Source organism: Anomaloglossus baeobatrachus, unplaced genomic scaffold (genome assembly GCF_048569485.1).
Source record: "Anomaloglossus baeobatrachus isolate aAnoBae1 unplaced genomic scaffold, aAnoBae1.hap1 Scaffold_115, whole genome shotgun sequence".
NCBI lineage: Eukaryota > Metazoa > Chordata > Amphibia > Anura > Aromobatidae > Anomaloglossus > Anomaloglossus baeobatrachus.
In genome coordinates, this window is record NW_027441885.1 from 552,043 (window position 1) to 624,131 (window position 72,089).

The 72,089-nt window shown below is 47.8% G+C and overlaps 4 pseudogenes; 2 read left to right on the forward strand and 2 right to left on the reverse strand.

Moving 5' to 3' along the window:
• Positions 1-11,277: 11,277 nt before the first annotated feature.
• LOC142260502 (U2 spliceosomal RNA) lies at positions 11,278-11,484 on the reverse strand (annotated as a pseudogene).
• A 12,293-nt stretch (positions 11,485-23,777) lies between these two features.
• On the forward strand, positions 23,778-23,984 carry LOC142260497 (U2 spliceosomal RNA; annotated as a pseudogene).
• Positions 23,985-53,628: 29,644 nt separating this feature from the next.
• LOC142260506 (U2 spliceosomal RNA) lies at positions 53,629-53,835 on the reverse strand (annotated as a pseudogene).
• Positions 53,836-66,129: 12,294 nt separating this feature from the next.
• Positions 66,130-66,336, forward strand: LOC142260489 (U2 spliceosomal RNA; annotated as a pseudogene).
• Positions 66,337-72,089: the final 5,753 nt, after the last annotated feature.

The following is a 72,089-nucleotide window of genomic DNA, read 5'->3' on the forward strand; positions in this document are numbered from 1 at the left end:
ATGATCCCACACTTGGACACTCGGAAGAGCTGTTCACGTTTCCATTCGCACATTCTGGCCTCTCGCCAGCTCATGTTGAAGTGGGTCATGAGGATGTACAGATGGCCAAATATTTGAGCAGCCACGTTCTCACGAAGTTGGCAACGTGTCTCAACAAGGGGTGGACGATGATGAGACACAATTGTCAGGAAGTCAGGAGGAGGAGCAGTGTGCGGAAGAGGAAGACGACGTGGTGGATGATCCAGTAACTGACCCAACCTGGCAGGAGGATATGCAGAGCGAGGACAGCAGTGCACAGGGGGAGGGAGGCGTAGCATCCCAACAGGCAGTAAGAAGCAGGGTGGTGGCTCCAGGCAGAAGTCAGGCAACCGTTCCCCGGAACAACAACACGACACAAGGTGCCTGTACAAATGTTAGGTCTTCCCGAGTCTGGCAGTTTTTTAAGTTGGATCCAGATGATTCTAAAAAGGCCATTTGCAACACCTGCCGTGCCAGCATCAGCAGGGGTACCAAAACTAGCAGCCTGACCACCACCAGCATGATCAGGCACATGTCAGCCAAGCACCCGACTTTGTGGGAAGTACAACAGAGTCGAGGAGCAGTGCTTGCTAATGTCACTGCTACGTCTTCGCTGGTTGTGCATGCGAGCCAATCCCCTGTCCATGCTGCCTGCGAACAAGCCTCCTCCGGTCCTGCACCTGCAGTTGCCTACTCAGAAATAACACCATCATCAAGCACGTCCTTGTCCCAGCGCAGCGTTCAGTTATCCATTCAGCAAACCTTTGAACGCAGGCGCAAATACACTGCCAACACCCCACATGCCACAGTTCTAAATGCTAACATTTCGCGACTGCTTGCGCTGGAAATGTTGCCTTTTAGGCTGGTGGAGACAGAAGCATTCCGCGACCTGATGGCGGCAGCTGTCCCACGTTACTCGGTCCCCAGCCGCCACTATTTCTCCCGGTGTGCCGTCCCCGCGTTGCATAACCACGTGTCACAAAACATCACACGTGCCCTGAACAACGCTGTTTCACCCAAAGTCCACCTAACCACAGACACGTGGACAAGTGCTTGTGGGCAAGGCCGCTACATCTCGTTGACGGCACACTGGGTTAATATTGTGGAAGCTGGGACCCAGTCTGAGCGAGGGACGGAACACGTCCTTCCCACACCAAGGTTTGCAGGCCCTACCTCAGTCAGTGTTTCACCCACACTCTACAGCTCCGGAATGTCATGCTCTTCAGCCTCCTCCTCCTCCTGCGCATCCTCATCCACTGTACCCTCCACACCAGTCCCAAGCTGGAAGCACTGCAGCACTGCCTCGGCGAAGCGGCAACAGGCTGTGCTGAAGCTAATCTGCATAGGTGACAAACCCCACAATGCAGAAGAGCTGTGGACAGCTCTGAAACAGCAGGCAGATCACTGGCTCACACCTCTGAACCTAAAGCCAGGAAAGGTCATGTGTGACAATGGCCGGAACCTGGTGGCGGCTTTGAGGCGAGGCCAGCTGACACATGTTCCATGCGTGGCCCATGTGCTCAACCTCGTGGTTCAGCGGTTTCTAAAGTCATACCCAGAGCTGTCTGATCTGCTGGTAAAAGTTCGCCGCCTGTCTGCACATTTTCGAAAGTCACCTACTGCTTCAGCCGGCCTTGCCGGCTTTCAGCGCAGTTTGCATCTTCCGGCTCACAGACTGGTGTGTGATGTCCCCACGCGTTGGAATTCAACTCTGCACATGTTGGTCAGGATATGTGAGCAGAAGAGGGCAGTTGTTGAGTACCTGCATCACCTAAGCCGTCGGGAAATGGGTCAAACTCCACACATAACACCTGAGGAGTGGAGATGGATGTCCGACCTATGTACCATCCTCCAAAACTTTGAGGACTCCACCAAGATGGTGAGTGGTGATGACGCCATTATTAGCGTCACCATACCGCTACTCTGCCTTCTAAAACGGTCTCTGCTCAAAACCAAACATGATGCATTGCAGGCGGAGCGCGATGAGTTGCAGCAAGAAACAGTAGTGGGTGTGGGTGATAACACACAGCCCAGCCTCGTCTCATCACAACGTGCAGTGGAGGACTATGACGAGGAGGAGGATGAAGACATGGAGCAAATCTCCGGCCAAATTGAGGATATGACATGCACACCAGTCATATCCTCGGTTCAGCGTGGCTGGCCAGAGGACAGGGTAGATGAGGAGGAGGAGGAGGAGGAGGAGGAGGACAGCATGTTCAGTCAACGTGTTGGTCAGGCTACTGAAGTCCTGGCTGTTAAGAGTCTGGCGCACATGGCTGACTTTATGGTAAGCTGCCTGTCTCGTGACCCTCGCGTTAAGAACATCTTGGCCGACAATCATTACTGGTTGGTAACACTGTTAGACCCACGCTACAAGGAGAACTTTATGTCTCTTATTCCCGAGGCGGAGAGGTCAACCAAAATGCAGCAGTTCCGGAAGGCCATAGTCACGGAAGTAGGCAAAGCATTCCCCTCACAAAACGCTAGCGGCATAGGTCAGGAATCAGTGGACAACCAAGGCGTACAGCCGAGAGAGGCACAAGTCCAATCCGCCAGAGGTAGGGGAACAGTCTTTAAGATGTGGGACAGTTTTCTCAGCCCCTCACGTACCACAGCCCCTGAGGTGCGGGGTAGTGCCACAAGAAATCCTAAGTTTGCCCAGATGCTCAAGGAGTACCTTGCAGATCGAACAACTGTACTCCGACATTCCTCTGTGCCTTACAATTATTGGGTATCCAAGGTGGACACGTGGCATGAATTGGCTCTCTACGCCTTGGAAGTCCTGGCCTGCCCTGCCGCTAGCGTTTTGTCAGAGCGTGTTTTTAGTGCCGCAGGTGGAATCATTACAGATAAACGCACCCGCCTGTCAACTGAAAATGCTGACAGGCTGACTCTGATCAAGATGAACAAGGGTTGGATTGGGCCAGACTTCACCACACCACCAGCAAATGAGAGCGGAATTTAAAGTTTGTAACGGGAATTTGCCATGTACCTCCAGTCACCCATGGGTACACACTTCTGGACTTTGGATAATCGCTGGACTGCTCCTCCTTCTCCTCATGCGCCACCATGATGACCGTTACAAGAGTTAGGCCTTTGTTTCAGGTATACCCCCAGTGGTAAATTTTTTCGCCCATTCTTTGCAGAATGGACATTACAACGACAGGAGACCCGCTCCTTTGCAATGGGAACAATGTTTTGAGGCCCTCATGCACGTCTCTATGCAGGGACAACGTGGAGCCTCCCAATTTTTGGCTGCCCTGCCAAAGGGCTATACTATAATACACCCACTTCCTGACAATGGACACTTAATGTTTTGAGGCCCTCATGCACGTCTCTATCCAGGGACAACGTGGAGCCTCCCAATTTTTGGCTGCCCTGCCAAAGGGCTATACTACAAAAGACCCACTTCCTGACAATGGACACTTAATGTTTTGAGGCCCTCATGCACGTCTCTATCCAGGGACAACGTGGAGCCTCCCAATTTTTGGCTGCCCTGCCTAAGGGCTATACTATAATACACCCACTTCCTGACAATGGACACTTAATGTTTTGAGGCCCTCATGCACGTCTCTATCCAGGGACAACGTGGAGCCTCCCAATTTTTGGCTGCCCTGCCAAAGGGCTATACTACAAAAGACCCACTTCCTGACAATGGACACTTAATGTTTTGAGGCCCTCATGCACGTCTCTATCCAGGGACAACGTGGAGCCTCCCAATTTTTGGCTGCCCTGCCTAAGGGCTATACTATAATACACCCACTTCCTGACAATGGACACTTAATGTTTTGAGGCCCTCATGCACGTCTCTATCCAGGGACAACGTGGAGCCTCCCAATTTTTGGCTGCCCTGCCAAAGGGCTATACTATAATACACCCACTTCCTGACAATGGACACTTAATGTTTTGAGGCCCTCATGCACGTCTCTATCCAGGGACAACGTGGAGCCTCCCAATTTTTGGCTGCCCTGCCAAAGGGCTATACTACAAAAGACCCACTTCCTTCCAATGGGCACTTCAGGTTTACAGGCCCTCATGCACGTCTCTATCCAGGGACAACGTGGAGCCTCCCAATTTTTGGCTGCCCTGCCTAAGGGCTATACTATAATACACCCACTTCCTGACAATGGACACTTAATGTTTTGAGGCCCTCATGCATGTCTCTATCCAGGGACAACGTGGAGCCTCCCAATTATTGGCTGCCCTGCCAAAGGGCTATACTACAAAAGACCCACTTCCTTCCAATGGGCACTTCAGGTTTACAGGCCCTCATGCACGTCTCTATCCAGGGACAACATGGAGCCTCAAAAGACCCACTTCCTTCCAATGGGCACTTCAGGTTTACAGGCCCTCATGCACGTCTCTATCCAGGGACAACGTGGAGCCTCCCAATTTTTGGCTGCCCTGCCTAAGGGCTATACTATAATACACCCACTTCCTGACACTGGACACTTAATGTTTTGAGGCCCTCATGCACGTCTCTATCCAGGGACAACGTGGAGCCTCCCAATTTTTGGCTGCCCTGCCTAAGGGCTATACTACAATAGACCCACTTCCTTACAATGGGCACTTCAGGTTTACAGGCCATCATGCACGTCTGTATGCAGGGGCATTGGTGAACCTCACAATTTTGGACTGCCCTGGCAAAGGAAAATACTACAAAGACTCAGTTCCTCAAAATGGGCACATTAGACTCAGAGGCCTTTATGTACGTCTCTTCTCAGGGACATCGGAGTGCCACACAATGTTTTACGTAAAATCTTTCATGTATTGATCTCAAAAAGTAACATACATTAGCTCTATCTCACTATTGGGTATGTGCCCTTAACATTTCCGCTATGAAAAATCATTTTGGTGTCATTTTGGAAGGTTTTCTGGTGAGTCCGTAAAAATGGCGTAAAACGCGGACAAAATTATTCACAGCTGTGACTTTTGAGTGATAAATGCTTCAAGGGGTCTTCCCCATGCTGTTGCCATGTCATTTGAGCACTCTTCGGAGACTTTTGTGCCATTTTTAGGGTTTCTACATGCTGCCGGTGGTCATTTCACAAAAATACTCGTGTCTCCCATAGGATAACATTGGGCTCGGTGCTCGGGCCGAGTACACGAGTATCTTGGGAGGCTCGGCCCGAGCTTCGAGCACCCGAGCTTTTTAGTACTCGCTCATCACTACTAATAAACCTAAAAAATAAAAATAAATTGAATAAAAATCATGAATGTTGTGTTATAACAGGAAATTCGGTGTAAGAATGAATATCCGGGATGAGAGTTCAGCGAATGAGTTATAGAAATTGTTACAAAAAGGAGTGTGTACGGTTTATGCGTAAATTTTCAGAATGCGTACATGAAAATTATATGTATGTGAGAATGTCCCCCATGCTTTGTAAAAAGTTATTTATGAAAATGTAAATAAAATATATAAAAATGCCTAATTATTTATAATTTATGAGAAAGATATATATGTATGGAAGAATGTTATAAGGTGTCCAAGAACCATAAAGAAAAAGGGTGCATATATAATGTTAGAGGTCTAGAGTTCCACCAGGCTATATCACCCCTAAAGAAATAGAAAGAAGACCTTACTACCTGTGTACCCCAAAAAAAGCTATATTTCTTAGCCAGGATTATGGTGGAGATATGCACAAGTGAAATAAGAATATAAAGTAATACAATAAGATTATAAAACCAATATGTGTGCATTCATGCACCACCCGGTACGCTACCCTTGCCAAATTGCTCACTCTAGATCCCCACACGATCCATGAAGCCGTTCCCCCGGTCACACCGCCTGCTGCCGGTTCCCACTCATCCCTGGGGGAGTTAGGCGAGTGGTATCGAGAGCTACATGTCGGCACTGATGATACCCCCATACACCACAAGGAAGGGGTATACCGGGTGGTACAGGAGTATGAGCGGGTTTTTAGCAAGCACCCTCTAGATTTTGGGCAGATTAAAGGGGTTCAACACCACATCCCTACCGGTACACACTCCCCTATTAAAGAGAGATACAGGCCTATTCCCCCTGCGCACTACCAATGCGCCAAAGACATGTTGAGGAACATGAAGGAGGCAGGGGTTATTAGGGACAGCTGTAGTCCCTGGGCCGCTCCGTTGGTGCTGGTTAAGAAGAAGGATGGCACCATGCGGATGTGTGTGGATTACCGGAAGATTAACCAGATAACGCATAAGGATGCTTACCCTCTGCCCCGCATCAAAGAGTCCCTGGCCTCGCTGAGAACCGCTAACTACTTCTCCACCCTTGACCTCACCAGCGGGTACTGGCAGGTGGCCGTGGCACCGGAAGACCGAGAGAAGACTGCCTATGGGACCGTTTTGCTGTACTTGGATGATGTGATTGTGTACTCACAGACGTATGAAGCCCACCTGGAGCACCTAGCCGAGGTGTTCGCGTCCCTTGCCAAGTATGGGATGAAGTTGAAGCCCTCAAAGTGTCATCTGCTGAAACCCAGAGTGCAGTACCTAGGACATGTGGTTGGTGCGGAAGGTGTCGCCCCCAACCCCGAGAAGATCACCGCCATCCAAGACTGGCCGAGACCGACCACAGTGAGGGAAGTGAGGCAGTTTCTGGGCCTGGTGGGATATTACCGTCGCTTCATTAAGGGGTACACAAAGATGGCTGCCCCCATGCAAGACCTCCTCGTAGGACAGACCAAGGGTGGTAGATCCCTAGTAGCCCCATTGGTGTGGGAAGAAAAGCATGAGGAATCCTTCCGCCAGCTGAGAACAGCCCTGACCGGAGAGGAAATCCTAGCGTACCCTGACTACAGCCGCCCATTCATCCTCTACACCGACGCCAGCAATGTGGGCTTGGGGGCTGTTCTATCCCAGGTCCAAGACAGAAGGGAAAAGGTAATAGCTTATGCTAGCCGAAAACTCCGACCGACTGAGAGGAACCCTGAGAACTACATCTCCTTCAAGCTTGAGCTCTTGGCACTGGTGTGGGCTATCACCGAGCGGTTCCGCCATTACCTGGCAGCAGCCAAGTTCACCGCGTACACAGACAATAACCTGCTGACCCATCTAGATACGGCCAAGCTGGGCGCGTTGGAGCAGCGGTGGGTGACCAGGTTAGCCAACTACGATTTCACCATCAAGTACCGGGCCGGCCGTACCAACGTCAATGCCAATGCACTCTCCCGGATGCCCCACCTGTCGGAAGAGGGGCCAGAGGATGATGACCTCGAAGAGATCGAGTTGCCTGCATTTCACCGGCCATTCACTGAGAAGGTGCACGTCTACCAACAACGGGTGAACCTGGATCCGCTGCCCCGACAGGACTGGCAGGAAGCTCAGGACCAGGCACCTGCTGTCCGCCTGGTCAAGACTCTAGTGGAACAGGGTTCTGCTGGGATAGACCCTGCTGCCCCTGCCGAAGCCCAACGTCTGTGGCAAGAACGGACCCGGCTATACCTACACCAGGGGAAGTTGTATCGCGAGCTGATTAATCCAAAGACTCACGAGAAGATCCGCCAGCTGGTGATTCCCCAGGCTAACGTGCCCACCGTCCTGCAAGCATACCATGATGGTGCAGTGCACTTCGGGTGGAAGAAGCTAGAGATGTTGTTAAGAGAGCGGTTCTATTGGAGTGGAATGCGGGAATCTGTGGAGGCCTGGTGCCGAGAATGTGGCCCTTGCGCATTGAGAAGGAAGGACGAGGCCAGCCAGAAGGCACCCCTACACCCGATCATTACACACCAACCGCTGGAGCTGGTTGCCCTTGACCATGTAAAGCTCACCCCCAGCCGAAGTGGGTACACCTACGCTCTGACCATCGTAGACCACTACTCGAGGTTCCTGGTGGTTGTCCCAGTTAAGGACTTAACCGGCCGCACCGCTGCTAAGGCTTTCCAGGCTTATTTCTGTTGACCGCATTGGTACCCGGAGAGGGTGCTTACCGACCAGGGTCCGGCCTTTGAAGCAGAGGTATTCCAGGAATTCTGCCAGTTGTACGGCTGCAAGAAAATCCGGACCACGCCTTACCACGCCCAAACCAATGGCATTTGTGAAAAGATGAACCACTTGGTCCTGGGCCTCCTCAAGACGTTACCACTGGAAGAGCGGAACCTGTGGCTGGAGAAGCTACCTGACCTGGTCGATATGTACAACAACATCCCTTCCAGCTCTACGAAATGCACTCCAGCATACCTGATGAGAGCTCGTCCCGGCCGGCTACCAGTGGATCTGGAAATGGGCTTGGAAGCTTCAGAAGCACTCCTGTCGACAGCTGAATGGGACACTCGGCGGAGGACACAGTACCGACAGGTCCAGGAGTATGTTGAAAAGAACTTGTGCCGGAGTCGGGGACAACAGGAGCAGTGCTTCAACAAGAAGGCGCCTGCCGGTTCCTTCCAACCTGGGGATGTAGTGCTGAAGCGGAAAAGAAGGGCCCACAAGCTGGATGATCAATGGGAAAAAACCCCGTATGTAGTCCAGCCCACAGGATGGGAGAATGGGAAGGCCTACCAGATCAGCCGTGACCAGGGGGGGACTTTGGCCACGGTTTCCCGAGACCACCTGAAGAAGTGCCCACCAGCATTGAGAGTAGCGGATGAGGCTCCAGTTCCCAGTCCAGTGGAGAAGGAAAAAGAGGTAATCCACACCATGATGGGTGATTTTCCAGCAGACTGGCCTACACAGAACGGTGCGGTGATCCTTCCAGTGATACTGTTCCCACAACCCGTGGATGAAGAAATGATGGAAACGGTTAACCGCGAGCCAGTGCCCAGGGATGTACCTGTACCCAGCTCCCCTACGCCTCCGCCTGCCCCACATGATAGCAGGGAGGAGGAACTGACTGTTCCCTCTGCCCCACTGCCTGTCACCACTGACACCGGACCCCGAAGGTCCACTCGCCCCAACCTAGGTAGACCCCCACTTAGGTACAGGGAAACTACTCTTTAAAAGGGGGGGGCTTTATGTGTTGAGTGTACCAGTTTGAAAGTTTTAAATGATAAGTAAAGATGATCAACCAAAGAAGTTTACCTGATTGAACCGTGATTAAACCGGCCGTTGCCGGCAACTGTTGTCCCCGTAGGGACTGTGCAACCATTGCGTAAGGAACTGCTTACGGACAAGCCCGAGAACTTGCAGGGCAACCACAAACTTAGTGCAATGTAAATAAAAATGTTTGTTGGCTTGACACCGTTACCGCCTCCGGAGAGGCTGATTTGGGAGGATGGGCCTGGAGGAAAGGGATGGCCTAGGCCCGCCACTACCGTAACCGGTGGCGATCCTCCGGGGGTTCAGGGGTCCCCTTGGACGTGGGCCCCCTGAAAGAGACAGAACCCGCTCGGGCAACTTGGTGCTGGACTGGGGTCAAGGGGTGCTACCCGCTTCTTAGGGGCAGCATCAGGGCCAGGTTGTTTGGGTGGGAGAAGAGCGGAAGCTGTACCGTTGTAAAATGTTTATGATGCTTTTACATGTTTTACCGTTTTATTCTTTTTCAGTTGTGAAAATAAAACCGGTGATGGACGGGCAGCCCGCGGACGGTCTGCATTTTACTATAGGGGAATGTGGCGCCCTGGACAAGCCAGGTCGTCACAGGTACTACACCAACACACTCTACACTCCGGCTAGGCACACCGAAGCTAAACACAAATCCTAGTTGCCTTCCTCCAGGGGCTGATGTCCACACCAGGGGGTGGGCCAGGCGGTTGATCCCACCCACCGAGGAGTTCACAGTCCTGGAGGCGGGAAAAGGAGTCAGATTAGAGATCAGTTTTGGAGTTAGAGAAGTGAAGAGGAGAGGAGACTGACCGTGTCCGGGTGTGTGGCCCGGGCACTCAGCAAGGTTGGCAGACGGTGGTGACCTTCTGCAGGAGAGGCTGATTGGAGTGAACCGTACGGACCGGGGATGGGCGGTGGCCCGCCGGTACCAGATCGGGGAGTGAAGAGAAGCCAGCACCATCCGGCAGGGCCTACGGACCCCGACCAGGCTAGGAGTCGCCGTAAAACCGGTCAAATCCGTTAGCGACAGGAACCTCCAGGGTTTCCCAGCAGTCAAGACCCGATTGAAGGCAACAGCTCACACCGTAGAGGGAAGCACAGTCACCGCCAAGGCTACAGTTCCCAGGGCCAGAGCCTGCGGGCAAAAGGGGCTCCCTCAGCATCCATCCAAGCTGGGGAGCGGGTTACCGGTGGGAAGCCCGCTAGATTTTGGGGGAATAAAAGGGGTCCAACACCACATCCCCACAGGTGCACACCCACCCATCAAAGAGAGCTATAAGCCAATACCACCTTCACATTGCCAGTGTACCAAGGACATGTTGAGCAACATGAAGGCGGCTGGGGTTATCCGTGACAGTTATAGCCTTTGGGCAGCTCTGTTGATCCTGTTAAAAAAGAAGGACGGCACCACTCCCCGTATTGAGGAATCGCTAGCTGCATTGAGAACTGCAAATTATTTTTCTACCCTTGATCTCACTAGTCACTATTGGCAAGTGTCCGTTGCTGAGGCAGACCGGGAGAAGACCGCCTTCGCCACCCCTATGGGTCTCTGCGAGTTCAAAAGCATGCCCTTCGAGCTGTGCAATGCGCCAGGAACCTTCCAGAGGCTGATGGAATGCTGCTTGGGACAAGATTTTAGGGTGTATAAAAAGGGAGATTAGATCCCGTGATCCCAACGTATTGTTACACCTCTATAAATCACTTGTAAGGCTACATCTGGAATATGGGAACCAGTTTTGGGCTCCACATTTTAATAAGGACATTCAGAAGTTAGAGTCAGTTCAAAGGTGGGCAACTAGACTACTACAAGGAATGGAAGGCCTCCCATATGATGACAAGTTGAAAAAGTTATTAAGTGATTATTGGCTGCAATGGGGCTTTCTGGCTGGTGCCAGCCTCTCTTCTTAGCACACAGGAACCACAATCCCTACACCATGCTTCAATGGATTCTCTCATCCCAGCCCAGTAAAACTACATATTTTACACAGTCATAAGCAGCCAAAAGGGATCTATTCTATTCAATTGCAAATGATCTAGATAAGACTGAGAATAAGATACTGCACGGGACATAGCAGAGTTGGTCAAGTTGAGTGGAGATGAGTTTGCTATTTGGCACAGCTTTTTGCATCAATAAAGCAAGTAAAAGGTGTGAAAGATAAAAAAAAGGGTGAAAGTGTGAAAAGTGAATTGGCCAAATTGAGGTGCATATAAAGTTTTTGCTTTCTTTCAATTCACTAATGGGGCTCATTTGAATCAGGTGAATTGAGTTCTGCTTTTGGAAACTGGGTTAAGAAGGGGTGCACCGGTCCTGGAGGTGCTGCAATACCAGGTCAATGCGTGCAGTGGACAGAGCAAGATTTTTTCCATCTCCTTGTTCTAAAAATCCATTTAATATATGGTCCCCAGAGAGGGGACGTATCAGATATTAAACTGATAAGAACAGATTTAATTTTTTTTTTTTTCTGTTTATCAGTAGGACTTCAAAATAACAAAGGTGATCGCCTCCCGTTGCCTGGGAACCGTCCAGGCACAAGAGGGCTATGTGTCACCAGAAGGCGCACACACTTCCTCAAGGCCGGCAGACGTGCAATCCCAGGCACCTTCCAGTACCGACCAAGGTAGCGTCCTCCGAAACTACACTTGATCTTAGCCAAAAGGCCGAGAAGCTATAACCCGAATTGGTTACGGCCTTGAGTGGCACCCTGGCCTATACCGGACACATCTTAGGGAGAGGGAGACAAACCCACGCCTACAGAAGACATTTTGTCACCCAAGCCAACCCTTGAAAAGGCTGTTTTGCAGAGCAAAAACAAGAAGAATGGTGCTTTTTGCAGCCGCCGCCCACTGCAATGAATCTGAATAACTCCTCCTTTTGGACACAAGCACCTCCCCTCCCCCTTGCAGTCTTTCCAATTCATGATACAAAAAGACGGACGGACAGGACAGGACAGGACAGGCTGCCTGACTTTCCGTCACTGCCACCCTTTGCCATCCTTGCCCGTAGAAAGCCCTTTCATCATCCCCAAACCCTAATCTTTTCCCTTCTCTTCCCAGATGCGTCTCACTCCCTTTCATTAGGAAGTGAGCGCAGCCTTTTCTCCATTCTGCACATGCGCGACGTTAAACACAAATGCGCAGGCGTGCGTTCCATTACCCTCACTGCATTCCACTCCCATACAGGAAGTGGGCGCAGCTATTACTACGGTCGCACATAAAAGAACCCACGGCCACCACTGCACATAGCTGACTCCACCACAGGACACCCACTTCTACACCAACGCAGGTAAGACAGGATCGGCACCTCTATGCTCCCGTTACAATCAGGCTCAGTCACCATGTGATAACGCTCTCAACTCTTTAGTTGCAGGCTCCCCTTGCTTCACCTCCACTGGCTGTGCTGCCATTTCCTCTCCCACCTGGAAGGTATACTTTATTCCACTATTTTCCTGTTTCTCTCTTCCCCCTTTTCCCATAACCTACTTTTATCTGCATTTGTGGGGTATCTATATGCTATTTACATCATAGTTTTATTCATTAATATGGAAGGGAAGAGTGCCCATGAGAGTGTTGAACTGCGGAGAGCAAGAGATTAAGCTGCTCCGATTTGCCACCATTGATAAGCTGTTCTCAGTAGATACACATGCTATCCAAACAGCAGCATCCACCATTGCTTCAGCCCACCCATTCAGTGACAGCTCACCAAGTCAGCCAGAGGAGTGGTGTAAGGAATTACACGTAGGCACTGACTCCACACCTTCACATCACAAGAAGGGGGTCTACAGGCTAGTGCAAGAATACGAGCAAGTCTTCAGCAAACATCCGCTAGACTTTTGAAGAATAAAAGGGGTCAAACACTACATCCCCACAAGTGCACACCCACCCATCAAAGAGAGATATAAGCCAAAACTACCTGCACATTACCAGTGTACCAAGGACATGTTGAGCAACATGAAGGAGGCTGGGGTTATCCGTGACAGTTGTAGCCTCTGGGCAGCTCCGTTGGTCCTGTTAAAGAAGAAGGACAGCACCACTCCCCTGTATTGAGGAATAGCTAGCTGCATTGAGAACTGCAAATTATTTTTCTACCCTTGATCTCACTAGTCGCTATTGGCAAGTGTCCGTTGCTGAGGCAGACCGGGAGAAGACCGCCTTTGCCACCCCGATGGGTCTCTGCGAGTTCAAAAGCATGCCCTTCGAGCTGTGCAATTTGCCAGGAACCTTCCAGAGGCTGATGGAATGCTGCTTGGGACACCGAAACTTTGAAACGGTACTGCTATACCTTTATGATGTTATTGTTTATTCTAAAGCAAACAAGATTTTAGGGTGTATAAAAAGGGAGATTAGATCCGGTGATCCCAACGTATTGTTACCCCTCTATAAATCACTTGTAAGGCCACATCTGGAATATGGGGTAAAGTCCTGAGCAGGTTGATAACCATTGGTTTGAGCATGGTAGGGTGTAGTGCGCATCTTCCTGCATCGGTAAAAGCTGCAGAAGTCCTTGAAGATTTCCGCTTCAAAGGCTGTGCCTTGATCTGTGAGGACTCTCTCTGAGTAGCCATGAGGTCTGCATAAGTGTGCTTGGAAGACCTTCGCTGCAGTATGGGCCATTAGATCTTTGACTTGTACCACAACCATAAATCTCGAGTAGTTGTCTACCATCGTAAGTGCATACGTGAGCTCGCCTCGATATTCTGCAACAAAACTCCCTTTTTCGATTTCAGTTTCAGCAAACACTCCTCTTCCTGTAGAAAATATTTATCATTACCTAAGACAGTCATTCTAATGCATGACAATATTAAGGCAATTTAGTTAAAACTTGTTTTAACTCACCTTTAAGGGGATTGATGTATTTCATGGTCAATCCAGGTTTGTCAGTGATGGCACTGACATAATGTATGGCGTCTTTTTCGGGCGTTATCCTTTGCCTTTTCATTGTGAAAATCCAGTTGCCTATATCAAAGCAAATTCTACTACTTGTAAAGTATGCAGAAAATGAAATGTAGAACATATAACATCAACTGCTTAGGAACGCATCATAGGTTAGTACTTAAAAGGATATTGTCATGTTCTAGTCATAATGCAAGCTGGACATTTTTCATGTTACCCTGTAATCGCCGGCCTGTTCTAATGCTCACAAGCCAAGATATAGGCTCAGCTGCTAAGGCTTCCCTCTGCCTTCTGAATGAAACTTGAATATGTCTGGGTCACTGTGTATATAGCAGGTGCTCAGAAAAAATAAGAGTCAATTCAATAGAAATAGCTCTGGCACACTATAGTGATCAATAACGTAAGAAAAGAACTCTTGGAATGCTGAAAATTCTTTATTTGTGCAAAAGGATAATTCATCCAACGTTTCGACCTTGTTTTTAGGTCTTTATCAAGGATAAAGTTATCTAAGATCATAAAGGGTTACAAAACCATATAAACACGTAATTAGTACATAGTACAACATAACAGTACAATATATTGCTACTTGAGAGTACAATGGGTCAAATGACCATGATGCACATACAAAAAATTTTTCCAAAGCCATAGTGAAAACATTTGTACTGAGGAAAGAAAATTTCCACATGACCTATCTGGAGAAACATTCTGGATCAAACAACCAAAAATAGTCAAGCAGGTAAATACACACCTATATGGATAACAGGATGATATGTGTTCAATTGTATAGCGTCATTGCCATTAAGGTACAAATGGAAAACTTGCAATCCTATATAGTGAAGGAAATGAACACATATCATATCAAAGAACACAGGAACATGGGTGTGAGAAAAACCTCAATGTTTATACTTTGTTCTTTATAATGGTGTGAACATGTATATGTCTCAGTACCTTATGCACTTGAGAATTCTAGTGAGTAGATCATGAAAGCCTATTTCAGAACTGGAATCGGTAAATAATTGTAGGTGGAATCTAAATGAAAAGATGGTACAAGTGTTATCATGACACGTGGGCTATAACACAATGGACCGTGTGACAAAGAAGAAAGGAGAGAAAGAAGAGGAAGAAAATGCAACTACCTGTAACATTACGTGATAGTCACTGGTAAGTATCACTTGACAATTCAAGTGAAAAAGGATTCCTTTATTAAAGGGTTCTCAGTCGCCTCAGGATCATGAAATACTAGGGTAAATGATATGAGAATGGGTAAGAAGCACCACTAAAGGAAATATGAGATGCAGGACATATATCTATAAACCCCTGAACTACATGATAGAAATAAAAAGAAGAAAAAAGAAAAAAAAGAAGAAAGAAGAAGAACACATAGAATGCGGAAAGAGAATGGGTACAACTACCTGAGTTACTGCAGGGAGGCCCCTGGTTGGTATTGTGAGGGTTAGTGGAATTCCTTCACTGAAGGGTTCTCAGTTGCCTCAGGTTCGTGAAAAATGCTATAGACAAATAATGCCCGGAGAAAAGGGGTTCATATACAGCGAATAATGGTAATACAAGGTACATGTGTCACATGTAATAGTATATATATATATATATTGTACTAAGCTCTACACCAGAAATAGAAAGTAGTCCCTCTGCCTTCTGTCTAGGTGCCCTGAGTTATGTCCTGTAAACTGTCACAGGGACCCAGACACACATGTGTAGTAGGGGAATATCCCTGCTGAGATGCCAGTGCTAGAGCACTCGTTTGCTGTGGAGTTGAACGCTATGTGAGCAGTTCTTACCTTCAATGAGCAGAAGTCTCTTTTTTCAGATTTCAATATCTCTGTGGGTATCTGGCAGAAATATGGAATACTCTTTACTGCTAAGACCCTGTACACCACTCCCACTAAAGGGGGCTTTACACGCTGCGACATCGCTAATGCGGAGTCGTTGGGGTCACGGAATTTGTGACGCACATCCGGCCGCATTAGCGATGTTGCTGCGTGTGACACCGATGAGCGATTTTGCATCGCTGCAAAAACGTGCAAAATCGCTCATCGGTGACATGGGTCTCCATTCTCGATTATCGTTACTGCAGCAGTAACGATGTAGTTCGTCGCTCCTGCGGCAGCACACATCGCTCCGTGTGACACCGCAGAAACGAGGAACCTCTCCTTACCTGCCTCCCAGCCGCTATGAGGAAGGAAGGAGGTGGGCGGGATGTTCCGGCCACTCATCTCCGCCCCTCCGCTGCTATTGGGCGGTCGCTCAGTGACGTCGCTGTGACGCCGCACGGACCGCCCCCTTAGAAAGGAGGCGGTTCGCCGGTCACAGCGACGTCGCCGGGCAGGTAAGTATGTGTGACGGGTCTGGTCGGTGTTGTGCAGCATGGGCAGCGATTTGCCCGTGTCGCGCAACAGATGGGGGCGGGTATCCACACTAGCGATATCGGGACCGATATCGCAGTGTGTAAAGTAGCCTTTAATAAACTGTGTAAAGGATTTTAAGTAAAAATCCACAATAAACCAGCGCTAGATGGGTTTTTATAATTTTATTAATAGACCACAAATAAAAAATTTTTTGCTATCCTTGTTTCAAGACAGAGTATTTGATAATATACAATACACTGATTATTACTAAAACCAAGGACCACATAAAACAAGGACCACATAAAATAAAAAATGAAAGTAATGAGAATAAAATTCTTTTGTATAACCAATTAACTTCGAGGTGATACAATATTCACATTGATTTAGTTTTACCAGTCTAATGTAATGCCCCGGCCGGTGGCATATATTTTGTTTGGTTAATAATTTAGACTTATACAATGAAAGATGTACTATACCACCCCTGGCTAACTTACAAGTTTTAAGTTGTACAATATAAGTTTGCGACGTTATATTCGCCCCCAGGGCCTGGGGGAATAAACCTCATAACAACTTGACCGCAAAAAACACCCCGGATTTCTCCGTTGATTAGGCTGGAACCGCTATGTACAGGATTGACCTGTTAGACTTCCAGAGCGGACGTTTTGAGGCCAGTGGCCGCGACTAGTGCTGGCTCTGGGGGAGATGTATGGTTACCGACATCCCTCTTTACAGAGCCTTTATAACACTTCACAAGGCCACAAACCAGCCGGTCCCGTATTCTCCCAAATGTACTTTCGAAATCAAGCAGTACGAAGCCACTGAAAGCACCAAGATGTTGGCTGCGGACAACAATAAGATCAGCGGTAACTACTCAGCCTCTCCAGCGGGCAGTCCAGACCGTATCCAGTGTCAGCTGACTGATTCCACACAGGAGGAAGTTGCTTGGCAGGTTAGCACCACACAAGGCTCCGATCCGCTTCCAAACGAGCAATGCAGAACCGCTGGAGGTACCAATGTATCCTGGTTGCAGACAAAGGAAATGTCAGCGGTAACCTCTCAACCTCTCCAGCAGGCAATCCGTACCGTGTCCAGTGGAAGCCGGTTGATTCCACACGAGGGAGAGATTACTTGGCAGGTTATCACCGCACAGGTGAGGTAGGCAAAAACAGAGTCCTGATCCGACGCGCGTTTCGGGGGCGTGTAACGGCCCCCTTCCTCAAGGATAACTCAGCTGTTGCCTAGAGCACTATTTATGCATATATTTAATTGGTTATAATTTGCATAAAATTAAACAATGTTTAAATTCAACCAACATTCAATGACCACTACATATATCAATTTGTGAAAGACCGTTCATAATAGCCATATAATATAATTATGTGCAAAGATTTTTCTAAAGGTTTTTCTAAAAAGACCTATATATAGCCTTGCTTGTATCATCATATACTGGGAAGACAATGTGTATATATGCATATGCTTTTTTTCAACAATAAATTTAACAAAAGGACATCATAAAGGTGTAATATAAATTTGCTATAATATGAAAAGCCCCTTATATCTACATCAACCTTGGGCAAGTGAAGCACCAATTTTAATATATATTATGCATATATACACATATATCTCCATGACAATCGCTTTTTTTTTTTTTTTTTTTTTCCTTCTCTCCGTATTATTATCAGTACCTATTACTCCTCTACCTATAAAAATATAAATTAATTAAAAGCAAACAGTTCTATATCATTATTGAGTCCATATGGTTTCAAGGTGTTCAATTCAAAAATCCATTGGCTTTCTGCTCGTGACATTTTTTTAATGAAATCGCCACCTCTCCAATCCTTAGTTATTTTTTGTACGCCCCATACTTGGGATCCTTTAAAGGACCCTCCATGTTTTAACACATAATGTCTGGATAGGGGGTGCTTAGTACATTTATTTTTAACACTTCTAATGTGCTCACCCACCCTTTTCCATAGGGGTCTAATAGTTCTCCCAATGTATTTTTTCTGACAGGGACATTGAATGCAATATACTACTCCCTTTGATTGACATGTAATAAATTCTCTAATCATGACTTCTGACTGCCCCTGTAAGAAGGATTTCCGTGAAATATTTTTTGTATTCTTACATACTATACAGCTTTTGCATGGAAAAAAACCTTTCAGGCCAAATAATCCTCCCTTATTAGGTGCTGTAAGATTACGTATGGTGGGTGCCACTAAATTGCCAATATTGTTTGCCTTCCTATATATGAATATAACGTCGCAAACTTATATTGTACAACTTAAAACTTGTAAGTTAGCCAGGGGTGGTATAGTACATCTTTCATTGTATAAGTCTAAATTATTAACCAAACAAAATATATGCCACCGGCCGGGGCATTACATTAGACTGGTAAAACTAAATCAATGTGAATATTGTATCACCTCGAAGTTAATTGGTTATACAAAAGAATTTTATTCTCATTACTTTCATTTTTTATTTTATGTGGTCCTTGTTTTATGTGGTCCTTGGTTTTAGTAATAATCAGTGTATTGTATATTATCAAATACTCTGTCTTGAAACAAGGATAGCAAAAAATTTTTTATTTGTGGTCTATTAATAAAATTATAAAAACCCATCTAGCGCTGGTTTATTGTGGATTTTTACTTAAAATCCTTTACACAGTTTATTAAAGGCTACTTTACACACTGCGATATCGGTCCCGATATCGCTAGTGTGGATACCCGCCCCCATCTGTTGCGCGACACGGGCAAATCGCTGCCCATGCTGCACAACACCGACCAGACCCGTCACACATACTTACCTGCCCGGCGACGTCGCTGTGACCGGCGAACCGCCTCCTTTCTAAGGGGGCGGTCCGTGCGGCGTCACAGCGACGTCACTGAGCGACCGCCCAATAGCAGCGGAGGGGCGGAGATGAGTGGCCGGAACATCCCGCCCACCTCCTTCCTTCCTCATAGCGGCTGGGAGGCAGGTAAGGAGAGGTTCCTCGTTTCTGCGGTGTCACACGGAGCGATGTGTGCTGCCGCAGGAGCGACGAACTACATCGTTACTGCTGCAGTAACGATAATCGAGAATGGAGACCCATGTCACCGATGAGCGATTTTGCACGTTTTTGCAGCGATGCAAAATCGCTCATCGGTGTCACACGCAGCAACATCGCTAATGCGGCCGGATGTGCGTCACAAATTCCGTGACCCCAACGACTCCGCATTAGCGATGTCGCAGCGTGTAAAGCCCCCTTTAGTGGGAGTGGTGTACAGGGTCTTAGCAGTAAAGAGTATTCCATATTTCTGCCAGATACCCACAGAGATATTGAAATCTGAAAAAAGAGACTTCTGCTCATTGAAGGTAAGAACTGCTCACATAGCGTTCAACTCCACAGCAAACGAGTGCTCTAGCACTGGCATCTCAGCAGGGATATTCCCCTACTACACATGTGTGTCTGGGTCCCTGTGACAGTTTACAGGACATAACTCAGGGCACCTAGACAGAAGGCAGAGGGACTACTTTCTATTTCTGGTGTAGAGCTTAGTACAATATATATATATATACTATTACATGTGACACATGTACCTTGTATTACCATTATTCGCTGTATATGAACCCCTTTTCTCCGGGCATTATTTGTCTATAGCATTTTTCACGAACCTGAGGCAACTGAGAACCCTTCAGTGAAGGAATTCCACTAACCCTCACAATACCAACCAGGGGCCTCCCTGCAGTAACTCAGGTAGTTGTACCCATTCTCTTTCCGCATTCTATGTGTTCTTCTTCTTTCTTCTTTTTTTTCTTTTTTCTTCTTTTTATTTCTATCATGTAGTTCAGGGGTTTATAGATATATGTCCTGCATCTCATATTTCCTTTAGTGGTGCTTCTTACCCATTCTCATATCATTTACCCTAGTATTTCATGATCCTGAGGCGACTGAGAACCCTTTAATAAAGGAATCCTTTTTCACTTGAATTGTCAAGTGATACTTACCAGTGACTATCACGTAATGTTACAGGTAGTTGCATTTTCTTCCTCTTCTTTCTCTCCTTTCTTCTTTGTCACACGGTCCATTGTGTTATAGCCCACGTGTCATGATAACACTTGTACCATCTTTTCATTTAGATTCCACCTACAATTATTTACCGATTCCAGTTCTGAAATAGGCTTTCATGATCTACTCACTAGAATTCTCAAGTGCATAAGGTACTGAGACATATACATGTTCACACCATTATAAAGAACAAAGTATAAACATTGAGGTTTTTCTCACACCCATGTTCCTGTGTTCTTTGATATGATATGTGTTCATTTCCTTCACTATATAGGATTGCAAGTTTTCCATTTGTACCTTAATGGCAATGACGCTATACAATTGAACACATATCATCCTGTTATCCATATAGGTGTGTATTTACCTGCTTGACTATTTTTGGTTGTTTGATCCAGAATGTTTCTCCAGATAGGTCATGTGGAAATTTTCTTTCCTCAGTACAAATGTTTTCACTATGGCTTTGGAAAAATTTTTTGTATGTGCATCATGGTCATTTGACCCATTGTACTCTCAAGTAGCAATATATTGTACTGTTATGTTGTACTATGTACTAATTACGTGTTTATATGGTTTTGTAACCCTTTATGATCTTAGATAACTTTATCCTTGATAAAGACCTAAAAACAAGGTCGAAACGTTGGATGAATTATCCTTTTGCACAAATAAAGAATTTTCAGCATTCCAAGAGTTCTTTTCTTACGTTATTGATCACTATAGTGTGCCAGAGCTATTTCTATTGAATTGACTCTTATTTTTTCTGAGCACCTGCTATATACACAGTGACCCAGACATATTCAAGTTTCATTCAGAAGGCAGAGGGAAGCCTTAGCAGCTGAGCCTATATCTTGGCTTGTGAGCATTAGAACAGGCCGGCGATTACAGGGTAACATGAAAAATGTCCAGCTTGCATTATGACTAGAACATGACAATATCCTTTTAAGTACTAACCTATGATGCGTTCCTAAGCAGTTGATGTTATATGTTCTACATTTCATTTTCTGCATACTTTACAAGTAGTAGAATTTGCTTTGATATAGGCAACTGGATTTTCACAATGAAAAGGCAAAGGATAACGCCCGAAAAAGACGCCATACATTATGTCAGTGCCATCACTGACAAACCTGGATTGACCATGAAATACATCAATCCCCTTAAAGGTGAGTTAAAACAAGTTTTAACTAAATTGCCTTAATATTGTCATGCATTAGAATGACTGTCTTAGGTAATGATAAATATTTTCTACAGGAAGAGGAGTGTTTGCTGAAACTGAAATCGAAAAAGGGAGTTTTGTTGCAGAATATCGAGGCGAGCTCACGTATGCACTTACGATGGTAGACAACTACTCGAGATTTATGGTTGTGGTACAAGTCAAAGATCTAATGGCCCATACTGCAGCGAAGGTCTTCCAAGCACACTTATGCAGACCTCATGGCTACTCAGAGAGAGTCCTCACAGATCAAGGCACAGCCTTTGAAGCGGAAATCTTCAAGGACTTCTGCAGCTTTTACCGATGCAGGAAGATGCGCACTACACCCTACCATGCTCAAACCAATGGTTATCAACCTGCTCAGGACTTTACCCCATATTCCAGATGTGGCCTTACAAGTGATTTATAGAGGGGTAACAATACGTTGGGATCACCGGATCTAATCTCCCTTTTTATACACCCTAAAATCTTGTTTGCTTTAGAATAAACAATAACATCATAAAGGTATAGCAGTACCGTTTCAAAGTTTCGGTGTCCCAAGCAGCATTCCATCAGCCTCTGGAAGGTTCCTGGCAAATTGCACAGCTCGAAGGGCATGCTTTTGAACTCGCAGAGACCCATCGGGGTGGCAAAGGCGGTCTTCTCCCGGTCTGCCTCAGCAACGGACACTTGCCAATAGCGACTAGTGAGATCAAGGGTAGAAAAATAATTTGCAGTTCTCAATGCAGCTAGCTATTCCTCAATACAGGGGAGTGGTGCTGTCCTTCTTCTTTAACAGGACCAACGGAGCTGCCCAGAGGCTACAACTGTCACGGATAACCCCAGCCTCCTTCATGTTGCTCAACATGTCCTTGGTACACTGGTAATGTGCAGGTAGTTTTGGCTTATATCTCTCTTTGATGGGTGGGTGTGCACTTGTGGGGATGTAGTGTTTGACCCCTTTTATTCTTCAAAAGTCTAGCGGATGTTTGCTGAAGACTTGCTCGTATTCTTGCACTAGCCTGTAGACCCCCTTCTTGTGATGTGAAGGTGTGGAGTCAGTGCCTACGTGTAATTCCTTACACCACTCCTCTGGCTGACTTGGTGAGCTGTCACTGAATGGGTGGGCTGAAGCAATGGTGGATGCTGCTGTTTGGATAGCATGTGTATCTACTGAGAACAGCTTATCAATGGTGGCAAATCGGAGCAGCTTAATCTCTTGCTCTCCGCAGTTCAACACTCTCATGGGCACTCTTCCCTTCCATATTAATGAATAAAACTATGATGTAAATAGCATATAGATACCCCACAAATGCAGATAAAAGTAGGTTATGGGAAAAGGGGGAAGAGAGAAACAGGAAAATAGTGGAATAAAGTATACCTTCCAGGTGGGAGAGGAAATGGCAGCACAGCCAGTGGAGGTGAAGCAAGGGGAGCCTGCAACTAAAGAGTTGAGAGCGTTATCACATGGTGACTGAGCCTGATTGTAACGGGAGCATAGAGGTGCCGATCCTGTCTTACCTGCGTTGGTGTAGAAGTGGGTGTCCTGTGGTGGAGTCAGCTATGTGCAGTGGTGGCCGTGGGTTCTTTTATGTGCGACCGTAGTAATAGCTGCGCCCACTTCCTGTATGGGAGTGGAATGCAGTGAGGGTAATGGAACGCACGCCTGCGCATTTGTGTTTAACGTCGCGCATGTGCAGAACGGAGAAAAGGCTGCGCTCACTTCCTAATGAAAGGGAGTGAGACGCATCTGGGAAGGGAAGGGAAAAGATTAGGGTTTGGGGATGATGAAAGGGCTTTCTACGGGCAAGGATGGCAAAGGGTGGCAGTGACGGAAAGTCAGGCAGCCTGTCCTGTCCTGTCCTGTCCGTCCGTCTTTTTGTATCATGAATTGGAAAGACTGCAAGGGGGAGGGGAGGTGCTTGTGTCCAAAAGGAGGAGTTATTCAGATTCATTGCAGTGGGCGGCGGCTGCAAAAAGCACCATTCTTCTTGTTTTTGCTCTGCAAAACAGCCTTTTCAAGGGTTGGCTTGGGTGACAAAATGTCTTCTGTAGGCGTGGGTTTGTCTCCCTCTCCCTAAGATGTGTCCGGTATAGGCCAGGGTGCCACTCAAGGCCGTAACCAATTCGGGTTATAGCTTCTCGGCCTTTTGGCTAAGATCAAGTGTAGTTTCGGAGGACGCTACCTTGGTCGGTACTGGAAGGTGCCTGGGATTGCACGTCTGCCGGCCTTGAGGAAGTGTGTGCGCCTTCTGGTGACACATAGCCCTCTTGTGCCTGGACGGTTCCCAGGCAACGGGAGGCGATCACCTTTGTTATTTTGAAGTCCTACTGATAAACAGAAAAAAAAAAAAATTAAATCTGTTCTTATCAGTTTAATATCTGATACGTCCCCTCTCTGGGGACCATATATTAAATGGATTTTTAGAACAAGGAGATGGAAAAAATCTTGCTCTGTCCACTGCACGCATTGACCTGGTATTGCAGTACCTCCAGGACCGGTGCACCCCTTCTTAACCCAGTTTCCAAAAGCAGAACTCAATTCACCTGATTCAAATGAGCCCCATTAGTGAATTGAAAGAAAGCAAAAACTTTATATGCACCTCAATTTGGCCAATTCACTTTTCACACTTTCACCCTTTTTTTTATCTTTCACACCTTTTACTTGCTTTATTGATGCAAAAAGCTGTGCCAAATAGCAAACTCATCTCCACTCAACTTGACCAACTCTGCTATGTCCCGTGCAGTATCTTATTCTCAGTCTTATCTAGATCATTTGCAATTGAATAGAATAGATCCCTTTTGGCTGCTTATGACTGTGTAAAATATGTAGTTTTACTGGGCTGGGATGAGAGAATCCATTGAAGCATGGTGTAGGGATTGTGGTTCCTGTGTGCTAAGAAGAGAGGCTGGCACCAGCCAGAAAGCCCCATTGCAGCCAATAATCACTTAATAACTTTTTCAACTTGTCATCATATGGGAGGCCTTCCATTCCTTGTAGTAGTCTAGTTGCCCACCTTTGAACTGACTCTAACTTCTGAATGTCCTTATTAAAATGTGGAGCCCAAAACTGGTTCCCATATTCCAGATGTAGCCTTACAAGTGATTTATAGAGGTGTAACAATACGTTGGGATCACGGGATCTAATCTCCCTTTTTATACACCCTAAAATCTTGTCCCAAGCAGCATTCCATCAGCCTCTGGAAGGTTCCTGGCGCATTGCACAGCTCGAAGGGCATGCTTTTGAACTCGCAGAGACCCATAGGGGTGGCGAAGGCGGTCTTCTCCCGGTCTGCCTCAGCAACGGACACTTGCCAATAGTGACTAGTGAGATCAAGGGTAGAAAAATAATTTGCAGTTCTCAATGCAGCTAGCGATTCCTCAATACGGGGAGTGGTGCCGTCCTTCTTTTTTAACAGGATCAACAGAGCTGCCCAAAGGCTACAACTGTCACGGATAACCCCAGCCGCCTTCATGTTGCTCAACATGTCCTTGGTACACTGGCAATGTGAAGGTGGTATTGGCTTATAGCTCTCTTTGATGGGTGGGTGTGCACCTGTGGGGATGTGGTGTTGGACCCCTTTTATTCCCCCAAAATCTAGCGGGCTTCCCACCGGTAACCCGCTCCCCAGCTTGGATGGATGCTGAGGGAGCCCCTTTTGCCCGCAGGCTCTGGCCCTGGGAACTGTAGCCTTGGCGGTGACTGTGCTTCCCTCTACGGTGTGAGCTGTTGCCTTCAATCGGGTCTTGACTGCTGGGAAACCCTGGAGGTTCCTGTCGCTAACGGATTTGACCGGTTTTACGGCGACTCCTAGCCTGGTCGGGGTCCGTAGGCCCTGCCGGATGGTGCTGGCTTCTCTTCACTCCCCGATCTGGTACCGGCGGGCCACCGCCCATCCCCGGTCCGTACGGTTCACTCCAATCAGCCTCTCCTGCAGAAGGTCACCACCGTCTGCCAACCTTGCTGAGTGCCCGGGCCACACACCCGGACACGGTCAGTCTCCTCTCCTCTTCACTTCTCTAACTCCAAAACTGATCTCTAATCTGACTCCTTTTCCCGCCTCCAGGACTGTGAACTCCTCGGTGGGTGGGATCAACCGCCTGGCCCACCCCCTGGTGTGGACATCAGCCCCTGGAGGAAGGCAACTAGGATTTGTGTTTAGCTTCGGTGTGCCTAGCCGGAGTGTAGAGTGTGTTGGTGTAGTACCTGTGACGACCTGGCTTGTCCAGGGCGCCACATTCCCCTATAGTAAAATGCAGACCGTCCGCGGGCTGCCCGTCCATCACCGGTTTTATTTTCACAACTGAAAAAGAATAAAACGGTAAAACATGTAAAAGCATCATAAACATTTTACAACGGTACAGCTTCCGCTCTTCTCCCACCCAAACAACCTGGCCCTGATGCTGCCCCTAAGAAGCGGGCAGCACCCCTTGACCCCAGTCCAGCACCAAGTTGCCCGAGCGGGTTCTGTGTCTTTCAGGGGGCCCACGTCCAAGGGGACCCCTGAACCCCCGGAGGATCGCCACCGGTTACGGTAGTGGCGGGCCTAGGCCATCCCTTTCCTCCAGGCCCATCCTCCCAAATCAGCCTCTCCGGAGGCGGTAACGGTGTCAAGCCAACAAACATTTTTATTTACATTGCACTAAGTTTGTGGTTGCCCTGCAAGTTCTCGGGCTTGTCCGTAAGCAGTTCCTTACGCAATGGTTGCACAGTCCCTACGGGGACAACAGTTGCCGGCAACGGCCGGTTTAATCACGGTTCAATCAGGTAAACTTCTTTGGTTGATCATCTTTACTTATCATTTAAAACTTTCAAACTGGTACACTCAACACATAAAGCCCCCCCCTTTTAAAGAGTAGTTTCCCTGTACCTAAGTGGGGGTCTACCTAGGTTGGGGCGAGTGGACCTTCGGGGTCCGGTGTCAGTGGTGACAGGCAGTGGGGCAGAGGGAACAGTCAGTTCCTCCTCCCTGCTATCATGTGGGGCAGGCGGAGGCGTAGGGGAGCTGGGTACAGGTACATCCCTGGGCACTGGCTCGCGGTTAACCGTTTCCATCATTTCTTCATCCACGGGTTGTGGGAACAGTATCACTGGAAGGATCACCGCACCGTTCTGTGTAGGCCAGTCTGCTGGAAAATCACCCATCATGGTGTGGATTACCTCTTTTTCCTTCTCCACTGGACTGGGAACTGGAGCCTCATCCGCTACTCTCAATGCTGGTGGGCACTTCTTCAGGTGGTCTCGGGAAACCGTGGCCAAAGTCCCCCCCTGGTCACGGCTGATCTGGTAGGCCTTCCCATTCTCCCATCCTGTGGGCTGGACTACATACGGGGTTTTTTCCCATTGATCATCCAGCTTGTGGGCCCTTCTTTTCCGCTTCAGCACTACATCCCCAGGTTGGAAGGAACCGGCAGGCGCCTTCTTGTTGAAGCACTGCTCCTGTTGTCCCCGACTCCGGCACAAGTTCTTTTCAACATACTCCTGGACCTGTCGGTACTGTGTCCTCCGCCGAGTGTCCCATTCAGCTGTCGACAGGAGTGCTTCTGAAGCTTCCAAGCCCATTTCCAGATCCACTGGTAGCCGGCCGGGACGAGCTCTCATCAGGTATGCTGGAGTGCATTTCGTAGAGCTGGAAGGGATGTTGTTGTACATATCGACCAGGTCAGGTAGCTTCTCCAGCCACAGGTTCCGCTCTTCCAGTGGTAACGTCTTGAGGAGGCCCAGGACCAAGTGGTTCATCTTTTCACAAATGCCATTGGTTTGGGCGTGGTAAGGCGTGGTCCGGATTTTCTTGCAGCCGTACAACTGGCAGAATTCCTGGAATACCTCTGCTTCAAAGGCCGGACCCTGGTCGGTAAGCACCCTCTCCGGGTACCAATGCGGTCAACAGAAATAAGCCTGGAAAGCCTTAGCAGCGGTGCGGCCGGTTAAGTCCTTAACTGGGACAACCACCAGGAACCTCGAGTAGTGGTCTACGATGGTCAGAGCGTAGGTGTACCCACTTCGGCTGGGGGTGAGCTTTACATGGTCAAGGGCAACCAGCTCCAGCGGTTGGTGTGTAATGATCGGGTGTAGGGGTGCCTTCTGGCTGGCCTCGTCCTTCCTTCTCAATGCGCAAGGGCCACATTCTCGGCACCAGGCCTCCACAGATTCCCGCATTCCACTCCAATAGAACCGCTCTCTTAACAACATCTCTAGCTTCTTCCACCCGAAGTGCACTGCACCATCATGGTATGCTTGCAGGACGGTGGGCACGTTAGCCTGGGGAATCACCAGCTGGCGGATCTTCTCGTGAGTCTTTGGATTAATCAGCTCGCGATACAACTTCTCCTGGTGTAGGTATAGCCGGGTCCGTTCTTGCCACAGACGTTGGGCTTCGGCAGGGGCAGCAGGGTCTATCCCAGCAGAACCCTGTTCCACTAGAGTCTTGACCAGGCGGACAGCAGGTGCCTGGTCCTGAGCTTCCTGCCAGTCCTGTCGGGGCAGCGGATCCAGGTTCACCCGTTGTTGGTAGACGTGCACCTTCTCAGTGAATGGCCGGTGAAATGCAGGCAACTCGATCTCTTCGAGGTCATCATCCTCTGGCCCCTCTTCCGACAGGTGGGGCATCCGGGAGAGTGCATTGGCATTGACGTTGGTACGGCCGGCCCGGTACTTGATGGTGAAATCGTAGTTGGCTAACCTGGTCACCCACCGCTGCTCCAACGCGCCCAGCTTGGCCGTATCTAGATGGGTCAGCAGGTTATTGTCTGTGTACGCGGTGAACTTGGCTGCTGTCAGGTAATGGCGGAACCGCTCGGTGATAGCCCACACCAGTGCCAAGAGCTCAAGCTTGAAGGAGATGTAGTTCTCAGGGTTCCTCTCAGTCGGTCGGAGTTTTCGGCTAGCATAAGCTATTACCTTTTCCCTTCTGTCTTGGACCTGGGATAGAACAGCCCCCAAGCCCACATTGCTGGCGTCGGTGTAGAGGATGAATGGGCGGCTGTAGTCAGGGTACGCTAGGATTTCCTCTCCGGTCAGGGCTGTTCTCAGCTGGCGGAAGGATTCCTCATGCTTTTCTTCCCACACCAATGGGGCTACTAGGGATCTACCACCCTTGGTCTGTCCTACGAGGAGGTCTTGCATGGGGGCAGCCATCTTTGTGTACCCCTTAATGAAGCGACGGTAATATCCCACCAGGCCCAGAAACTGCCTCACTTCCCTCACTGTGGTCGGTCTCGGCCAGTCATCATAGTATCATAGTTTTAAGGTTGAAGGGAGACTCTAAGTCCATCTAGTTCAACCCGTAGCCTAACATGTTGATCCAGAGGAAGGCAAAAAACCCCAATGTGGCAGACAAGTTCCAATGGGGAAAAAATTTCCTTCCTGACTCCACATCCAGCAATCAGACTAGTTCCCTGGATCAATACCCTGTCATAAAATCTAATATACATAACTGGTTATATTAAATTTTTCAAGAAAGGCATCCAGGCTCTGCTTAAATGTTAGTAGTGAATCACTCATTACAACATCATGCGGCAGAGAATTCCATAGTCTCACTGCTCGTACAGTAAAGAATCCTCGTCTGTGATTATGATTAAACCTTCTTTCCTCAAGACGTAGCGGATGCCCCCGTGTTCCAGTCGCAGGCCTAGGTGTAAATAGATCTTTGGAAAGGTCTCTGTACTGTCCCCTCATATATTTATACATTGTGATTAGATCTCCCCTAAGCCTTCGTTTTTCCAGACTAAATAACCCCAAGTTTAATAACCTGTCTTCGTATTGCATCCCCCCCATTCCTCTAATAATCTTGGTCGCTCTTCTTTGCACCCTCTCCAGTTCAGCTATGTCCTTCTTATATATCGGTGACCAGAATTGTACACAGTATTCTACGTGCGGTCGCACTAGTGACATGTACAGAGGTAGAACTATATTTTTTTCATGAACACTTATACCTCTTTTAATACATCCCATTATTTTATTAGCCCTGGCAGCAGCTGCCTGACACTGTCCACTAAAGTGAAGTTTACCATCCACCCATACACCCAAGTCTTTTTCTGTGTCTGTTTTACCCAGTGTTCTACAATTAAGTACATAATCATAAATGTTATTTCCTCTACCCAAGTGCATGACCTTACATTTATCTACATTAAACTTCAATTGCCACTTCTCAGCCCAATCCTCCAATTTACATAAATCTCCCTGTAATATAAAATTATCCTCCTCTGTATTGATTACCCTGCAGAGTTTAGTATCATCTGCAAATATTGAAATTCTACTCCGCATGCCCCCAACAAGGTCATTTATAAATATGTTGAAAAGAAGCGGGCCCAATACTGACCCCTGTGGTACCCCACTATGAACTGAGACCCAGTCCGAGTACGTACCATTAATAACCACCCTTTGTTTCCTATCACTGAGCCAGTTTTTAACCCAGTTACACATATTTCCCCTATCCCCATTATTCTCATTTTATGTACCTTTTATGTACCTTATGTAGTCTTGGATGGCGGTGATCTTCTCGGGGTTGGGGGCGACACCTTCCGCACCAACCACATGTCCTAGGTACTGCACTCTGGGTTTCAGCAGATGACACTTTGAGGGCTTCAACTTCATCCCATACTTGGCAAGGGACGCGAACACCTCGGCTAGGTGCTCCAGGTGGGCTTCATACGTCTGTGAGTACACAATCACATCATCCAAGTACAGCAAAACGGTCCCATAGGCAGTCTTCTCTCGGTCTTCCGGTGCCACGGCCACCTGCCAGTACCCGCTGGTGAGGTCAAGGGTGGAGAAGTAGTTAGCGGTTCTCAGCGAGGCCAGGGACTCTTTGATGCGGGGCAGAGGGTAAGCATCCTTATGCGTTATCTGGTTAATCTTCCGGTAATCCACACACATCCGCATGGTGCCATCCTTCTTCTTAACCAGCACCAACGGAGCGGCCCAGGGACTACAGCTGTCCCTAATAACCCCTGCCTCCTTCATGTTCCTCAACATGTCTTTGGCGCATTGGTAGTGCGCAGGGGGAATAGGCCTGTATCTCTCTTTAATAGGGGAGTGTGTACCGGTAGGGATGTGGTGTTGAACCCCTTTAATCTGCCCAAAATCTAGAGGGTGCTTGCTAAAAACCCGCTCATACTCCTGTACCACCCGGTATACCCCTTCCTTGTGGTGTATGGGGGTATCATCAGTGCCGACATGTAGCTCTCGATACCACTCGCCTAACTCCCCCAGGGATGAGTGGGAACCGGCAGCAGGCGGTGTGACCGGGGGAACGGCTTCATGGATCGTGTGGGGATCTAGAGTGAGCAATTTGGCAAGGGTAGCGTACCGGGTGGTGCATGAATGCACACATATTGGTTTTATAATCTTATTGTATTACTTTATATTCTTATTTCACTTGTGCATATCTCCACCATAATCCTGGCTAAGAAATATAGCTTTTTTTGGGGTACACAGGTAGTAAGGTCTTCTTTCTATTTCTTTAGGGGTGATATAGCCTGGTGGAACTCTAGACCTCTAACATTATATATGCACCCTTTTTCTTTATGGTTCTTGGACACCTTATAACATTCTTCCATACATATATATCTTTCTCATAAATTATAAATAATTAGGCATTTTTATATATTTTATTTACATTTTCATAAATAACTTTTTACAAAGCATGGGGGACATTCTCACATACATATAATTTTCATGTACGCATTCTGAAAATTTACGCATAAACCGTACACACTCCTTTTTGTAACAATTTCTATAACTCATTCGCTGAACTCTCATCCCGGATATTCATTCTTACACCGAATTTCCTGTTATAACACAACATTCATGATTTTTATTCAATTTATTTTTATTTTTTAGGTTTATTAGTAGTGATGAGCGAGTACTAAAAAGCTCGGGTGCTCGAAGCTCGGGCCGAGCCTCCCAAGATACTCGTGTACTCGGCCCGAGCACCGAGCCCAATGTTATCCTATGGGAGACCCGAGTATTTTTGTGAAATGACTACCGGCAGCATGTAGAAACCCTAAAAATGGCACAAAAGTCTCCGAAGAGTGCTCAAATGACATGGCAACAGCATGGGGAAGACCCCTTGAAGCATTTATCACTCAAAAGTCACAGCTGTGAATAATTTTGTCCGCGTTTTACGCCATTTTTACGGACTCACCAGAAAACCTTCCAAAATGACACCAAAATGATTTTTCATAGCGGAAATGTTAAGGGCACATACCCAATAGTGAGATAGAGCTAATGTATGTTACTTTTTGAGATCAATACATGAAAGATTTTACGTAAAACATTGTGTGGCACTCCGATGTCCCTGAGAAGAGACGTACATAAAGGCCTCTGAGTCTAATGTGCCCATTTTGAGGAACTGAGTCTTTGTAGTATTTTCCTTTGCCAGGGCAGTCCAAAATTGTGAGGTTCACCAATGCCCCTGCATACAGACGTGCATGATGGCCTGTAAACCTGAAGTGCCCATTGTAAGGAAGTGGGTCTATTGTAGTATAGCCCTTAGGCAGGGCAGCCAAAAATTGGGAGGCTCCACGTTGTCCCTGGATAGAGACATGCATGAGGGCCTCAAAACATTAAGTGTCCATTGTCAGGAAGTGGGTGTATTATAGTATAGCCCTTAGGCAGGGCAGCCAAAAATTGGGAGGCTCCACGTTGTCCCTGGATAGAGACGTGCATGAGGGCCTGTAAACCTGAAGTGCCCATTGGAAGGAAGTGGGTCTTTTGTAGTATAGCCCTTTGGCAGGGCAGCCAAAAATTGGGAGGCTCCACGTTGTCCCTGGATAGAGACGTGCATGAGGGCCTCAAAACATTAAGTGTCCATTGTCAGGAAGTGGGTGTATTATAGTATAGCCCTTTGGCAGGGCAGCCAAAAATTGGGAGGCTCCACGTTGTCCCTGGATAGAGACGTGCATGAGGGCCTCAAAACATTAAGTGTCCATTGTCAGGAAGTGGGTGTATTATAGTATAGCCCTTAGGCAGGGCAGCCAAAAATTGGGAGGCTCCACGTTGTCCCTGGATAGAGACGTGCATGAGGGCCTCAAAACATTAAGTGTCCATTGTCAGGAAGTGGGTCTTTTGTAGTATAGCCCTTTGGCAGGGCAGCCAAAAATTGGGAGGCTCCACGTTGTCCCTGGATAGAGACGTGCATGAGGGCCTCAAAACATTAAGTGTCCATTGTCAGGAAGTGGGTGTATTATAGTATAGCCCTTTGGCAGGGCAGCCAAAAATTGGGAGGCTCCACGTTGTCCCTGCATAGAGACGTGCATGAGGGCCTCAAAACATTGTTCCCATTGCAAAGGAGCGGGTCTCCTGTCGTTGTAATGTCCATTCTGCAAAGAATGGGCGAAAAAATTTACCACTGGGGGTATACCTGAAACAAAGGCCTAACTCTTGTAACGGTCATCATGGTGGCGCATGAGGAGAAGGAGGAGCAGTCCAGCGATTATCCAAAGTCCAGAAGTGTGTACCCATGGGTGACTGGAGGTACATGGCAAATTCCCGTTACAAACTTTAAATTCCGCTCTCATTTGCTGGTGGTGTGGTGAAGTCTGGCCCAATCCAACCCTTGTTCATCTTGATCAGAGTCAGCCTGTCAGCATTTTCAGTTGACAGGCGGGTGCGTTTATCTGTAATGATTCCACCTGCGGCACTAAAAACACGCTCTGACAAAACGCTAGCGGCAGGGCAGGCCAGGACTTCCAAGGCGTAGAGAGCCAATTCATGCCACGTGTCCACCTTGGATACCCAATAATTGTAAGGCACAGAGGAATGTCGGAGTACAGTTGTTCGATCTGCAAGGTACTCCTTGAGCATCTGGGCAAACTTAGGATTTCTTGTGGCACTACCCCGCACCTCAGGGGCTGTGGTACGTGAGGGGCTGAGAAAACTGTCCCACATCTTAAAGACTGTTCCCCTACCTCTGGCGGATTGGACTTGTGCCTCTCTCGGCTGTACGCCTTGGTTGTCCACTGATTCCTGACCTATGCCGCTAGCGTTTTGTTAGGGGAATGCTTTGCCTACTTCCGTGACTATGGCCTTCCGGAACTGCTGCATTTTGGTTGACCTCTCCGCCTCGGGAATAAGAGACATAAAGTTCTCCTTGTAGCGTGGGTCTAACAGTGTTACCAACCAGTAATGATTGTCGGCCAAGATGTTCTTAACGCGAGGGTCACGAGACAGGCAGCTTACCATAAAGTCAGCCATGTGCGCCAGACTCTTAACAGCCAGGACTTCAGTAGCCTGACCAACACGTTGACTGAACATGCTGTCCTCCTCCTCCTCCTCCTCCTCCTCCTCATCTACCCTGTCCTCTGGCCAGCCACGCTGAACCGAGGATATGACTGGTGTGCCCTGACCGAATATTTAAGTTGTCATCCCAATCGGGTATCTGCGTCTCATCTTCATCAGTATGTTCCTCATTGTCTATAACCACAGGTGTTACAGTTTGTGACAAAGGGTCAACATTATGCTCAGAAACTTGGTCCTCACGGCCTGAATCAGAGTCACAAAGGTTCTGGGCATCACTGCAGACCATTTCCTGTTCTGTACTCACTGTAGCTTGGGAGCAGACCTCTGATTCCCAGGCTATAGTGTGACTGAACAGCTCTGCAGACTCAGCCATCTCAGTTCCACCATACTGTGCAGGGCTGATGGAGACTTCAGAGCTGGGAGAAATCAAGTGTGATTGGGATGACAACTCAGAGGACTGGTGTTTTTTGGATGCGGTACTTGAAGTGGCTGAGAGGGCACTTGTTGGACCACTTGAGATCCATTCAAGCATTTTCCTTTTTTGCCCATCATCTACCTTTCTTCCTGTTGTTCGTGTCCGTAAAAAAGGGAGCACATCGGATTGTCCACGGTAAGTAGTAGACATCTTACTTTTGCTGGTAGATGGTCTATCTTCAGCAGATGATAATGGAGCTTTGCCACTTTCCCCACAGACAAAACCTTTTTTGCCTTTTCCACCACGCCTCTTCCCCTTTCCACCAGCATCTGTCATTTTGCCACTCATGTTGATTGCGACAAGATTGTGGACTGAAAATGTGGTAGTAAAAATTGAGAGGTGGTGAAGATTGCAGTGGTGGTCTAGCTTTATTAACAGCAGAATAATAAAGAATAAATATCCCTGACAATGCAACTTAGTTATAATGAGTTGGAGTGTGCAACGCAGGCAGATGCGCTCTGCAAATGTCTTGGCACTAGTGGGACTATAGCAAAGTCCAATAGCCACGTATAGGATGCCACTAGGTACACTGAGTGTTTGCTAGTATAATGGCTAAGTTAAAATTAGTTGGAGTGTGCAACGCAGGCAGATGCGCTCTGCAAATGTCTTGGCACTAGTGGGACTATAGCAAAGTCCAATAGCCACGTATAGGATGCCACTAGGTACACTGAGTGTTTGCTAGTATAATGGCTTACTTATAATTAGTTGGAGTGTGCAACGCAGGCAGATGCGCTCTGCAAATGTCTTGGCACTAGTGGGACTATAGCAAAGTCCAATAGCCACGTATAGGATGCCACTAGGTGTCACGGCCGGGCGGTCGGGCCGACCCAGGAGGTGGATCCACTGGACCGAACTCTTAAGATGGTGGTAGGGAGTCCGGCAGCTGAAGCACTGATGGGCAGCAGAACAGTCCGTGCAAGTGAAGGCAGCGGAGGAGTCCCTGGGACCACGGTGTCACAGATGGTAGTCCTGGTGACGTAGCTCAGGTTCGGAAGCCGAGATGATATCAGGCGGGGTCCGGAACCTCAGGAGCGAGATGACGGGTCACCGCAGGGATCCGAGATGGTACGGACTGTCAGATGGCAGACGGACAGTGTGCGGGGTTCAGGATACGGCAGACGGGATGGCGAGGCAGGTACGGCTCTACAAAGAGAGATAGGTGAGTACAGGCACATAAACACCAGGAGACCTGACTCCTAGCTCAGGGAACACGAAGATCAGGCCCCGCCCCCTTGGACACTAACCCCCTTTATACCCAGTACCTGTTCAACCTCATTTCCTGTTAATGGACGCTGGCCCTTTAAGAAAGGGTCAGTGACCGCGCGCGCGCCCTAACGCGCATGTGCGCCGCCCGGGTGCCAGAAGCCAGGGAAGGAGGCTGAGGGGAGGACGCAGGGGAGCCGGCCAGGTCCTGGGAAGCCGTCGGGCGCCGGGATCGGGGACCAGGGGGCCTGGGACGGACGGAATCCGGGGGCTGAGGAGCGGGCAGCGTGGCAGGTGAGCCGGGGAGCGGGGGTGAGGACCCGGGGAGCGTGACACTAGGTACACTGAGTGTTTGCTAGTATAATGGCTTACTTATAATTAGTTGGAGTGTGCAACGCAGGCAGATGCGCTCTGCAAATGTCTTGGCACTAGTGGGACTATAGCAAAGTCCAATAGCCACAGATAGGATGCCACTAGGTACACTGAGTGTTTGCTAGTATAATGGCTTACTTATAATTAGTTGGAGTGTGCAACGCAGGCAGATGCGCTCTGCAAATGTCTTGGCACTAGTGGGACTATAGCAAGGTCCAATAGCCACGTATAGGATGCCACTAGGTACACTGAGTGTTTGCTAGTATAATGGCTTACTTATAATTAGTTGGAGTGTGCAACGCAGGCAGATGCGCTCTGCAAATGTCTTGGCACTAGTGGGACTATAGCAAAGTCCAATAGCCACGTATAGGATGCCACTAGGTACACTGAGTGTTTGCTAGTATAATGGCTTACTTATAATTAGTTGGAGTGTGCAACGCAGGCAGATGCGCTCTGCAAATGTCTTGGCACTAGTGGGACTATAGCAAGGTCCAATAGCCACGTATAGGATGCCACTAGGTACACTGAGTGTTTGCTAGTATAATGGCTTACTTATAATTAGTTGTAGTGTGCAACGCAGGCAGATGCGCTCTGCAAATGTCTTGGCACTAGTGGGACTATAGCAAAGTCCAATAGCCACGTATAGGATGCCACTAGGTACACTGAGTGTTTGCTAGTATAATGGCTAAGTTAAAATTAGTTGGAGTGTGCAACGCAGGCAGATGCGCTCTGCAAATGTCTTGGCACTAGTGGGACTACAGCAAAGGCCAATAGCCACGTATAGGATGCCACTAGGTACACTGAGTGTTTGCTAGTAAAATTGCTTAGTTTAAAAAAGTTGGAGTGTGCAATGCAGGCAGACGTGCTCTGCAAATGTCTTTGCACTAGTGGGACTATAGCAAAGTCCAATAGCCACAGATAGGATGCCACTAGGTACACTGAGTTTTTGCTAGTATAATGGCTTACTTATAATTAGTTGGAGTGTGCAACGCAGGCAGATGCGCTCTGCAAATGTCTTGGCACTAGTGGGACTATAGCAAGGTCCAATAGCCACGTATAGGATGCCACTAGGTACACTGAGTGTTTGCTAGTATAATGGCTTACTTATAATTAGTTGGAGTGTGCAACGCAGGCAGATGCGCTCTGCAAATGTCTTGGCACTAGTGGGACTATAGCAAGGTCCAATAGCCACGTATAGGATGCCACTAGGTACACTGAGTGTTTGCTAGTATAATGGCTTACTTATAATTAGTTGGAGTGTGCAACGCAGGCAGATGCGCTCTGCAAATGTCTTGGCACTAGTGGGACTATAGCAAAGTCCAATAGCCACAGATAGGATGCCACTAGGTACACTGAGTGTTTGCTAGTATAATGGCTTACTTATAATTAGTTGGAGTGTGCAACGCAGGCAGATGCGCTCTGCAAATTTCTTGGCACTAGTGGGACTATAGCAAGGTCCAATAGCCACGTATAGGATGCCACTAGGTACACTGAGTGTTTGCTAGTATAATGGCTTACTTATAATTAGTTGGAGTGTGCAACGCAGGCAGATGCGCTCTGCAAATGTCTTGGCACTAGTGGGACTATAGCAAAGTCCAATAGCCACAGATAGGATGCCACTAGGTACACTGAGTGTTTGCTAGTATAATGGCTTACTTATAATTAGTTGGAGTGTGCAACGCAGGCAGATGCGCTCTGCAAATGTCTTGGCACTAGTGGGACTATAGCAAAGTCCAATAGCCACGTATAGGAAGCCACTAGGTACACTGAGTGTTTGCTAGTAAAATTGCTTAGTTTAAAAAAGTTGGAGTGTGCAATGCAGGCAGACGTGCTCTGCAAATGTCTTTGCACTAGTGGGACTATAGCAAAGTCCAATAGCCACAGATAGGATGCCACTAGGTACACTGAGTGTTTGCTAGTATAATGGCTTACTTATAATTAGTTGGAGTGTGCAACGCAGGCAGATGCGCTCTGCAAATGTCTTGGCACTAGTGGGACTATAGCAAAGTCCAATAGCCACGTATAGGATGCTACTAGGTACACTGAGTGTTTGCTAGTAAAATTGCTTAGTTTAAAAAAGTTGGAGTGTGCAATGCAGGCAGACGTGCTCTGCAAATGTCTTTGCACTAGTGGGACTATAGCAAAGTCCAATAGCCACAGATAGGATGCCACTAGGTACACTGAGTGTTTGCTAGTATAATGGCTTACTTATAATTAGTTGGAGTGTGCAACGCAGGCAGATGCGCTCTGCAAATGTCTTGGCACTAGTGGGACTATAGCAAAGTCCAATAGCCACGTATAGGATGCCACTAGGTACACTGAGTGTTTGCTAGTATAATGGCTAAGTTAAAATTAGTTGGAGTGTGCAACACAGGCAGATGCGCTCTGCAAATGTCTTGGCACTAGTCGGACTATAGCAAAGTCCAATAGCCACGTATAGGATGCCACTAGGTACACTGAGTGTTTGCTAGTAAAATTGCTTAGTTTAAAAAAGTTGGAGTGTGCAATGCAGGCAGACGTGCTCTGCAAATGTCTTTGCACTAGTGGGACTATAGCAAAGTCCAATAGCCACAGATAGGATGCCACTAGGTACACTGAGTGTTTGCTAGTATAATGGCTTAGTTATAATGAGTTGGAGTGTGCAGAGGACAGGAGGGTACAGTGGCAGGATTGTGGTGCTCTGGGTAGAGGAATGGAAGCCTGCCTTTCTATTCCCTCCTAATGGTGAAATGCAGGGAGGAAATCCCTGACCTTGGCTACACAGATGCTGTTGCTGTTTGCAGGACCTGTCACCTATGGCTCTCTGACCCTGCCGGTTTGAGCCCTTAAAAGGACTGCTATAAAGTGCTCTCCCTATGCTGTCTAACGCTGTGTATGCAGCGCATACAGCTGTATCGGCTATAGGACTCAGGAGGACGGAGCTGCGACAGTGATGTCTGACACCAAAGACGCAGAAGGCAGATAATGGCGTCCGTGAAGAAAATGTCCGGTTTTATAATGCAGGGACATGTGACATGCAGATCCTATCACACATGCCGTTGCTTCTCTGGCTCAAAGTCAACTTAGCTGTGTGTGTGTCTGTGATTGGCTGACATGCTGGCCCGCCCCACAAGACGCGCGCACTTAGGGAAGGAAGACAAGAAAAAAAAAAAAAAATGGCGATCGCCATTATAGAAACAGCAGTGATCTGAAGGCGCTGTTCACGCACACTATACACTGAAATGTGATAATAGTTTGATTCACAGAGTGACTTACACTATTACAGCAGAAACCAAGCTATGATTTAGCTGTTTTTTGGCTGCTAGAACCGTTCTCGAACGTTTCTAGAACTATCGAGCTTTTGCAAAAAGCTCGAGTTCTAGTTCGATCTAGAACATGCCCCAAAATCACTCGAGCCTAGAACTGGAGAACCACGAACCACGAACCGCGCTCAACTCTATCCAGGAGCTTTGGTTCCCTGAGTTTCCAATAGCAAATGTCTAGAAAAAACTCTGTCCATTGGCACAACTCAGCAAGAAAACGAGAAGACCGAGAAGATATATTTCATTTATCTTAATGCCACCTTATTAACAGCACTAAACCCTTCTATTATGTCCCTTAGCCTTTTGAGCTTATCCTCTGGTAAGCGGAAGACCATGCCTCTGGTATCGATCTCAGTGCCTAAAAACTATTATAGTAGCCAATCAGAATACAAAAGGATGCATAGGAAGCGTGACTTTATTTCAATATTTTAAAACAATCCAATAAAATGAAGAAAAGTCACTCATACAAGATCCACAGAAGTTGTATAATACATACATAAATCAAAACACTATAAGGCCTGTTTCACACGTCAGTGATTCTGGTACGTTTGTGCTTTTTTTTAAACATAACAGAATCACTGAGATACGCAGATCCATTATAATGAATGGGTCTGCTCACACATCAGTGATTTTTCACTGCACGTGTCTCCGTGCGGCGTACCCGCGTGTCCGTGATTGCTGCACGGAGACATGTCCATTTTTTTCTGGCATCACTGATAGGATGTCCATAAGGTGGCAGCAGAGCATAACAGAAAAAGGTGCCTATTGTGCACTGAAAAGACCCAATGTGATGCACCAGACATATAGAGCCCTAATGGATTCACAAATATAAGATATATCATGAATGACTACTGCATAATGAACGCTAGCATGAAAAAAGAAAGGAATCCATAAAAATAAATAATAAATGGTGCACATATGTTAGAGCCCCACCGAAGGACAAAAAAAGTCTGATGGAAATAGAGAGCATATAGGAACAATAAGAATGTGCAACAGAGAGGAAGGTGAGAATGCAGGATCAATCACTGCCTGTCAGATATTAATAATCAGGGAAATAACTCTGGAGCAGACGCACAAATTAGGGTCTTACCTGGTAAGGTAACAAATAATTAATAGTAGTTGCACTCACCTATTAAGGTTGTGCCAGTCACAACCCCTAAATGCACGTTACAAATGGCGACAGCCGCAGCCCCTAGTAGAAGAGCAATAACGTATAGGAGGAAAATCGGGTGCGTGCCGCGCTGTCACCAAAGGAAACTGATGTTAATTATTTCATCTCTTTATTCTTTTTTCCGGTCAATGTGTTTCAGAGATCACTGTCTCCTTCATCAGGGCAAAAAAAGAACAGTATGCAATCAAAGGAGGAAGAACCTCTATATATACACATATGGAGCTACGTCAGAGGACTGACTGCTGTATTTCAAATACTGCCGGGATGGTCAACTGTTACAATACCGGCCATAAAAGTTCTCAAGTGATATATTGAGAAACATTTATAAAATCACTGGGGTATAGTGTTTCAAATTTCATCAGCTTTTTGAGACAAAAATCAGAAAAAGAAGAAGAAGAAGGACAAAATGAAAAAAAGAAAAAAAAGAAGAAAAAAAAAACAAAAAGGGAGCATTGAGCTCCAGACCCTGTATTGAGTCTTAGAAGTGTAGTGACAAGTGCATCTGTCCACAACCCTGTAAGGGTGAACAGGATGACGGACAAGAAAAATTATGTTCGTGGCAAAAAATGGTGGTGTTGCTATATAAAATTGCATTAAGAATAAAGAAAGGAAAAATTTCTTTATAAAAGTAGTGAAGAAAAAAGTGGAAAAAAGGGGAGTGTAAGCCATTTTACTAATAAATAGTGATGAGCGAGCATGCTTGTTACTACTCGGTACTCGCACGAGTATCACTGTACTCGGTCTACTCGACGGGGACCGAGTAATCTCGCGATACTCGTGCTGTACTCGTGGTCTTCATCCCTGCATGTTGGCGCTCTTTTGAGAGCCAGCCCTCATGCAGGGATTGGCTGGCAGACCACTGCAATGCCACAGCCCTGTTAGTTGTGGAATTGCAGTGATTGGCCGGCCTGCACAGCGTGACCGAGCCTTTATACCGACGGGCGCGCTGTGCTCTGCTCACAGCTATCCAGACAGTCAGTGCAGGGAGAGGGTCGCTGCTTCAGGGAAAGGTTTGCGGCCCTTTATAGCTATTTCCGTAGCAGGGCTGCAAACAGTGTGACCAAAAGTCCTTCTCAGGACTATTCTAGTTGTATACAGGCAGGCAGGGTATAGCCAGGTCGGAGTACAGTAGCAGAGTCCTTCTCAGGACTATTGTTGCTGTATACAGGCAGGGTATAGCCAGGTTGGAATACAGGCTAGTGACCAAAAGAGTCCTTGTCAGGACTATTGTAGCAGTATACAGGCAGGCAGGCAGGCAAGCAGGGTATATAGCCATTCCTAGTGGTGACCGTATACCAGCCTTCATCATATCTGGGGCTGGTGTACACAGTCTAAAACAGTCCTGATAGTGTCAGACTTCTCAGCAATTGTCGCTCCTAAAACCTGTTAGGTTCTTAGTGCGTCCGTGCTTGCATTTAAAAACCGCACGTGTGTGCCTGTCGGTGGCAGCGTACAGGTGCACTTGTGTGCGTTTTTACCAAACTATTATATAACGCACAAGTGTAGTGTATAATACACGTCAGTCAGCAGTGGCTGATAGTGTCAGAGTTCTCGTCATTAATTTTTGCTCCTAAAACCTGTTAGGTTCTTAGTGCGTCCGTGCTTGCATTTAAAAACCGCACGTGTGTGCTTGTCGGTGGCAGCGTACAGGTGCACAATTTGCACAAACTTTGATATAACGCCCAAGTCTAGTGAATACACGTCAGCACAGCATTGCAAAATGCGCAAGGGCGTTGGCAAGGAACAAGGAAGTGGACGTGATGGTGGTGCAGGCAGAGGCCGAGGTCGTGGGCAAGCTCTAATTTTGCCACAACAAAGGGCCACATCTAGTCGCTCGCACGTCCTGTCCCAAATTCTTGGGGACCGCAGCAGTACACCGCTCTTGAACCAAGACCAGTGTCAACAGGTTGTTAGTTGGATAGCGGATAATGCTTCCAGTCAGATTGGCACCACCACAAACACTCTGTCTTCCACACGGTCAAGTGTCAGTAGCCGTGATACTGCACCGCACATTTCAGAACCTGATCCTCCTTCCTACCACAAGGCTGAGTACACGTCCTCGGACATTAATGATCCCACACTTGGACACTCGGAAGAGCTGTTCACGTTTCCATTCGCACATTCTGGCCTCTCGCCAGCTCATGTTGAAGTGGGTCATGAGGAGATCGTATGTACAGATGGCCAAATATTTGAGCAGCCACGTTCTCACGAAGTTGGCAACGTGTCTCAACAAGGGGTGGACGATGATGAGACACAATTGTCAGGAAGTCAGGAGGAGGAGCAGGGTGCGGAAGAGGAAGACGACGTGGTGGATGATCCAGTAACTGACCCAACCTGGCAGGAGGATATGCAGAGCGAGGACAGCAGTGCACAGGGGGAGGGAGGCGTAGCATCCCAACAGGCAGTAAGAAGCAGGGTGGTGGCTCCAGGCAGAAGTCAGGCAACCGTTCCCTGGAACAACAACACGACACAAGGTGCCTGTACAAATGTTAGGTCTTCCCGAGTCTGGCAGTTTTTTAAGTTGGATCCAGATGATTCTAAAAAGGCCATTTGCAACACCTGCCGTGCCAGCATCAGCAGGGGTACCAAAACTAGCAGCCTGACCACCACCAGCATGATCAGGCACATGTCAGCCAAGCACCCGACTTTGTGGGAAGTACAACAGAGTCGAGGAGCAGTGCTTGCTAATGTCACTGCTACGTCTTCGCTGGTTGTGCATGCGAGCCAATCCCCTGTCCATGCTGCCTGCGAACAAGCCTCCTCCGGTCCTGCACCTGCAGTTGCCTACTCAGAAATAACACCATCATCAAGCACGTCCTTGTCCCAGCGCAGCGTTCAGTTATCCATTCAGCAAACCTTTGAACGCAGGCGCAAATACACTGCCAACACCCCACATGCCACAGTTCTAAATGCTAACATTTCGCGACTGCTTGCGCTGGAAATGTTGCCTTTTAGGCTGGTGGAGACAGAAGCATTCCGCGACCTGATGGCGGCAGCTGTCCCACGTTACTTGGTCCCCAGCCGCCACCATTTCTCCCGGTGTGCCGTCCCCGCGTTGCATAACCACGTGTCACAAAACATCACACGTGCCCTGAACAACGCTGTTTCACCCAAAGTCCACCTAACCACAGACACGTGGACAAGTGCTTGTGGGCAAGGCCGCTACATCTCGTTGACGGCACACTGGGTTAATATTGTGGAAGCTGGGACCCAGTCTGAGCGAGGGACGGAACACGTCCTTCCCACACCAAGGTTTGCAGGCCCTACCTCAGTCAGTGTTTCACCCACACTCTACGGCTCCGGAATGAAATGCTCTTCAGCCTCCTCCTCCTCCTGCGCATCCTCATCCACTGTACCCTCCACACCAGTCCCAAGCTGGAAGCACTGCAGCACTGCCTCGGCGAAGCGGCAACAGGCTGTGCTGAAGCTAATCTGCATAGGTGACAAACCCCACAATGCAGAAGAGCTGTGGACAGCTCTGAAACAGCAGGCAGATCACTGGCTCACACCTCTGAACCTAAAGCCAGGAAAGGTCGTGTGTGACAATGGCCGGAACCTGGTGGCGGCTTTGAGGCGAGGCCAGCTGACACATGTTCCATGCGTGGCCCATGTGCTCAACCTCGTGGTTCAGCGGTTTCTAAAGTCATACCCAGAGCTGTCTGATCTGCTGGTAAAAGTTCGCCGCCTGTCTGCACATTTTCGAAAGTCACCTACTGCTTCAGCCGGCCTTGCCGGCTTTCAGCGCAGTTTGCATCTTCCGGCTCACAGACTGGTGTGTGATGTCCCCACGCGTTGGAATTCAACTCTGCACATGTTGGTCAGGATATGTGAGCAGAAGAGGGCAGTTGTTGAGTACCTGCATCACCTAAGCCGTCGGGAAATGGGTCAAACTCCACACATAACACCTGAGGAGTGGAGATGGATGTCCGACCTATGTACCATCCTCCAAAACTTTGAGGACTCCACCAAGATGGTGAGTGGTGATGACGCCATTATTAGCGTCACCATACCGCTACTCTGCCTTCTAAAACGGTCTCTGCTCAAAACCAAACATGATGCATTGCAGGCGGAGCGCGATGAGTTGCAGCAAGAAACAGTAGTGGGTGTGGGTGATAACACACAGCCCAGCCTCGTCTCATCACAACGTGCAGTGGAGGACTATGACGAGGAGGAGGATGAAGACATGGAGCAAATCTCCGGCCAAATTGAGGATATGACATGCACACCAGTCATATCCTCGGTTCAGCGTGGCTGGCCAGAGGACAGGGTAGATGAGGAGGAGGAGGAGGAGGAGGAGGAGGACAGCATGTTCAGTCAACGTGTTGGTCAGGCTACTGAAGTCCTGGCTGTTAAGAGTCTGGCGCACATGGCTGACTTTATGGTAAGCTGCCTGTCTCGTGACCCTCGCGTTAAGAACATCTTGGCCGACAATCATTACTGGTTGGTAACACTGTTAGACCCACGCTACAAGGAGAACTTTATGTCTCTTATTCCCGAGGCGGAGAGGTCAACCAAAATGCAGCAGTTCCGGAAGGCCATAGTCACGGAAGTAGGCAAAGCATTCCCCTCACAAAACGCTAGCGGCATAGGTCAGGAATCAGTGGACAACCAAGGCGTACAGCCGAGAGAGGCACAAGTCCAATCCGCCAGAGGTAGGGGAACAGTCTTTAAGATGTGGGACAGTTTTCTCAGCCCCTCACGTACCACAGCCCCTGAGGTGCGGGGTAGTGCCACAAGAAATCCTAAGTTTGCCCAGATGCTCAAGGAGTACCTTGCAGATCGAACAACTGTACTCCGACATTCCTCTGTGCCTTACAATTATTGGGTATCCAAGGTGGACACGTGGCATGAATTGGCTCTCTACGCCTTGGAAGTCCTGGCCTGCCCTGCCGCTAGCGTTTTGTCAGAGCGTGTTTTTAGTGCCGCAGGTGGAATCATTACAGATAAACGCACCCGCCTGTCAACTGAAAATGCTGACAGGCTGACTCTGATCAAGATGAACAAGGGTTGGATTGGGCCAGACTTCACCACACCACCAGCAAATGAGAGCGGAATTTAAAGTTTGTAACGGGAATTTGCCATGTACCTCCAGTCACCCATGGGTACACACTTCTGGACTTTGGATAATCGCTGGACTGCTCCTTCTTCTCCTCATGCGCCACCATGATGACCGTTACAAGAGTTAGGCCTTTGTTTCAGGTATACCCCCAGTGGTAAATTTTTTCGCCCATTCTTTGCAGAATGGACATTACAACGACAGGAGACCCGCTCCTTTGCAATGGGAACAATGTTTTGAGGCCCTCATGCACGTCTCTATGCAGGGACAACGTGGAGCCTCCCAATTTTTGACTGCCCTGCCAAAGGGCTATACTATAATACACCCACTTCCTGACAATGGACACTTAATGTTTTGAGGCCCTCATGCACGTCTCTATCCAGGGACAACGTGGAGCCTCCCAATTTTTGGCTGCCCTGCCAAAGGGCTATACTACAAAAGACCCACTTCCTGACAATGGACACTTAATGTTTTGAGGCCCTCATGCACGTCTCTATCCAGGGACAACGTGGAGCCTCCCAATTTTTGGCTGCCCTGCCTAAGGGCTATACTATAATACACCCACTTCCTGACAATGGACACTTAATGTTTTGAGGCCCTCATGCACGTCTCTATCCAGGGACAACGTGGAGCCTCCCAATTTTTGGCTGCCCTGCCAAAGGGCTATACTACAAAAGACCCACTTCCTGACAATGGACACTTAATGTTTTGAGGCCCTCATGCACGTCTCTATCCAGGGACAACGTGGAGCCTCCCAATTTTTGGCTGCCCTGCCTAAGGGCTATACTATAATACACCCACTTCCTGACAATGGACACTTAATGTTTTGAGGCCCTCATGCACGTCTCTATCCAGGGACAACGTGGAGCCTCCCAATTTTTGGCTGCCCTGCCAAAGGGCTATACTATAATACACCCACTTCCTGACAATGGACACTTAATGTTTTGAGGCCCTCATGCACGTCTCTATCCAGGGACAACGTGGAGCCTCCCAATTTTTGGCTGCCCTGCCAAAGGGCTATACTACAAAAGACCCACTTCCTTCCAATGGGCACTTCAGGTTTACAGGCCCTCATGCACGTCTCTATCCAGGGACAACGTGGAGCCTCCCAATTTTTGGCTGCCCTGCCTAAGGGCTATACTATAATACACCCTTTTCCTGACAATGGACACTTAATGTTTTGAGGCCCTCATGCATGTCTCTATCCAGGGACAACGTGGAGCCTCCCAATTTTTGGCTGCCCTGCCAAAGGGCTATACTACAAAAGACCCACTTCCTTCCAATGGGCACTTCAGGTTTACAGGCCCTCATGCACGTCTCTATCCAGGGACAACGTGGAGCCTCCCAATTTTTGGCTGCCCTGCCAAAGGGCTATACTACAAAAGACTCACTTCCTTCCAATGGGCACTTCAGGTTTACAGGCCCTCATGCACGTCTCTATCCAGGGACAACGTGGAGCCTCCCAATTTTTGGCTGCCCTGCCTAAGGGCTATACTATAATACACCCACTTCCTGACACTGGACACTTAATGTTTTGAGGCCCTCATGCACGTCTCTATCCAGGGACAACGTGGAGCCTCCCAATTTTTGGCTGCCCTGCCTAAGGGCTATACTACAATAGACCCACTTCCTTACAATGGGCACTTCAGGTTTACAGGCCATCATGCACGTCTGTATGCAGGGGCATTGGTGAACCTCACAATTTTGGACTGCCCTGGCAAAGGAAAATACTACAAAGACTCAGTTCCTCAAAATGGGCACATTAGACTCAGAGGCCTTTATGTACGTCTCTTCTCAGGGACATCGGAGTGCCACACAATGTTTTACGTAAAATCTTTCATGTATTGATCTCAAAAAGTAACATACATTAGCTCTATCTCACTATTGGGTATGTGCCCTTAACATTTCCGCTATGAAAAATCATTTTGGTGTCATTTTGGAAGGTTTTCTGGTGAGTCCGTAAAAATGGCGTAAAACGCGGACAAAATTATTCACAGCTGTGACTTTTGAGTGATAAATGCTTCAAGGGGTCTTCCCCATGCTGTTGCCATGTCATTTGAGCACTCTTCGGAGACTTTTGTGCCATTTTTAGGGTTTCTACATGCTGCCGGTGGTCATTTCACAAAAATACTCGGGTCTCCCATAGGATAACATTGGGCTCGGTGCTCGGGCCGAGTACACGAGTATCTTGGGAGGCTCGGCCCGAGCTTCGAGCACCCGAGCTTTTTAGTACTCGCTCATCACTACTAATAAACCTAAAATATAAAAATAAATTGAATAAAAATCATGAATGTTGTGTTATAACAGGAAATTCGGTGTAAGAATGAATATCCGGGATGAGAGTTCAGCGAATGAGTTATAGAAATTGTTACAAAAAGGAGTGTGTACGGTTTATGCGTAAATTTTCAGAATGCGTACATGAAAATTATATGTATGTGAGAATGTCCCCCATGCTTTGTAAAAAGTTATTTATGAAAATGTAAATAAAATATATAAAAATGCCTAATTATTTATAATTTATGAGAAAGATATATATGTATGGAAGAATGTTATAAGGTGTCCAAGAACCATAAAGAAAAAGGGTGCATATATAATATTAGAGGTCTAGAGTTCCACCAGGCTATATCACCCCTAAAGAAATAGAAAGAAGACCTTACTACCTGTGTACCCCAAAAAAAGCTATATTTCTTAGCCAGGATTATGGTGGAGATATGCACAAGTGAAATAAGAATATAAAGTAATACAATAAGATTATAAAACCAATATGTGTGCATTCATGCACCACCCGGTACGCTACCCTTGCCAAATTGCTCACTCTAGATCCCCACACGATCCATGAAGCCGTTCCCCCGGTCACACCGCCTGCTGCCGGTTCCCACTCATCCCTGGGGGAGTTAGGCGAGTGGTATCGAGAGCTACATGTCGGCACTGATGATACCCCCATACACCACAAGGAAGGGGTATACCGGGTGGTACAGGAGTATGAGCGGGTTTTTAGCAAGCACCCTCTAGATTTTGGGCAGATTAAAGGGGTTCAACACCACATCCCTACCGGTACACACTCCCCTATTAAAGAGAGATACAGGCCTATTCCCCCTGCGCACTACCAATGCGCCAAAGACATGTTGAGGAACATGAAGGAGGCAGGGGTTATTAGGGACAGCTGTAGTCCCTGGGCCGCTCCGTTGGTGCTGGTTAAGAAGAAGGATGGCACCATGCGGATGTGTGTGGATTACCGGAAGATTAACCAGATAACGCATAAGGATGCTTACCCTCTGCCCCGCATCAAAGAGTCCCTGGCCTCGCTGAGAACCGCTAACTACTTCTCCACCCTTGACCTCACCAGCGGGTACTGGCAGGTGGCCGTGGCACCGGAAGACCGAGAGAAGACTGCCTATGGAACCGTTTTGCTGTACTTGGATGATGTGATTGTGTACTCACAGACGTATGAAGCCCACCTGGAGCACCTAGCCGAGGTGTTCGCGTCCCTTGCCAAGTATGGGATGAAGTTGAAGCCCTCAAAGTGTCATCTGCTGAAACCCAGAGTGCAGTACCTAGGACATGTGGTTGGTGCGGAAGGTGTCGCCCCCAACCCCGAGAAGATCACCGCCATCCAAGACTGGCCGAGACCGACCACAGTGAGGGAAGTGAGGCAGTTTCTGGGCCTGGTGGGATATTACCGTCGCTTCATTAAGGGGTACACAAAGATGGCTGCCCCCATGCAAGACCTCCTCGTAGGACAGACCAAGGGTGGTAGATCCCTAGTAGCCCCATTGGTGTGGGAAGAAAAGCATGAGGAATCCTTCCGCCAGCTGAGAACAGCCCTGACCGGAGAGGAAATCCTAGCGTACCCTGACTACAGCCGCCCATTCATCCTCTACACCGACGCCAGCAATGTGGGCTTGGGGGCTGTTCTATCCCAGGTCCAAGACAGAAGGGAAAAGGTAATAGCTTATGCTAGCCGAAAACTCCGACCGACTGAGAGGAACCCTGAGAACTACATCTCCTTCAAGCTTGAGCTCTTGGCACTGGTGTGGGCTATCACCGAGCGGTTCCGCCATTACCTGGCAGCAGCCAAGTTCACCGCGTACACAGACAATAACCTGCTGACCCATCTAGATACGGCCAAGCTGGGCGCGTTGGAGCAGCGGTGGGTGACCAGGTTAGCCAACTACGATTTCACCATCAAGTACCGGGCCGGCCGTACCAACGTCAATGCCAATGCACTCTCCCGGATGCCCCACCTGTCGGAAGAGGGGCCAGAGGATGATGACCTCGAAGAGATCGAGTTGCCTGCATTTCACCGGCCATTCACTGAGAAGGTGCACGTCTACCAACAACGGGTGAACCTGGATCCGCTGCCCCGACAGGACTGGCAGGAAGCTCAGGACCAGGCACCTGCTGTCCGCCTGGTCAAGACTCTAGTGGAACAGGGTTCTGCTGGGATAGACCCTGCTGCCCCTGCCGAAGCCCAACGTCTGTGGCAAGAACGGACCCGGCTATACCTACACCAGGGGAAGTTGTATCGCGAGCTGATTAATCCAAAGACTCACGAGAAGATCCGCCAGCTGGTGATTCCCCAGGCTAACGTGCCCACCGTCCTGCAAGCATACCATGATGGTGCAGTGCACTTCGGGTGGAAGAAGCTAGAGATGTTGTTAAGAGAGCGGTTCTATTGGAGTGGAATGCGGGAATCTGTGGAGGCCTGGTGCCGAGAATGTGGCCCTTGCGCATTGAGAAGGAAGGACGAGGCCAGCCAGAAGGCACCCCTACACCCGATCATTACACACCAACCGCTGGAGCTGGTTGCCCTTGACCATGTAAAGCTCACCCCCAGCCGAAGTGGGTACACCTACGCTCTGACCATCGTAGACCACTACTCGAGGTTCCTGGTGGTTGTCCCAGTTAAGGACTTAACCGGCCGCACCGCTGCTAAGGCTTTCCAGGCTTATTTCTGTTGACCGCATTGGTACCCGGAGAGGGTGCTTACCGACCAGGGTCCGGCCTTTGAAGCAGAGGTATTCCAGGAATTCTGCCAGTTGTACGGCTGCAAGAAAATCCGGACCACGCCTTACCACGCCCAAACCAATGGCATTTGTGAAAAGATGAACCACTTGGTCCTGGGCCTCCTCAAGACGTTACCACTGGAAGAGCGGAACCTGTGGCTGGAGAAGCTACCTGACCTGGTCGATATGTACAACAACATCCCTTCCAGCTCTACGAAATGCACTCCAGCATACCTGATGAGAGCTCGTCCCGGCCGGCTACCAGTGGATCTGGAAATGGGCTTGGAAGCTTCAGAAGCACTCCTGTCGACAGCTGAATGGGACACTCGGCGGAGGACACAGTACCGACAGGTCCAGGAGTATGTTGAAAAGAACTTGTGCCGGAGTCGGGGACAACAGGAGCAGTGCTTCAACAAGAAGGCGCCTGCCGGTTCCTTCCAACCTGGGGATGTAGTGCTGAAGCGGAAAAGAAGGGCCCACAAGCTGGATGATCAATGGGAAAAAACCCCGTATGTAGTCCAGCCCACAGGATGGGAGAATGGGAAGGCCTACCAGATCAGCCGTGACCAGGGGGGGACTTTGGCCACGGTTTCCCGAGACCACCTGAAGAAGTGCCCACCAGCATTGAGAGTAGCGGATGAGGCTCCAGTTCCCAGTCCAGTGGAGAAGGAAAAAGAGGTAATCCACACCATGATGGGTGATTTTCCAGCAGACTGGCCTACACAGAACGGTGCGGTGATCCTTCCAGTGATACTGTTCCCACAACCCGTGGATGAAGAAATGATGGAAACGGTTAACCGCGAGCCAGTGCCCAGGGATGTACCTGTACCCAGCTCCCCTACGCCTCCGCCTGCCCCACATGATAGCAGGGAGGAGGAACTGACTGTTCCCTCTGCCCCACTGCCTGTCACCACTGACACCGGACCCCGAAGGTCCACTCGCCCCAACCTAGGTAGACCCCCACTTAGGTACAGGGAAACTACTCTTTAAAAGGGGGGGGCTTTATGTGTTGAGTGTACCAGTTTGAAAGTTTTAAATGATAAGTAAAGATGATCAACCAAAGAAGTTTACCTGATTGAACCGTGATTAAACCGGCCGTTGCCGGCAACTGTTGTCCCCGTAGGGACTGTGCAACCATTGCGTAAGGAACTGCTTACGGACAAGCCTGAGAACTTGCAGGGCAACCACAAACTTAGTGCAATGTAAATAAAAATGTTTGTTGGCTTGACACCGTTACCGCCTCCGGAGAGGCTGATTTGGGAGGATGGGCCTGGAGGAAAGGGATGGCCTAGGCCCGCCACTACCGTAACCGGTGGCGATCCTCCGGGGGTTCAGGGGTCCCCTTGGACGTGGGCCCCCTGAAAGAGACAGAACCCGCTCGGGCAACTTGGTGCTGGACTGGGGTCAAGGGGTGCTGCCCGCTTCTTAGGGGCAGCATCAGGGCCAGGTTGTTTGGGTGGGAGAAGAGCGGAAGCTGTACCGTTGTAAAATGTTTATGATGCTTTTACATGTTTTACCGTTTTATTCTTTTTCAGTTGTGAAAATAAAACCGGTGATGGACGGGCAGCCCGCGGACGGTCTGCATTTTACTATAGGGGAATGTGGCGCCCTGGACAAGCCAGGTCATCACAGGTACTACACCAACACACTCTACACTCCGGCTAGGCACACCGAAGCTAAACACAAATCCTAGTTGCCTTCCTCCAGGGGCTGATGTCCACACCAGGGGGTGGGCCAGGCGGTTGATCCCACCCACCGAGGAGTTCACAGTCCTGGAGGCGGGAAAAGGAGTCAGATTAGAGATCAGTTTTGGAGTTAGAGAAGTGAAGAGGAGAGGAGACTGACCGTGTCCGGGTGTGTGGCCCGGGCACTCAGCAAGGTTGGCAGACGGTGGTGACCTTCTGCAGGAGAGGCTGATTGGAGTGAACCGTACGGACCGGGGATGGGCGGTGGCCCGCCGGTACCAGATCGGGGAGTGAAGAGAAGCCAGCACCATCCGGCAGGGCCTACGGACCCCGACCAGGCTAGGAGTCGCCGTAAAACCGGTCAAATCCGTTAGCGACAGGAACCTCCAGGGTTTCCCAGCAGTCAAGACCCGATTGAAGGCAACAGCTCACACCGTAGAGGGAAGCACAGTCACCGCCAAGGCTACAGTTCCCAGGGCCAGAGCCTGCGGGCAAAAGGGGCTCCCTCAGCATCCATCCAAGCTGGGGAGCGGGTTACCGGTGGGAAGCCCGCTAGATTTTGGGGGAATAAAAGGGGTCCAACACCACATCCCCACAGGTGCACACCCACCCATCAAAGAGAGCTATAAGCCAATACCACCTTCACATTGCCAGTGTACCAAGGACATGTTGAGCAACATGAAGGCGGCTGGGGTTATCCGTGACAGTTGTAGCCTTTGGGCAGCTCTGTTGATCCTGTTAAAAAAGAAGGACGGCACCACTCCCCGTATTGAGGAATCGCTAGCTGCATTGAGAACTGCAAATTATTTTTCTACCCTTGATCTCACTAGTCACTATTGGCAAGTGTCCGTTGCTGAGGCAGACCGGGAGAAGACCGCCTTCGCCACCCCTATGGGTCTCTGCGAGTTCAAAAGCATGCCCTTCGAGCTGTGCAATGCGCCAGGAACCTTCCAGAGGCTGATGGAATGCTGCTTGGGACAAGATTTTAGGGTGTATAAAAAGGGAGATTAGATCCCGTGATCCCAACGTATTGTTACACCTCTATAAATCACTTGTAAGGCTACATCTGGAATATGGGAACCAGTTTTGGGCTCCACATTTTAAAAAGGACATTCAGAAGTTAGAGTCAGTTCAAAGGTGGGCAACTAGACTACTACAAGGAATGGAAGGCCTCCCATATGATGACAAGTTGAAAAAGTTATTAAGTGATTATTGGCTGCAATGGGGCTTTCTGGCTGGTGCCAGCCTCTCTTCTTAGCACACAGGAACCACAATCCCTACACCATGCTTCAATGGATTCTCTCATCCCAGCCCAGTAAAACTACATATTTTACACAGTCATATGCAGCCAAAAGGGATCTATTCTATTCAATTGCAAATGATCTAGATAAGACTGAGAATAAGATACTGCACGGGACATAGCAGAGTTGGTCAAGTTGAGTGGAGATGAGTTTGCTATTTGGCACAGCTTTTTGCATCAATAAAGCAAGTAAAAGGTGTGAAAGATAAAAAAAAGGGTGAAAGTGTGAAAAGTGAATTGGTCAAATTGAGGTGCATATAAAGTTTTTGCTTTCTTTCAATTCACTAATGGGGCTCATTTGAATCAGGTGAATTGAGCTCTGCTTTTGGAAACTGGGTTAAGAAGGGGTGCACCGGTCCTGGAGGTACTGCAATACCAGGTCAATGCGTGGAGTGGACAGAGCAAGATTTTTTCCATCTCCTTGTTCTAAAAATCCATTTAATATATGGTCCCCAGAGAGGGGACGTATCAGATATTAAACTGATAAGAACAGATTTAATTTTTTTTTTTTTCTGTTTATCAGTAGGACTTCAAAATAACAAAGGTGATCGCCTCCCGTTGCCTGGGAACCGTCCAGGCACGAGAGGGCTATGTGTCACCAGAAGGCGCACACACTTCCTCAAGGCCGGCAGACGTGCAATCCCAGGCACCTTCCAGTACCGACCAAGGTAGCGTCCTCCGAAACTACACTTGATCTTAGCCAAAAGGCCGAGAAGCTATAACCCGAATTGGTTACGGCCTTGAGTGGCACCCTGGCCTATACCGGACACATCTTAGGGAGAGGGAGACAAACCCACGCCTACAGAAGACATTTTGTCACCCAAGCCAACCCTTGAAAAGGCTGTTTTGCAGAGCAAAAACAAGAAGAATGGTGCTTTTTGCAGCCGCCGCCCACTGCAATGAATCTGAATAACTCCTCCTTTTGGACACAAGCACCTCCCCTCCCCCTTGCAGTCTTTCCAATTCATGATACAAAAAGACGGACGGACAGGACAGGACAGGACAGGCTGCCTGACTTTCCATCACTGCCACCCTTTGCCATCCTTGCCCGTAGAAAGCCCTTTCATCATCCCCAAACCCTAATCTTTTCCCTTCCCTTCCCAGATGCGGCTCACTCCCTTTTATTAGGAAGTGAGCGCAGCCTTTTCTCCGTTCTGCACATGCGCGACGTTAAACACAAATGCGCAGGCGTGCGTTCCATTACCCTCACTGCATTCCACTCCCATACAGGAAGTGGGCGCAGCTATTACTACGGTCGCACATAAAAGAACCCACGGCCACCACTGCACATAGCTGACTCCACCACAGGACACCCACTTCTACACCAACGCAGGTAAGACAGGATCGGCACCTCTATGCTCCCGTTACAATCAGGCTCAGTCACCATGTGATAACGCTCTCAACTCTTTAGTTGCAGGCTCCCCTTGCTTCACCTCCACTGGCTGTGCTGCCATTTCCTCTCCCACCTGGAAGGTATACTTTATTCCACTATTTTCCTGTTTCTCTATTCCCCTTTTCCCATAACCTACTTTTATCTGCATTTGTGGGGTATCTATATGCTATTTACATCATAGTTTTATTCATTAATATGGAAGGGAAGAGTGCCCATGAGAGTGTTGAACTGCGGAGAGCAAGAGATTAAGCTGCTCCGATTTGCCACCATTGATAAGCTGTTCTCAGTAGATACACATGCTATCCAAACAGCAGCATCCACCATTGCTTCAGCCCACCCATTCAGTGACAGCTCACCAAGTCAGCCAGAGGAGTGGTGTAAGGAATTACACGTAGGCACTGACTCCACACCTTCACATCACAAGAAGGGGGTCTACAGGCTAGTGCAAGAATACGAGCAAGTCTTCAGCAAACATCCGCTAGACTTTTGAAGAATAAAAGGGGTCAAACACTACATCCCCACAAGTGCACACCCACCCATCAAAGAGAGATATAAGCCAAAACTACCTGCACATTACCAGTGTACCAAGGACATGTTGAGCAACATGAAGGAGGCTGGGGTTATCCGTGACAGTTGTAGCCTCTGGGCAGCTCCGTTGGTCCTGTTAAAGAAGAAGGACAGCACCACTCCCCTGTATTGAGGAATAGCTAGCTGCATTGAGAACTGCAAATTATTTTTCTACCCTTGATCTCACTAGTCGCTATTGGCAAGTGTCCGTTGCTGAGGCAGACCGGGAGAAGACCGCCTTTGCCACCCCGATGGGTCTCTGCGAGTTCAAAAGCATGCCCTTCGAGCTGTGCAATTTGCCAGGAACCTTCCAGAGGCTGATGGAATGCTGCTTGGGACACCGAAACTTTGAAACGGTACTGCTATACCTTTATGATGTTATTGTTTATTCTAAAGCAAACAAGATTTTAGGGTGTATAAAAAGGGAGATTAGATCCGGTGATCCCAACGTATTGTTACCCCTCTATAAATCACTTGTAAGGCCACATCTGGAATATGGGGTAAAGTCCTGAGCAGGTTGATAACCATTGGTTTGAGCATGGTAGGGTGTAGTGCGCATCTTCCTGCATCGGTAAAAGCTGCAGAAGTCCTTGAAGATTTCCGCTTCAAAGGCTGTGCCTTGATCTGTGAGGACTCTCTCTGAGTAGCCATGAGGTCTGCATAAGTGTGCTTGGAAGACCTTCGCTGCAGTATGGGCCATTAGATCTTTGACTTGTACCACAACCATAAATCTCGAGTAGTTGTCTACCATCGTAAGTGCATACGTGAGCTCGCCTCGATATTCTGCAACAAAACTCCCTTTTTCGATTTCAGTTTCAGCAAACACTCCTCTTCCTGTAGAAAATATTTATCATTACCTAAGACAGTCATTCTAATGCATGACAATATTAAGGCAATTTAGTTAAAACTTGTTTTAACTCACCTTTAAGGGGATTGATGTATTTCATGGTCAATCCAGGTTTGTCAGTGATGGCACTGACATAATGTATGGCGTCTTTTTCGGGCGTTATCCTTTGCCTTTTCATTGTGAAAATCCAGTTGCCTATATCAAAGCAAATTCTACTACTTGTAAAGTATGCAGAAAATGAAATGTAGAACATATAACATCAACTGCTTAGGAACGCATCATAGGTTAGTACTTAAAAGGATATTGTCATGTTCTAGTCATAATGCAAGCTGGACATTTTTCATGTTACCCTGTAATCGCCGGCCTGTTCTAATGCTCACAAGCCAAGATATAGGCTCAGCTGCTAAGGCTTCCCTCTGCCTTCTGAATGAAACTTGAATATGTCTGGGTCACTGTGTATATAGCAGGTGCTCAGAAAAAATAAGAGTCAATTCAATAGAAATAGCTCTGGCACACTATAGTGATCAATAACGTAAGAAAAGAACTCTTGGAATGCTGAAAATTCTTTATTTGTGCAAAAGGATAATTCATCCAACGTTTCGACCTTGTTTTTAGGTCTTTATCAAGGATAAAGTTATCTAAGATCATAAAGGGTTACAAAACCATATAAACACGTAATTAGTACATAGTACAACATAACAGTACAATATATTGCTACTTGAGAGTACAATGGGTCAAATGACCATGATGCACATACAAAAAATTTTTCCAAAGCCATAGTGAAAACATTTGTACTGAGGAAAGAAAATTTCCACATGACCTATCTGGAGAAACATTCTGGATCAAACAACCAAAAATAGTCAAGCAGGTAAATACACACCTATATGGATAACAGGATGATATGTGTTCAATTGTATAGCGTCATTGCCATTAAGGTACAAATGGAAAACTTGCAATCCTATATAGTGAAGGAAATGAACACATATCATATCAAAGAACACAGGAACATGGGTGTGAGAAAAACCTCAATGTTTATACTTTGTTCTTTATAATGGTGTGAACATGTATATGTCTCAGTACCTTATGCACTTGAGAATTCTAGTGAGTAGATCATGAAAGCCTATTTCAGAACTGGAATCGGTAAATAATTGTAGGTGGAATCTAAATGAAAAGATGGTACAAGTGTTATCATGACACGTGGGCTATAACACAATGGACCGTGTGACAAAGAAGAAAGGAGAGAAAGAAGAGGAAGAAAATGCAACTACCTGTAACATTACGTGATAGTCACTGGTAAGTATCACTTGACAATTCAAGTGAAAAAGGATTCCTTTATTAAAGGGTTCTCAGTCGCCTCAGGATCATGAAATACTAGGGTAAATGATATGAGAATGGGTAAGAAGCACCACTAAAGGAAATATGAGATGCAGGACATATATCTATAAACCCCTGAACTACATGATAGAAATAAAAAGAAGAAAAAAGAAAAAAAAAGAAGAAAGAAGAAGAACACATAGAATGCGGAAAGAGAATGGGTACAACTACCTGAGTTACTGCAGGGAGGCCCCTGGTTGGTATTGTGAGGGTTAGTGGAATTCCTTCACTGAAGGGTTCTCAGTTGCCTCAGGTTCGTGAAAAATGCTATAGACAAATAATGCCCGGAGAAAAGGGGTTCATATACAGCGAATAATGGTAATACAAGGTACATGTGTCACATGTAATAGTATATATATATATATATTGTACTAAGCTCTACACCAGAAATAGAAAGTAGTCCCTCTGCCTTCTGTCTAGGTGCCCTGAGTTATGTCCTGTAAACTGTCACAGGGACCCAGACACACATGTGTAGTAGGGGAATATCCCTGCTGAGATGCCAGTGCTAGAGCACTCGTTTGCTGTGGAGTTGAACGCTATGTGAGCAGTTCTTACCTTCAATGAGCAGAAGTCTCTTTTTTCAGATTTCAATATCTCTGTGGGTATCTGGCAGAAATATGGAATACTCTTTACTGCTAAGACCCTGTACACCACTCCCACTAAAGGGGGCTTTACACGCTGCGACATCGCTAATGCGGAGTCGTTGGGGTCACGGAATTTGTGACGCACATCCGGCCGCATTAGCGATGTTGCTGCGTGTGACACCGATGAGCGATTTTGCATCGCTGCAAAAACGTGCAAAATCGCTCATCGGTGACATGGGTCTCCATTCTCGATTATCGTTACTGCAGCAGTAACGATGTAGTTCGTCGCTCCTGCGGCAGCACACATCGCTCCGTGTGACACCGCAGAAACGAGGAACCTCTCCTTACCTGCCTCCCAGCCGCTATGAGGAAGGAAGGAGGTGGGCGGGATGTTCCGGCCACTCATCTCCGCCCCTCCGCTGCTATTGGGCGGTCGCTCAGTGACGTCGCTGTGACGCCGCACGGACCGCCCCCTTAGAAAGGAGGCGGTTCGCCGGTCACAGCGACGTCGCCGGGCAGGTAAGTATGTGTGACGGGTCTGGTCGGTGTTGTGCAGCATGGGCAGCGATTTGCCCGTGTCGCGCAACAGATGGGGGCGGGTATCCACACTAGCGATATCGGGACCGATATCGCAGTGTGTAAAGTAGCCTTTAATAAACTGTGTAAAGGATTTTAAGTAAAAATCCACAATAAACCAGCGCTAGATGGGTTTTTATAATTTTATTAATAGACCACAAATAAAAAATGTTTTGCTATCCTTGTTTCAAGACAGAGTATTTGATAATATACAATACACTGATTATTACTAAAACCAAGGACCACATAAAACAAGGACCACATAAAATAAAAAATGAAAGTAATGAGAATAAAATTCTTTTGTATAACCAATTAACTTCGAGGTGATACAATATTCACATTGATTTAGTTTTACCAGTCTAATGTAATGCCCCGGCCGGTGGCATATATTTTGTTTGGTTAATAATTTAGACTTATACAATGAAAGATGTACTATACCACCCCTGGCTAACTTACAAGTTTTAAGTTGTACAATATAAGTTTGCGACGTTATATTCATATATAGGAAGGCAAACAATATTGGCAATTTAGTGGCACCCACCATACGTAATCTTACAGCACCTAATAAGGGAGGATTATTTGGCCTGAAAGGTTTTTTTCCATGCAAAAGCTGTATAGTATGTAAGAATACAAAAAATATTTCACGGAAATCCTTCTTACAGGGGCAGTCAGAAGTCATGATTAGAGAATTTATTACATGTCAATCAAAGGGAGTAGTATATTGCATTCAATGTCCCTGTCAGAAAAAATACATTGGGAGAACTATTAGACCCCTATGGAAAAGGGTGGGTGAGCACATTAGAAGTGTTAAAAATAAATGTACTAAGCACCCCCTATCCAGACATTATGTGTTAAAACATGGAGGGTCCTTTAAAGGATCCCAAGTATGGGGCGTACAAAAAATAACTAAGGATTGGAGAGGTGGCGATTTCATTAAAAAAATGTCACGAGCAGAAAGCCAATGGATTTTTGAATTGAACACCTTGAAACCATATGGACTCAATAATGATATAGAACTGTTTGCTTTTAATTAATTTATATTTTTATAGGTAGAGGAGTAATAGGTACTGATAATAATACGGAGAGAAGGAAAAAAAAAAAAAAAAAAGAAAGCGATTGTCATGGAGATATATGTGTATATATGCATAATATATATTAAAATTGGTGCTTCACTTGCCCAAGGTTGATGTAGATATAAGGGGCTTTTCATATTATAGCAAATTTATATTACACCTTTATGATGTCCTTTTGTTAAATTTATTGTTGAAAAAAAGCATATGCATATATACACATTGTCTTCCCAGTATATGATGATACAAGCAAGGCTATATATAGGTCTTTTTAGAAAAACCTTTAGAAAAATCTTTGCACATAATTATATTATATGGCTATTATGAACGGTCTTTCACAAATTGATATATGTAGTGGTCATTGAATGTTGGTTGAATTTAAACATTGTTTAATTTTATGCAAATTATAACCAATTAAATATATGCATAAATAGTGCTCTAGGCAACAGCTGAGTTATCCTTGAGGAAGGGGGCCGTTACACGCCCCCGAAACGCGCGTCGGATCAGGACTCTGTTTTTGCCTACCTCACCTGTGCGGTGATAACCTGCCAAGTAATCTCTCCCTCGTGTGGAATCAACCGGCTTCCACTGGACACGGTACGGATTGCCTGCTGGAGAGGTTGAGAGGTTACCGCTGACATTTCCTTTGTCTGCAACCAGGATACATTGGTACCTCCAGCGGTTCTGCATTGCTCGTTTGGAAGCGGATCGGAGCCTTGTGTGGTGCTAACCTGCCAAGCAACTTCCTCCTGTGTGGATTCAGTCAGCTGACACTGGATACGGTCTGGACTGCCCGCTGGAGAGGCTGAGTAGTTACCGCTGATCTTATTGTTGTCCGCAGCCAACATCTTGGTGCTTTCAGTGGCTTCGTACTGCTTGATTTCGAAAGTACATTTGGGAGAATACGGGACCGGCTGGTTTGTGGCCTTGTGAAGTGTTATAAAGGCTCTGTAAAGAGGGATGTCGGTAACCATACATCTCCCCCAGAGCCAGCACTAGTCGCGGCCACTGGCCTCAAAACGTCCGCTCTGGAAGTCTAACAGGTCAATCCTGTACATAGCGGTTCCAGCCTAATCAACGGAGAAATCCGGGGTGTTTTTTGCGGTCAAGTTGTTATGAGGTTTATTCCCCCAGGCCCTGGGGGCGAATATAACGTCGCAAACTTATATTGTACAACTTAAAACTTGTAAGTTAGCCAGGGGTGGTATAGTACATCTTTCATTGTATAAGTCTAAATTATTAACCAAACAAAATATATGCCACCGGCCGGGGCATTACATTAGACTGGTAAAACTAAATCAATGTGAATATTGTATCACCTCGAAGTTAATTGGTTATACAAAAGAATTTTATTCTCATTACTTTCATTTTTTATTTTATGTGGTCCTTGTTTTATGTGGTCCTTGGTTTTAGTAATAATCAGTGTATTGTATATTATCAAATACTCTGTCTTGAAACAAGGATAGCAAAAAATTTTTTATTTGTGGTCTATTAATAAAATTATAAAAACCCATCTAGCGCTGGTTTATTGTGGATTTTTACTTAAAATCCTTTACACAGTTTATTAAAGGCTACTTTACACACTGCGATATCGGTCCCGATATCGCTAGTGTGGATACCCGCCCCCATCTGTTGCGCGACACGGGCAAATCACTGCCCATGCTGCACAACACCGACCAGACCCGTCACACATACTTACCTGCCCGGCGACGTCGCTGTGACCGGCGAACCGCCTCCTTTCTAAGGGGGCGGTCCGTGCGGCGTCACAGCGACGTCACTGAGCGACCGCCCAATAGCAGCGGAGGGGCGGAGATGAGTGGCCGGAACATCCCGCCCACCTCCTTCCTTCCTCATAGCGGCTGGGAGGCAGGTAAGGAGAGGTTCCTCGTTTCTGCGGTGTCACACGGAGCGATGTGTGCTGCCGCAGGAGCGCCGAACTACATCGTTACTGCTGCAGTAACGATAATCGAGAATGGAGACCCATGTCACCGATGAGCGATTTTGCACGTTTTTGCAGCGATGCAAAATCGCTCATCGGTGTCACACGCAGCAACATCGCTAATGCGGCCGGATGTGCGTCACAAATTCCGTGACCCCAACGACTCCGCATTAGCGATGTCGCAGCGTGTAAAGCCCCCTTTAGTGGGAGTGGTGTACAGGGTCTTAGCAGTAAAGAGTATTCCATATTTCTGCCAGATACCCACAGAGATATTGAAATCTGAAAAAAGAGACTTCTGCTCATTGAAGGTAAGAACTGCTCACATAGCGTTCAACTCCACAGCAAACGAGTGCTCTAGCACTGGCATCTCAGCAGGGATATTCCCCTACTACACATGTGTGTCTGGGTCCCTGTGACAGTTTACAGGACATAACTCAGGGCACCTAGACAGAAGGCAGAGGGACTACTTTCTATTTCTGGTGTAGAGCTTAGTACAATATATATATATATACTATTACATGTGACACATGTACCTTGTATTACCATTATTCGCTGTATATGAACCCCTTTTCTCCGGGCATTATTTGTCTATAGCATTTTTCACGAACCTGAGGCAACTGAGAACCCTTCAGTGAAGGAATTCCACTAACCCTCACAATACCAACCAGGGGCCTCCCTGCAGTAACTCAGGTAGTTGTACCCATTCTCTTTCCGCATTCTATGTGTTCTTCTTCTTTCTTCTTTTTTTTCTTTTTTCTTCTTTTTATTTCTATCATGTAGTTCAGGGGTTTATAGATATATGTCCTGCATCTCATATTTCCTTTAGTGGTGCTTCTTACCCATTCTCATATCATTTACCCTAGTATTTCATGATCCTGAGGCGACTGAGAACCCTTTAATAAAGGAATCCTTTTTCACTTGAATTGTCAAGTGATACTTACCAGTGACTATCACGTAATGTTACAGGTAGTTGCATTTTCTTCCTCTTCTTTCTCTCCTTTCTTCTTTGTCACACGGTCCATTGTGTTATAGCCCACGTGTCATGATAACACTTGTACCATCTTTTCATTTAGATTCCACCTACAATTATTTACCGATTCCAGTTCTGAAATAGGCTTTCATGATCTACTCACTAGAATTCTCAAGTGCATAAGGTACTGAGACATATACATGTTCACACCATTATAAAGAACAAAGTATAAACATTGAGGTTTTTCTCACACCCATGTTCCTGTGTTCTTTGATATGATATGTGTTCATTTCCTTCACTATATAGGATTGCAAGTTTTCCATTTGTACCTTAATGGCAATGACGCTATACAATTGAACACATATCATCCTGTTATCCATATAGGTGTGTATTTACCTGCTTGACTATTTTTGGTTGTTTGATCCAGAATGTTTCTCCAGATAGGTCATGTGGAAATTTTCTTTCCTCAGTACAAATGTTTTCACTATGGCTTTGGAAAAATTTTTTGTATGTGCATCATGGTCATTTGACCCATTGTACTCTCAAGTAGCAATATATTGTACTGTTATGTTGTACTATGTACTAATTACGTGTTTATATGGTTTTGTAACCCTTTATGATCTTAGATAACTTTATCCTTGATAAAGACCTAAAAACAAGGTCGAAACGTTGGATGAATTATCCTTTTGCACAAATAAAGAATTTTCAGCATTCCAAGAGTTCTTTTCTTACGTTATTGATCACTATAGTGTGCCAGAGCTATTTCTATTGAATTGACTCTTATTTTTTCTGAGCACCTGCTATATACACAGTGACCCAGACATATTCAAGTTTCATTCAGAAGGCAGAGGGAAGCCTTAGCAGCTGAGCCTATATCTTGGCTTGTGAGCATTAGAACAGGCCGGCGATTACAGGGTAACATGAAAAATGTCCAGCTTGCATTATGACTAGAACATGACAATATCCTTTTAAGTACTAACCTATGATGCGTTCCTAAGCAGTTGATGTTATATGTTCTACATTTCATTTTCTGCATACTTTACAAGTAGTAGAATTTGCTTTGATATAGGCAACTGGATTTTCACAATGAAAAGGCAAAGGATAACGCCCGAAAAAGACGCCATACATTATGTCAGTGCCATCACTGACAAACCTGGATTGACCATGAAATACATCAATCCCCTTAAAGGTGAGTTAAAACAAGTTTTAACTAAATTGCCTTAATATTGTCATGCATTAGAATGACTGTCTTAGGTAATGATAAATATTTTCTACAGGAAGAGGAGTGTTTGCTGAAACTGAAATCGAAAAAGGGAGTTTTGTTGCAGAATATCGAGGCGAGCTCACGTATGCACTTACGATGGTAGACAACTACTCGAGATTTATGGTTGTGGTACAAGTCAAAGATCTAATGGCCCATACTGCAGCGAAGGTCTTCCAAGCACACTTATGCAGACCTCATGGCTACTCAGAGAGAGTCCTCACAGATCAAGGCACAGCCTTTGAAGCGGAAATCTTCAAGGACTTCTGCAGCTTTTACCGATGCAGGAAGATGCGCACTACACCCTACCATGCTCAAACCAATGGTTATCAACCTGCTCAGGACTTTACCCCATATTCCAGATGTGGCCTTACAAGTGATTTATAGAGGGGTAACAATACGTTGGGATCACCGGATCTAATCTCCCTTTTTATACACCCTAAAATCTTGTTTGCTTTAGAATAAACAATAACATCATAAAGGTATAGCAGTACCGTTTCAAAGTTTCGGTGTCCCAAGCAGCATTCCATCAGCCTCTGGAAGGTTCCTGGCAAATTGCACAGCTCGAAGGGCATGCTTTTGAACTCGCAGAGACCCATCGGGGTGGCAAAGGCGGTCTTCTCCCGGTCTGCCTCAGCAACGGACACTTGCCAATAGCGACTAGTGAGATCAAGGGTAGAAAAATAATTTGCAGTTCTCAATGCAGCTAGCTATTCCTCAATACAGGGGAGTGGTGCTGTCCTTCTTCTTTAACAGGACCAACAGAGCTGCCCAGAGGCTACAACTGTCACGGATAACCCCAGCCTCCTTCATGTTGCTCAACATGTCCTTGGTACACTGGTAATGTGCAGGTAGTTTTGGCTTATATCTCTCTTTGATGGGTGGGTGTGCACTTGTGGGGATGTAGTGTTTGACCCCTTTTATTCTTCAAAAGTCTAGCGGATGTTTGCTGAAGACTTGCTCGTATTCTTGCACTAGCCTGTAGACCCCCTTCTTGTGATGTGAAGGTGTGGAGTCAGTGCCTACGTGTAATTCCTTACACCACTCCTCTGGCTGACTTGGTGAGCTGTCACTGAATGGGTGGGCTGAAGCAATGGTGGATGCTGCTGTTTGGATAGCATGTGTATCTACTGAGAACAGCTTATCAATGGTGGCAAATCGGAGCAGCTTAATCTCTTGCTCTCCGCAGTTCAACACTCTCATGGGCACTCTTCCCTTCCATATTAATGAATAAAACTATGATGTAAATAGCATATAGATACCCCACAAATGCAGATAAAAGTAGGTTATGGGAAAAGGGGGAATAGAGAAACAGGAAAATAGTGGAATAAAGTATACCTTCCAGGTGGGAGAGGAAATGGCAGCACAGCCAGTGGGGGTGAAGCAAGGGGAGCCTGCAACTAAAGAGTTGAGAGCGTTATCACATGGTGACTGAGCCTGATTGTAACGGGAGCATAGAGGTGCCGATCCTGTCTTACCTGCGTTGGTGTAGAAGTGGGTGTCCTGTGGTGGAGTCAGCTATGTGCAGTGGTGGCCGTGGGTTCTTTTATGTGCGACCGTAGTAATAGCTGCGCCCACTTCCTGTATGGGAGTGGAATGCAGTGAGGGTAATGGAACGCACGCCTGCGCATTTGTGTTTAACGTCACGCATGTGCAGAACGGAGAAAAGGCTGCGCTCACTTCCTAATGAAAGGGAGTGAGACGCATCTGGGAAGGGAAGGGAAAAGATTAGGGTTTGGGGATGATGAAAGGGCTTTCTACGGGCAAGGATGGCAAAGGGTGGCAGTGACGGAAAGTCAGGCAGCCTGTCCTGTCCTGTCCTGTCCGTCCGTCTTTTTGTATCATGAATTGGAAAGACTGCAAGGGGGAGGGGAGGTGCTTGTGTCCAAAAGGAGGAGTTATTCAGATTCATTGCAGTGGGCGGCGGCTGCAAAAAGCACCATTCTTCTTGTTTTTGCTCTGCAAAACAGCCTTTTCAAGGGTTGGCTTGGGTGACAAAATGTCTTCTGTAGGCGTGGGTTTGTCTCCCTCTCCCTAAGATGTGTCCAGTATAGGCCAGGGTGCCACTCAAGGCCGTAACCAATTCGGGTTATAGCTTCTCGGCCTTTTGGCTAAGATCAAGTGTAGTTTCGGAGGACGCTACCTTGGTCGGTACTGGAAGGTGCCTGGGATTGCACGTCTGCCGGCCTTGAGGAAGTGTGTGCGCCTTCTGGTGACACATAGCCCTCTTGTGCCTGGACGGTTCCCAGGCAACGGGAGGCGATCACCTTTGTTATTTTGAAGTCCTACTGATAAACAGAAAAAAAATAAAATTAAATCTGTTCTTATCAGTTTAATATCTGATACGTCCCCTCTCTGGGGACCATATATTAAATGGATTTTTAGAACAAGGAGATGGAAAAAATCTTGCTCTGTCCACTGCACGCATTGACCTGGTATTGCAGTACCTCCAGGACCGGTGCACCCCTTCTTAACCCAGTTTCCAAAAGCAGAACTCAATTCACCTGATTCAAATGAGCCCCATTAGTGAATTGAAAGAAAGCAAAAACTTTATATGCACCTCAATTTGGCCAATTCACTTTTCACACTTTCACCCTTTTTTTTATCTTTCACACCTTTTACTTGCTTTATTGATGCAAAAAGCTGTGCCAAATAGCAAACTCATCTCCACTCAACTTGACCAACTCTGCTATGTCCCGTGCAGTATCTTATTCTCAGTCTTATCTAGATCATTTGCAATTGAATAGAATAGATCCCTTTTGGCTGCTTATGACTGTGTAAAATATGTAGTTTTACTGGGCTGGGATGAGAGAATCCATTGAAGCATGGTGTAGGGATTGTGGTTCCTGTGTGCTAAGAAGAGAGGCTGGCACCAGCCAGAAAGCCCCATTGCAGCCAATAATCACTTAATAACTTTTTCAACTTGTCATCATATGGGAGGCCTTCCATTCCTTGTAGTAGTCTAGTTGCCCACCTTTGAACTGACTCTAACTTCTGAATGTCCTTATTAAAATGTGGAGCCCAAAACTGGTTCCCATATTCCAGATGTAGCCTTACAAGTGATTTATAGAGGTGTAACAATACGTTGGGATCACGGGATCTAATCTCCCTTTTTATACACCCTAAAATCTTGTCCCAAGCAGCATTCCATCAGCCTCTGGAAGGTTCCTGGCGCATTGCACAGCTCGAAGGGCATGCTTTTGAACTCGCAGAGACCCATAGGGGTGGCGAAGGCGGTCTTCTCCCGGTCTGCCTCAGCAACGGACACTTGCCAATAGTGACTAGTGAGATCAAGGGTAGAAAAATAATTTGCAGTTCTCAATGCAGCTAGCGATTCCTCAATACGGGGAGTGGTGCCGTCCTTCTTTTTTAACAGGATCAACAGAGCTGCCCAAAGGCTACAACTGTCACGGATAACCCCAGCCGCCTTCATGTTGCTCAACATGTCCTTGGTACACTGGCAATGTGAAGGTGGTATTGGCTTATAGCTCTCTTTGATGGGTGGGTGTGCACCTGTGGGGATGTGGTGTTGGACCCCTTTTATTCCCCCAAAATCTAGCGGGCTTCCCACCGGTAACCCGCTCCCCAGATTGGATGGATGCTGAGGGAGCCCCTTTTGCCCGCAGGCTCTGGCCCTGGGAACTGTAGCCTTGGCGGTGACTGTGCTTCCCTCTACGGTGTGAGCTGTTGCCTTCAATCGGGTCTTGACTGCTGGGAAACCCTGGAGGTTCCTGTCGCTAACGGATTTGACCGGTTTTACGGCGACTCCTAGCCTGGTCGGGGTCCGTAGGCCCTGCCGGATGGTGCTGGCTTCTCTTCACTCCCCGATCTGGTACCGGCGGGCCACCGCCCATCCCCGGTCCGTACGGTTCACTCCAATCAGCCTCTCCTGCAGAAGGTCACCACCGTCTGCCAACCTTGCTGAGTGCCCGGGCCACACACCCGGACACGGTCAGTCTCCTCTCCTCTTCACTTCTCTAACTCCAAAACTGATCTCTAATCTGACTCCTTTTCCCGCCTCCAGGACTGTGAACTCCTCGGTGGGTGGGATCAACCGCCTGGCCCACCCCCTGGTGTGGACATCAGCCCCTGGAGGAAGGCAACTAGGATTTGTGTTTAGCTTCGGTGTGCCTAGCCGGAGTGTAGAGTGTGTTGGTGTAGTACCTGTGACGACCTGGCTTGTCCAGGGCGCCACATTCCCCTATAGTAAAATGCAGACCGTCCGCGGGCTGCCCGTCCATCACCGGTTTTATTTTCACAACTGAAAAAGAATAAAACGGTAAAACATGTAAAAGCATCATAAACATTTTACAACGGTACAGCTTCCGCTCTTCTCCCACCCAAACAACCTGGCCCTGATGCTGCCCCTAAGAAGCAGGCAGCACCCCTTGACCCCAGTCCAGCACCAAGTTGCCCGAGCGGGTTCTGTGTCTTTCAGGGGGCCCACGTCCAAGGGGACCCCTGAACCCCCGGAGGATCGCCACCGGTTACGGTAGTGGCGGGCCTAGGCCATCCCTTTCCTCCAGGCCCATCCTCCCAAATCAGCCTCTCCGGAGGCGGTAACGGTGTCAAGCCAACAAACATTTTTATTTACATTGCACTAAGTTTGTGGTTGCCCTGCAAGTTCTCGGGCTTGTCCGTAAGCAGTTCCTTACGCAATGGTTGCACAGTCCCTACGGGGACAACAGTTGCCGGCAACGGCCGGTTTAATCACGGTTCAATCAGGTAAACTTCTTTGGTTGATCATCTTTACTTATCATTTAAAACTTTCAAACTGGTACACTCAACACATAAAGCCCCCCCCTTTTAAAGAGTAGTTTCCCTGTACCTAAGTGGGGGTCTACCTAGGTTGGGGCGAGTGGACCTTCGGGGTCCGGTGTCAGTGGTGACAGGCAGTGGGGCAGAGGGCACAGTCAGTTCCTCCTCCCTGCTATCATGTGGGGCAGGCGGAGGCGTAGGGGAGCTGGGTACAGGTACATCCCTGGGCACTGGCTCGCGGTTAACCGTTTCCATCATTTCTTCATCCACGGGTTGTGGGAACAGTATCACTGGAAGGATCACCGCACCGTTCTGTGTAGGCCAGTCTGCTGGAAAATCACCCATCATGGTGTGGATTACCTCTTTTTCCTTCTCCACTGGACTGGGAACTGGAGCCTCATCCGCTACTCTCAATGCTGGTGGGCACTTCTTCAGGTGGTCTCGGGAAACCGTGGCCAAAGTCCCCCCCTGGTCACGGCTGATCTGGTAGGCCTTCCCATTCTCCCTTCCTGTGGGCTGGACTACATACGGGGTTTTTTCCCATTGATCATCCAGCTTGTGGGCCCTTCTTTTCCGCTTCAGCACTACATCCCCAGGTTGGAAGGAACCGGCAGGCGCCTTCTTGTTGAAGCACTGCTCCTGTTGTCCCCGACTCCGGCACAAGTTCTTTTCAACATACTCCTGGACCTGTCGGTACTGTGTCCTCCGCCGAGTGTCCCATTCAGCTGTCGACAGGAGTGCTTCTGAAGCTTCCAAGCCCATTTCCAGATCCACTGGTAGCTGGCCGGGACGAGCTCTCATCAGGTATGCTGGAGTGCATTTCGTAGAGCTGGAAGGGATGTTGTTGTACATATCGACCAGGTCAGGTAGCTTCTCCAGCCACAGGTTCCGCTCTTCCAGTGGTAACGTCTTGAGGAGGCCCAGGACCAAGTGGTTCATCTTTTCACAAATGCCATTGGTTTGGGCGTGGTAAGGCGTGGTCCGGATTTTCTTGCAGCCGTACAACTGGCAGAATTCCTGGAATACCTCTGCTTCAAAGGCCGGACCCTGGTCGGTAAGCACCCTCTCCGGGTACCAATGCGGTCAACAGAAATAAGCCTGGAAAGCCTTAGCAGCGGTGCGGCCGGTTAAGTCCTTAACTGGGACAACCACCAGGAACCTCGAGTAGTGGTCTACGATGGTCAGAGCGTAGGTGTACCCACTTCGGCTGGGGGTGAGCTTTACATGGTCAAGGGCAACCAGCTCCAGCGGTTGGTGTGTAATGATCGGGTGTAGGGGTGCCTTCTGGCTGGCCTCGTCCTTCCTTCTCAATGCGCAAGGGCCACATTCTCGGCACCAGGCCTCCACAGATTCCCGCATTCCACTCCAATAGAACCGCTCTCTTAACAACATCTCTAGCTTCTTCCACCCGAAGTGCACTGCACCATCATGGTATGCTTGCAGGACGGTGGGCACGTTAGCCTGGGGAATCACCAGCTGGCGGATCTTCTCGTGAGTCTTTGGATTAATCAGCTCGCGATACAACTTCCCCTGGTGTAGGTATAGCCGGGTCCGTTCTTGCCACAGACGTTGGGCTTCGGCAGGGGCAGCAGGGTCTATCCCAGCAGAACCCTGTTCCACTAGAGTCTTGACCAGGCGGACAGCAGGTGCCTGGTCCTGAGCTTCCTGCCAGTCCTGTCGGGGCAGCGGATCCAGGTTCACCCGTTGTTGGTAGACGTGCACCTTCTCAGTGAATGGCCGGTGAAATGCAGGCAACTCGATCTCTTCGAGGTCATCATCCTCTGGCCCCTCTTCCGACAGGTGGGGCATCCGGGAGAGTGCATTGGCATTGACGTTGGTACGGCTGGCCCGGTACTTGATGGTGAAATCGTAGTTGGCTAACCTGGTCACCCACCGCTGCTCCAACGCGCCCAGCTTGGCCGTATCTAGATGGGTCAGCAGGTTATTGTCTGTGTACGCGGTGAACTTGGCTGCTGCCAGGTAATGGCGGAACCGCTCGGTGATAGCCCACACCAGTGCCAAGAGCTCAAGCTTGAAGGAGATGTAGTTCTCAGGGTTCCTCTCAGTCGGTCGGAGTTTTCGGCTAGCATAAGCTATTACCTTTTCCCTTCTGTCTTGGACCTGGGATAGAACAGCCCCCAAGCCCACATTGCTGGCGTCGGTGTAGAGGATGAATGGGCGGCTGTAGTCAGGGTACGCTAGGATTTCCTCTCCGGTCAGGGCTGTTCTCAGCTGGCGGAAGGATTCCTCATGCTTTTCTTCCCACACCAATGGGGCTACTAGGGATCTACCACCCTTGGTCTGTCCTACGAGGAGGTCTTGCATGGGGGCAGCCATCTTTGTGTACCCCTTAATGAAGCGACGGTAATATCCCACCAGGCCCAGAAACTGCCTCACTTCCCTCACTGTGGTCGGTCTCGGCCAGTCTTGGATGGCGGTGATCTTCTCGGGGTTGGGGGCGACACCTTCCGCACCAACCACATGTCCTAGGTACTGCACTCTGGGTTTCAGCAGATGACACTTTGAGGGCTTCAACTTCATCCCATACTTGGCAAGGGACGCGAACACCTCGGCTAGGTGCTCCAGGTGGGCTTCATACGTCTGTGAGTACACAATCACATCATCCAAGTACAGCAAAACGGTCCCATAGGCAGTCTTCTCTCGGTCTTCCGGTGCCACGGCCACCTGCCAGTACCCGCTGGTGAGGTCAAGGGTGGAGAAGTAGTTAGCGGTTCTCAGCGAGGCCAGGGACTCTGTGATGCGGGGCAGAGGGTAAGCATCCTTATGCGTTATCTGGTTAATCTTCCGGTAATCCACACACATCCGCATGGTGCCATCCTTCTTCTTAACCAGCACCAACGGAGCGGCCCAGGGACTACAGCTGTCCCTAATAACCCCTGCCTCCTTCATGTTCCTCAACATGTCTTTGGCGCATTGGTAGTGCGCAGGGGGAATAGGCCTGTATCTCTCTTTAATAGGGGAGTGTGTACCGGTAGGGATGTGGTGTTGAACCCCTTTAATCTGCCCAAAATCTAGAGGGTGCTTGCTAAAAACCCGCTCATACTCCTGTACCACCCGGTATACCCCTTCCTTGTGGTGTATGGGGATATCATCAGTGCCGACATGTAGCTCTCGATACCACTCGCCTAACTCCCCCAGGGATGAGTGGGAACCGGCAGCAGGCGGTGTGACCGGGGGAACGGCTTCATGGATCGTGTGGGGATCTAGAGTGAGCAATTTGGCAAGGGTAGCGTACCGGGTGGTGCATGAATGCACACATATTGGTTTTATAATCTTATTGTATTACTTTATATTCTTATTTCACTTGTGCATATCTCCACCATAATCCTGGCTAAGAAATATAGCTTTTTTTGGGGTACACAGGTAGTAAGGTCTTCTTTCTATTTCTTTAGGGGTGATATAGCCTGGTGGAACTCTAGACCTCTAACATTATATATGCACCC